Genomic DNA, 68,799 nt, shown 5'->3' on the forward strand with positions numbered 1-68,799 from the left:
ACGGCCTAGAGTCTGGAGCTGCAGAAGAGGCAGGGCGGAGAGGAGGGGAAAGAAGCATCTGAACGGCTAAATTGTGCCAGCAGCGCTGAGAGCGAGAGTCGCGGTGAGTCCTGGGCCACTGGGGCCCCGTTGCCTCTCTTGTGCATCCTGGGCCCTCCCTGTCTCTCCCCCCTGGCCCCCTCTCTTTCCTTACCTGCTGCAAAATGTTGTTGTTTTTTTTTTTTTGCACCCCCCCCGCCCCTTCTTTCTCCATCTCGCTCTGAGTGGCTCCCTGCCTCCCCGTCTTTTCAGGCCTCCCTCTCTCTGTCCTGTAGCCTGTGGCTACTTGTTCTTTCTCCGCCTCTCTCTGCCTGGCTCTGGCTCAGTTTTTTATTTTATATTTATGGAGAGAGCATCGGGCGTCCTCCTGTCTTTGCAGGGCTGACCCTGAGGACATGTGGTCCGTCGGTCGATAGCATGAATATATATATATTTTGTGGGTGCACAAATCCTTTTCAGAGTGTCAGAGGGTAAGGGTTTTGTTCTGTTCAGCGTAAACATTGTTCTGTTTGGTGTATTTGTCGAAGATGAGAGTTTAGTGGGGGAGGTAGTCAGCTCTCTGGCTGGTTTGAGGTGGGCTATACGTGTTTGTCGGTCACCTCTCACCTGCCAGTTGTTTTGAACTAGTTTTATCTGGTTTTCCTTGGGAGTCACAATGGGTTTGGGGCTCCCCGGTGGCGGGTGCTGTGGCCAAAAGAGAGAGCAGGGTCACAGAGTGCTTCATTTATGGGGCTGGCCTCGGCCATCTCCTGCACAAACTTCTGGTATGTAGCGATCGGGATTTCATTTCCTGAAGGAGAGGATGATGGAGCTCATCATAAGAGCATAATCATTTTCTCTTCCTTTGGCAGTACGGGCACCCGAGGGCCAGCCTGCTTTTGAGGAACAGCATGAGGATGTCGGTGTTGATGCTCAGCAGTGGAAGGAAGCTTCTTTTGGAGGCCAAGAAGATGAAGTGGAGTACTTATTTGTTGTGTTTGATTTTCATTGTGGGGATGGGGAGGGGTGGGACATGGAAAACGCGGTCCCAGGCAGGGGAGGTGTCTATGATGTGGGAGGCCGTGAGAGAGATCATGGATGCTGCTGGACAGGCGTTAGAACCCGTTGCTCAGGTTGGACGGACCCGGCAGAACCACCGCACCATCTTAAGTAACGCCTGCTCACATACTGAGATTTTGGTAGTTGCCCCCACATCCCCGTTGGCTTTTCCTCGTCGAGCTTGTATTTTGGCAAGAAGCGTCTCTCGTTAAGCGTTTGGGTCTAAGGGGTGTCCACGAGGCTACGTGGTGCCCATCCCCGTGAGGTTTTGTGACCATCAAGTGATATTCAGCATCCGTCTTATGCCCGTCTCCTGTAACTACTCTGCAGTTTTCACTTAAGGCTTGATAGCGCAGCGTTAGCTGAGGGCGGCATTTCCCGCGCTGGCCCCGCCACGCCGACGGCGTTTCCCCTGCTGGCCGCTGTCCGTTCCCTGTAACTGTGACTCTTGTCCTGGCAGAACCTTTGCCAAAGCCACCTTTGTGCTCCACAGCAGTCTGTTTTCTGTCTCGAGTATGTTTCTTTTCGGTATCGGCTACCCCAAAGCTGTGTACCGTTGGCTCAGGTCTCTCCGTGAGCTTCTGTGAGTAGAGAGAGCCTTCCTCTGTTTTTATCGATGCGTCTCCTGGGGTGGTTTTTTGTTGTCCTTTACAATTTAGTTTTGTCCCAGCTACTGAGGTGTTAATTTAGCTGCTTCGTACCGTTCCCGATACGCTTGTATATTTCCACGTTTCTTTTCATGTTTTTTGTCCTTTGAGACTGATTCAGTTCTGTTAAGGGACTGAGCAAGAGAGAGCGTTGAGGTGACTCCGAATGGTTGATGGTTTTACAGTAAATGATTTACTTTATAACCAGAGATAATTTTTGAGAAGGGGTTCTTAAAAGATTTCATTCTGCTTTGCCATTCCGCTGGCGTAGATGAGCCCCAGCCTTTCTTCGGGAGGCTCATTCTGCTCCTGGGCTTCTCTGGTACTGTTCCTTGAGTTGGTTGCAGGTTTTGAGCTGTCTAAGCTCTTTGGGTAGGTGTGTTTTGACATTTAGAGAGGGGGAGGTTTCTGGCTGAGGTAAGAGAGCAGTCAAAGTTGAGCAGCAGATATATATTAGGAAGTACACTTGTACGAGCTTTTGTTTTTCCTCGGGTCAGTAAGTTTGTGTTGGGTGTTCAGGGGTAGCAAGATGGTCTAATAGTGTGTTTTGGATTGTTTGGTTTTGTGGGGGTGTTATGGTTTTGTCTGGGGTTTTTTTGGTGTTTTGTTTTTGTGTGTGGTAGGTTTTTTGTTTGGTTGGTTTTGCAGGAATTTTATGACTTGGCCGAGGGTAGAAGCGTATATTTTTCCCACCAGTTTTGCCTGTGTGTTGTGCAAGTTATTGACGTTATCTCTCAATAGGACTGATGCTGAGATGCTGCGGTAGGGGTTAGGGTGAGCGTGTTGTACGCGTCTGTATGTGGAGCTCTAGCCTTCCTTCAGAAAGCAGCAGGGACGTAACGCATAGTGTGTGTCGGGGTATGGAACTGCTCGTCGCCTTTCCCGATCGCCCGCGGAGTACCACGTTGTCCCGAGAACCTTTGCAGCTTGCGGCAGGTCCCTCGTAGATTATAAGCATCGGGGCTTCCGTTATTTTGTGGGCCTGTAGAGAGCACGGAGTCTGCGGGAAGCCGGAAGGTGGGAGGTGCTCGCAGAGCGCGGGGCGGAGGTGGGAAGGGCAGCTCCCGAGGAGCGGCTGACAGAGGGGCTTTAGGGGTGCAAATACAGGGCAGGAGCTGTCGGGAAGGAGTGAGGTTCCTTCCCTGACAGTTCAGGAGGAGAGGAGGGGTTTTTGAAGTCTTGGTACCGGGGGATGGTTGGGAAAGGGGTGTTCAAGTGTTAGCTAATGGTCGCGTTCTGTGTGCAAGCAGCCTCCGGTAGCCCAGTCTCCTTCCCCGTACGTGTCAGCGCGGCCGCTCGAGCGTGCTGTCTGCCGAGAGGTTCTCCACGCGGCTGTTCATGGAGTCGCCTAGGAGTGAGTTACCTACAAAGGGAGAGTGTGTCACTACACCAGCCATGCCCGTTTGCTTCCCGTACTGCTTTTGGTGTTTGCCCTATCGGTGTCCGCCTGTGCTTGAGTCATCTGACACAAACTGTAATTTTTGTGTGTTGCGTGGTTTGACTTTTTCTTGCAGTTTAAGTCATAGGTCTAGGGTTAAGCAGGACAGTCGAGCGAGGCGTGGCAGCAAAGGCGAGCAGATGGCGTCGTGTGCTGTGACGGGGCAGGCTGTGCGGTCACTCGTCTGGGATTTCTGCCTTTGGGGTCTCTGTGTTGCCAAACAAGTCAGTCAAAAGGATTTGTTACTTTGTTTTGCGTGGTGAGCTCTTGCTTTCGGAAAGCAGTGTCTAATATCTGTGTGCCTCTCCATCTTTCCCCAGAAGTGGGCCCGGCATTGAAGGTGACAGTTCCCAGCCATCGGGGACGGACCGAGTACGTGAGCAGGCGCCTGACGCGGCCACTGACCCGGGAGGCACGGATCGGGAGGTGAGGGAGCCGTGTTGGCATGGTAGGGGAAAGGATGAGTCTGGAATGTGGCTGTTGGTGGAGATGCACGGCAGGGAGCCGGACACGGGAGGGAGGGGGCGAACAGAGCATCGTGAGAAGGTAGGTCAGCACGTGACAACGGAGGGGTCGTGCAGTGCGAGCACCTATGTGACTAGTTAACGAAGGGACTCACAAAACTACATGCAAAGCGGGATGTCTGCCCCCAGCTCGTCGGGCAAGGTGAGCGATGAACAGGAAACTGTAGCAGCGGTTATTTTTGAGGTGTGGAATTGTTTGTGAGCGGGCGGCCGCTTCCAGGCGCAGCGGTCACCTTGTCTCTCTGGTTCTCTAGGCGCCGTAGGTGGCGGCGGCCACGACATCCAGCCTCATTAGAGCGTGGGCGAGCGGAAGTTCACGGCGCTTCCGAGGAGGCTGTCGTTGCGGAAGTGGCCGGCGCTGAGTGGTGCGACGCTGAGTGATGGCACCGCACGTTTGGAGATGAAGAGTGTCCGTGTGACCGCAGCCCCATCCTACGTAGCCTGTGTGGCCTTTTTAAAGGATGGCTTTTGAGCCCCCGGATTTGGAAGCGAAGCTGAGGGGCCGATGCGGTCTTTGTGCAGGTGGCCGGTCAGTTGGGGGAAGCGCAGGTGGGGCCCGCAGGGGTTGTCAAATCAGTGGAGGGGACCGTTCAGAGACCGGACACGTTTGGGCCGAGAGAGGTTGTGTTGTCCTTTCTGCAGAACAGAAGCATCTGCCAGGCAGGGGAGTTCCTGCCTGTGCTTGTGCTGTTGTGTGGATTTTGTAGTCTGTCTTTGTTCCTTCCTGTACTCGGGTCTCGATGTGTCTGTTGTTCTCCGTGCTGAGCAGGCACCTAGGTAGCAATATTGAGGGTTTTGCAAGCCCTGGCTCATCGGCATAATGGTAACCGAGAGCTTCCTTTCTCGCATTTTAAGTCTACTGCATAGATTTGTCTTGTGTCTTAAATATTAGACCTTTATAGAAGGTCATCTTTTTGCGGCGGTGATTAAGGCGGCCTCAGTTCTGCTGCTGAAGAGCAGTCTGAATACGCAGGGCCCTTTTCTGGGACCTGTTCCCTGCACCTGAACGTTCTGAGGTCTTTAAGAGCGGCTCGTCGCTCGTGCATCGTCCTAGTTGTGGGTATATGGTTTTTTCGCAGGTGATGATGGTACGTGACATCTCCGCGGATGCTATAGCTGCTTCCTCGCTGCCCTGCAGATCTTCTCGCCCGGTGGCATCTCTGGGCCGGAAGTCCGTGGTCTCGGTGAGAATTTTCTTAGGTGCCGCGATCACGTCGCTTGTAGTATTTGTGAGCAGTGTCGGTCCGTGCACGTCGATGCCTGTGTCAGAGCTGCTCCTCCGCCTGGGGGTGTAGCAATGGTAGAGCGGGGGAAAGAATAGCAATAAGAGTATATGGTTAACGTTAATGTGCGTAGACTGTTTTGGCAACACCCGTACAACCCTCGTCGGAGCGAGTGGCCGTTGGCAGCGGGCGAGGACGGTAATTTCCGGGGCGTTTTGTGGGTGCCGGGGGGATGACCGTAGCCGTCTGGGAGAGGCAGCTAGAGTGCTAGCTGAGCAGAGGGCATCTCTCAGCTGTTCAAGCTTGTACGTGCGTGGGGCTTAACATTTGATTGAAGGTATTTCCTTTAATGGCATGCAGTAGTTGGGCTCTAGATGGTATTCCTACGTGGAAGCAAGACCTGTGGAATGGTTAAGCTGTTGCTGTGCGTCCAGGTGACTTGTTCTATCATGCTGTCCTTGCAGAGGATGAAGATGGAGCTGTGCAGGGTGATAGAGCAGAGCTGAGTAGAGCACACTAAGGCGGCGGGTCCGTGTGCAGGATTAAAGGGAAGATGCGACTGAAGGCTATTTGAGGAGCATTTCAGGTGAGCTGGGTCGCAGTGAGGAGGCTCATGGGGCTGGTGACTTTGTTCTCTTTGCTCTCAGGAGCACAGCGCTATCCCTAGGGGCTGGCAAGGTTGTAATTGTGGGGCCGGCGCCCATCGGGTGCCTCTTTTTTTGCGTTGCAGTTTAAAGTGTGGGTCACTCTGGTGTTTGAGGAGTTTCTGGGCAGTTGTTGTCTGCGGCGTCGTTCCCAGATGCATGAACAGCTCTGCTCTGTCGCTGTCCATTTTCAGGGAGCGTGACTTCTTTCCTGCATCCTTACAGTCTTAGGTCTTGTAGCCGGGCTTCTTGTGCCTCCTCCCTCTCAGTTTTGAGAGGAACTTCTTGTCACGGGCCCTGACGCTCTTCTAATCTTTTTGGATCGCGTTAGGGCCTCCTTGCGTCACTGTCAGGGTTCCGCAGGTCTTGTTGCTGGACGAGCTCTTCCGTCCAGTTGTCTCTCTGTTTGCCGAGAGCGTTCTCTCGTCTCGGAGGCGCGCAGTTTGTAGCGTTTCTCATAGCGTTGGTGTGTGCGTTTGAGTTTGTCTCGGACCGCCTTGCTGGCCCTGTAGAGTCGGGTAGGTGGCACAGCGATGAGAGCTTAGGGTTCATCTGTTGCTGTGCCAAGGCTGTTGGGGGAAAGGTTGTACCGTCATCTCGGATTGAGTGGCCCTCCTCAGCGGGCGAGGACCGTAATCACCGTGACGTTTTGTGGGCTCGGAGGCCGTGACCGTAGCTATCTGGGAGAGGCGGCTAGAGTTCAGCTGAGCAGATTACCTCTGCAGGGTGTTCAAGCTTGTACGTGCGTAGGGCTTCATGTTTGATGTCATATGTTTGTTTTAATGGCAGGTTATAGTCGGTCTTCAGGAACCGTTAAGGTACTGCCGTGCAACCAGGCGACTTGTTTGGTATTGGTTTTGGAGATGCCGAGGGACGAGTCGTGCAGGGCGACGGAGGGGAACTGAGGGGACCGATGTAAGCGGGTGAGGTGGTGCAAGGTGTATATAGAGGGAAGATGTGACCGATGGCTCTATGACTCCGTTGCTCCTTGCGTTTGTCTTTTGTTTTGGGTTTGAAGTAGCGTAGCAATGAGCAAAGGAGGCAAGTCGAGCAAGGCGAGTGGTGATTGGTGCGCTGAAGTAGCAGCTCTTTTCTGAGGTGTTGTGTTGCTGGGGAAGTTATAAGCAACGCGCGTTGTTCGGGTGTTACGGACGGCGGGCGAGCTGGACACGGCACCTGGAAGTGGCGTAGGCTGGGAGGGAGGCTGTCGAGGGAAAGGGGTGCGAGACGGGGATCGGTGCGGGCAGGCTGTGGCATCGGGCAGCATCTCAGGAGGTGCCTTTTCGCTTGGCTTTTTGCAGGTGCCGCATGCCTATGAGAGGTCTGAGAAGGTGGGGCAGCGGCCAGCATCTGAGACCAGAGAATGCTGTGGTCCGTCGTCGAGCTCTTCAGTTCTGTAGGTAACACGTGGGCCGTCTTTGGAACGGCGTATGAGCATTAGAAGCGAGCTGGGTAGTAACGAGGAAGTCACGGGGCGGTGATTTCTCACGAGCGTAACGGTAGTTTACTGTGTGTTGATACATTTGGTGCCACAAGCGATGACGGAAGCGGGGTGTGATGCTGGAATCTGTGCAGAGCAGGTGAGCCGATGGGCATGTTCGTTTTGATGAGGGGGGTGCTCTGGAAGAGATCTGTGTTGACCCGTGTGATACTTATTGCTGGCCCTGGTGTTTTTGGGGTTGTTTTTTTTGTTGTTTTTTTTTTTCACGTGATGAAGAGGCACCTGGCCACTGCGAGAATATCCTGGTTAGCTGGTGTGGTTCTTGTTGTGAAAGGATTCATAATCTGGCCCATCTGAAAGCCCCACAGTGTGACTTTTGTTAGGAAGAGATCTTGAAAAATTGAGATATTTCTTATTCAGTGAGGTTGCATTCTATGAACTTGCCATCAGAGTGCATCTTAGAGACAATGTCTTTGTCAGTAGAACTCATCAGCACAAGACTTGCAAAGTACTGCTTTTTTTTCTAAGATGAAAAAATCAATGGTCCTTGCGGAGATCCAAGCACAGCACATACTCCAAATGTTGATGGCATTGGTAGTGCTTGGGTTCTCAGTTGTAACAGTCGAGATCCCATAAAAATACGGTTCCCCTGCATGCTTCGGTACAGCCAAACGCATTAGCATATCTGCCGGTCCTTCTTGGTAGCCCCATGTATTGCAACACTGGGGATTTGATTTGCGTGGTTTTTTGTTGTGGTATTTTTTTTCCCCAAAAGAAGTAAAACCGTATCGGGGATCTCTTCACTCACCGGTTCTTCTGTCATAAATGAAAGTTTAAAAAAAGCTAACAGCGTCTGATTTACGACGTGACTTGCGCTGTTTCAGCTGTAACTGCCAAGCAGATGTAGCGTACGATTTGTTAGGTGTAATTAAGCAGGTAGGTATTTGTTGTAAATATTTAATGAGGGGCGACTGAATGTTGGGGTGGGGGCGGTTTTTTCCCACCAGGATTTTGAGGGAGCGCTCTTAAGTATTTTATTTCAGTCTCGCTTTGGATGCGCGTTTCCCTGGCAGTTCAGCAGCATCTCTTGGGCGGGGCAGCTGGGCGGACGTCCCTCCCGACTCCATAACACGCCAAAACCCCCCAGTCACGTTGCTGCTGTGTATTTTGGAGATAGATAATCTTATGGCGGGTGTGAACGGCTGTGCGAGTTAAATGAACGCAGAAGGAAAATGGAAAGCTTTCAGAGCCTAGACGCTCATATTGGGTGTGCGTAAACACGCGCCCGCCTTCTCAGCACAAAGTGCATTACTGAGATTTATTCTTAATTTTTTACGTTACTCTTTCAAGTTTGACGCTTCGCTTCAGGCTTCATGGAGCCAGGCAGCAAGACGTGCGGCGGCAGGGCGAGGGCTGTAGCTGCTGCGGCGGATCTGTAAGCGGAGGTTCCGGTTACGGTACAACTTTGCCCCGCAGCCTCACGGGGTTATCTCCCCGCAGCGGTGCCGTAAGGAAGGGATGAGACGTTTTCCAGCACCAGCCAGAGCGTTCAGTGTTACGCGAAGAATCTGTTCAAAATGGTATCGGTTAGTCTTAATACCGTTTTCAAGTGTTCCAGTCCCTCTAGCTTTTAAAGGAGGTGTTGTGTTTTGACGTGACCCGTTTGCCCAGAATCTTGCTGCGGCTCAATTTCCTTCCTACCCCTTGTGCTGACTGAGCTCCTCCATTTTCTTCTGTGCTATTTTATTCACGTGCTGAAATATAGTTTGGGATTTCTGTTTTTCAGATGTCTTCTCAGTGTCTCGTGATGCTCAAGAGATGCCCCCCGGCCCGGGTTTGCCTGCCGGCCGTTAAGCGTGGTGAAGGTAAGGGGCCGTCCCTCTGCCTGGGGGCTCCCGGCTCTGTCTCCAGCGGGTGCCCCGCAGGTGCGGCCGCGAGGGCTGCCTGGTGGGGAGAGTCGGGGCCCCCAGGGGCCGGGGATGTTTGTCGCCTCGGGGAGCCTGTCCCAGAGCAGGAGCATGGCCGAGCAGAGCCCGAGAGAGACGTGACACCGTCCTCTGGCACGCTCCCGCTCCGCCGTGGGGCGGCTGCTAGCCTGCGGACAGGGGCTGGGGGGGCTGCAGCTGTTTGGGGGGCTGCCCCACCTTTTAGATTTTAGCAGAGCTCCCCCTTTTCTGGGGGGTGGGGTGTGTGTGTGTGTGTACCTTTGTAAATGGCACTATTAAAGTAATGAGCTGCAGGTTGGAGTAGATTCCCTTGTTTAGTGCCCTTCTTGGGGGTGAATAAAATTGGGGGGGGGGGGGGGGGGGCGGTGTGATGATGTCATGCGGGGCGCCCCGGTGTCACTGGGGGAGCTGATAATGCGTCAGAGGAACAGGTGAGTGGGGGCGTCATGTAGGGGTTCCCCCCCAAAAAGGGGGGTTGCAGCCCCAAAATGCCTGAAAATTCAGGGGGGCTATTACAAAAACCTCTTATTTTAAAATCCCTTTATACATCTATCAATTAATATTACATGTCAATATATATAAAATAAGAACTTCTCTCTCCTATATTATATAACGTATTTCAGGATACAAAAATTCTACATCGAGATACAGGGTTTTAAAACACAAAAGTAACTCGACTGTCTAAATATCTAAATTAAACAATAAAGGAGTTTAAAATGAAGAAAAAGGACAGATGAAGGAATTCAAAGCAGAAGAAAGTCTGGCTAGAGCGAGCATCTACGCTTAGTGTGTGTTACATAGTCTAAGCAGATGTGTAATCTAAATAGAGGTTATATAGAGTGAAATAAGCCTAGGTATAACTGTAAGTAGATGTCTAAATAGAGAAGTCGAAAAAGATTGAAGTGTCAAAGGGTAAGTAAGCAGATAGCTAGTCTAAATAGGTGGTTTATATACGTGTTAATATGGAAGTCTGAACAGGTATGTGTAAATAGATATTCTGTGTAAGTGTAAATAGCCTAAGTAGGTGTAAGTGTAAATTTAATAGCTAAGTCTAAACAGGTGTTGTATGTAAATGTAAAATAGATAGTATATATAAACTATAGATGTACTCTGTAAGGATGTGTAAGCAGACACACAAGTGCAAATGTCTATGCTATATAAGGTTTTAAAATGCAAAGAAACCATGTTGATAGAGATGTTTATAGAGAGGATTTAAAAATTGGACACACACCCCACCCCCACCCCCCAATCAACTGAAGACACAAAAGCGCTTTCAAATGCTGCCCCTTTCCCGTTCTCCTTCTCCCATCCCGATTTGGGGCCGATTCCCCCAGATGGGGACTTCCCCCTCTGGGGCTGCGCAGGCCGCCTGGGAGCTGCTGCCAGGGCAGACAAACACCCCAAAGCCCTCGAGTCTGGGTCTGCAGTGGGGGGTGAAAAACCCCAAACAGGCAAAACACCCAAACAGGTTTGGGGGAAAGAAAACAATTGGGGGCTCCTGGGAAAGCCCACTCCTGCTGGGTTTGTGCAGCTGGAAAGGGGGGGGGGGGGGGGAAAAGCGGTGGGGGGGGGGGGGGTGGAACCCCACTAACCATTCTCATGCACAAAACCAGGAGCAAAAATCAACGATTTCTTTGTTGTGGAAAGGGCCAAAGAGACCCAGAAGTGAACCGTTTGGAAAAGCAATCCCAACTTTGTTCCTTTGGCTTTTTTTGCTTTTCCATAAGGTAAAACCCCCAAAAACCCCAACAACAAAAAAAGCCAAGCCATCCAAACAGAAATCAGCACCACCAAACGACTGCCCCAAAAACCCCAAACTGGGGAAAATTTGGGGTGAAACAGCAGCAGTTTGAGGGGCATTGCTGGGGCTTATCCGGAATGGATTCTCCGGAGTGGGTCGGTTATCTGGAGCGGATCATCTGCTGCAGGCGAGCCCAGGTGAGTTGCCCGTTGGGGATTATCCTGGGGGGACCCCCCTGGTGTCAGTCATCCCCATGCATGTTCCCCATGGCGTGTCTGCCCAGACATGCCCCTGTCCGGCAGTGTCCGCCTCCTCCCCCGCCCTCCCTCTGCGTGTGTCTGTGCCCTCCCAGACGCTGTCCCCTGAGATGGCCCCCCTGCATGACTTTTTTTCCCCGGTGACATTCCTCCCCCCCGCTTCCCCTGGCCTCCTGTTCTGTGCTCGCTGAAGCCTCGTGCTTACGCAGGATGAGCAGTGGCGAGGCGAGGCGCTGCCAAGCCAACGAAGCCCAAGGCTCAGCAGCGCACAACTCCTTTGCAGGGCAGCCGCTGGCATCTGGTCTGCCTGGCTGCCCTGTGCCCCGACGCACGGCTGCCCCCCTCACCCCGGGCAGCCTGCCTTCAGAAGGGCAGCTGTGTTCCCCTGATGGATTTTCTTCTTTAACCCTCCAGGACCTGTTGACTTGCTGCTCTCCCTGTCCCAGCCCTGATGCCGCAGGCCTACAGCAACTGATGGGGCTTACTCCGGGCGGGTGTGGGGGTGGGAAAGGGGACCTTTTTCCCCAGGTGGTTTGTGCTGCTTCTCCTCCCTCGGGCGTGGGGTGGGGGCGAGTGGGGCAGGCGGGAGGACAGTGCGCATGCGCAGTGGCGCCTTTGCTGCTCTCTGCTGCCACCGTGCGGCCAAACCGCGGTACTGCAGGCGGGCAGCCGCGCATGCGCAGTGGCGCCTTTGCTGCTCTCTGCTGCCACCGTGCGGCCAAACCGCGGTACTGCAGGCGGGCAGCCGCGCATGCGCACTGGCCACCTGTTGTTTTCTGCGCGCTGCTTTCACCGAGCGACCGAACCCCGGGCCTGCAGGCGGGAGCTCCGCTACCCTGGTAGAGATTTCCACCCGCCCCTTATCCGATCGCGGCAGTCACCGGTCGATCAAAACCGGGTACTGCAGACGGGAAGCCGCCGGTTCCCGAGGGTGAAGTTTTCCTCTGGCCGCTGCTGTTGCCGTGCAAGCAGATGCTGGTACTGCAGGCGGGCAGCCGCGCATGCGCAGTGGCGCCCTTTCCTGCTCTCTACCGCCACCGTGCGACCAAACAGCGGTACTGCAGGCGGGCAGCCGCGCATGCGCAGTGGCGCCCTTTCCTGCTCTCTACCGCCACCGTGCGACCAAACCGCGGTACTGCAGCCAGCAGCCGTGCACGGGCTGTAGCGACATTTCGCCGCGCTCACTTCTCCACGCCACTTAGTGACACCCCCCCCCCCCGCCAGCTGGTGACGGCACCGTGGGGGCCAGAACCATGTAGGCACAGCCCTTAGCGACAGGTGTTGACCCCTTGCGATAGCCCGGTGAGGGTGGTGCTGATACTCCTCGCCACGCTCTTAGCAACGGGCCCCGCCCCCGGCGATGGGCGGGCAGGCGGTCTGATGGCTGACCCACCTGGCCCCACCCACCTTTGCGACAGGCCCCGCCCCCTGGCGAGGGCCTGGTGGGGCGGGGCCGTGCTCCTGTGCTCCCCAGCACCCCCAGGTAGCAACAGGCCCCACCCCCTGGTGACAGCCTGGGGGTGTTGCTGGTGCTGCCTGGCCCCACCCTCCATAGCAAGAGGCCCTGCCCGTGGTGATGGTTCCAGGGGCATTGCCAGCGTCCCTTTGGACACACCCCCTTAGCGACAGGCCCCGCCCCCTGGCAACGGCCCGGGGGGCGGTGCCGGCTCTCTCCCCTTAGCGACAGGCCCCACCCCCTGGCAACGGCCCAGGGGGCGGTGCCGGCTCTCTCCCCTTAGCGACAGGCCCAGCCCCATAGCAACGGCCCGGGGGGCGGTGCCGGCTCTCTCCCCTTAGCGACAGGCCCAGCCCCCTGGCAACGGCCCGGGGGGCGGTGCCGGCTCTCTCCCCTTAGCGACAGGCCCAGCCCCCTGGCAACGGCCCAGGGGGCGGTGCCGGCTCTCTCCCCTTAGCGACAGGCCCAGCCCCATAGCAACGGCCCGGGGGGCGGTGCCGGCTCTCTCCCCTTAGCGACAGGCCCCGCCCCCTGGCAACGGCCCGGGGGGCGGTGCCGGCTCTCTCCCCTTAGCGACAGGCCCAGCCCCCTGGCAACGGCCCGGGGGCGGTGCCGGCTCTCTCCCCTTAGCGACAGGCCCCACCCCCTGGCAACGGCCCGGGGGGCGGTGCCGGCTCTCTCCCCTTAGCGACAGGCCCCACCCCCTAGCAACGGCCCGGGGGGCGGTGCCGGCTCTCTCCCCTTAGCGACAGGTCCCGCCCCCTGGCAACGGCCCGGGGGGCGGTGCCGGCTCTCTCCCCTTAGCGACAGGCCCCGCCCCCTGGCAACGGCCCGGGGGGCGGTGCCGGCTCTCTCCCCTTAGCGACAGGCCCCGCCCCCTGGCAACGGCCCGGGGGGCGGTGCCGGCTCTCTCCCCTTAGCGACAGGCCCAGCCCCCTGGCAACGGCCCGGGGGGCGGTGCCGGCTCTCTCCCCTTAGCGACAGGCCCAGCCCCCTGGCAACGGCCCGGGGGGCGGTGCCGGCTCTCTCCCCTTAGCGACAGGCCCCGCCCCCTGGCAACGGCCCGGGGGGCGGTGCCGGCTCTCTCCCCTTAGCGACAGGCCCCGCCCCCTGGCAACGGCCCGGGGGGCGGTGCCGGCTCTCTCCCCTTAGCGACAGGCCCCGCCCCCTGGCAACGGCCCGGGGGGCGGTGCCGGCTCTCTCCCCTTAGCGACAGGCCCCGCCCCCTGGCAACGGCCCGGGGGGCGGTGCCGGCTCTCTCCCCTTAGCGACAGGCCCCGCCCCCCGGCAACGGCCCGGGGGGCGGTGCCGGCTCTCTCCCCTTAGCGACAGGCCCCGCCCCCCGGCAACGGCCCGGGGGGCGGTGCCGGCTCTCTCCCCTTAGCGACAGGCCCCGCCCCCTGGCAACGGCCCGGGGGGCGGTGCCGGCTCTCTCCCCTTAGCGACAGGCCCAGCCCCCTGGCAACGGACCGGGGGGCGGTGCCGGCTCTCTCCCCTTAGCGACAGGCCCAGCCCCCTGGCAACGGCCCGGGGGGCGGTGCCGGCTCTCTCCCCTTAGCGACAGGCCCCGCCCCCTAGCAACGGCCCGGGGGCGGTGCCGGCTCTCTCCCCTTAGCGACAGGCCCCGCCCCCTGGCAACGGCCCAGGGGGCGGTGCAGACTCTCTCCCCTTAGCGACAGGCCCAGCCCCCTGGCAACGGACCGGGGGGCGGTGCCGGCTCTCTCCCCTTAGCGACAGGCCCAGCCCCCTAGCAACGGCCCGGGGGGCGGTGCCGGCTCTCTCCCCTTTAGCGACAGGCCCCGCCCCCTGGCAACGGCCCGGGGGGCGGTGCCGGCTCTCTCCCCTTAGCGACAGGCCCTGCCCCCTGGCAACGGCCCGGGGGGCGGTGCCGGCTCTCTCCCCTTAGCGACAGGCCCAGCCCCCTGGCAACGGCCCGGGGGGCGGTGCCGGCTCTCTCCCCTTAGCGACAGGCCCCGCCCCCTGGCAACGGCCCGGGGGGCGGTGCCGGCTCTCTCCCCTTAGCGACAGGCCCCGCCCCCTGGCAACGGCCCGGGGGGCGGTGCCGGCTCTCTCCCCTTAGCGACAGGCCCCGCCCCCTGGCAACGGCCCGGGGGGCGGTGCCGGCTCTCTCCCCTTAGCGACAGGCCCAGCCCCCTGGCAACGGCCCGGGGGGCGGTGCCGGCTCTCTCCCCTTAGCGACAGGCCCAGCCCCCTGGCAACGGCCCGGGGGGCGGTGCCGGCTCTCTCCCCTTAGCGACAGGCCCCGCCCCCTGGCAACGGCCCGGGGGGCGGTGCCGGCTCTCTCCCCTTAGCGACAGGCCCCGCCCCCTGGCAACGGCCCGGGGGGCGGTGCCGGCTTTCTCCCCTTAGCGACAGGCCCAGCCCCCTAGCAACGGCCCGGGGGGCGGTGCCGGCTCTCTCCCCTTAGCGACAGGCCCCGCCCCCTGGCAACGGCCCGGGGGGCGGTGCCGGCTCTCTCCCCTTAGCGACAGGCCCCGCCCCCTGGCAACGGCCCGGGGGGCGGTGCCGGCTCTCTCCCCTTAGCGACAGGCCCCGCCCCCTGGCAACGGACCGGGGGGCGGTGCCGGCTCTCTCCCCTTAGCGACAGGCCCCGCCCCCTGGCAACGGCCCGGGGGGCGGTGCCGGCTCTCTCCCCTTAGCGACAGGCCCCGCCCCCTGGCAACGGCCCGGGGGGCGGTGCCGGCTCTCTCCCCTTAGCGACAGGCCCCGCCCCCTGGCAACGGACCGGGGGGCGGTGCCGGCTCTCTCCCCTTAGCGACAGGCCCCGCCCCCTGGCAACGGCCCGGGGGGCGGTGCCGGCTCTCTCCCCTTAGCGACAGGCCCCGCCCCCTGGCAACGGACCGGGGGGCGGTGCCGGCTCTCTCCCCTTAGCGACAGGCCCCGCCCCCTGGCAACGGCCCGGGGGGCGGTGCCGGCTCTCTCCCCTTAGCGACAGGCCCCGCCCCCTGGCAACGGCCCGGGGGGCGGTGCCGGCTCTCTCCCCTTAGCGACAGGCCCAGCCCCCTAGCAACGGCCCGGGGGCGGTGCCGGCTCTCTCCCCTTAGCGACAGGCCCCGCCCCCTGGCAACGGCCCAGGGGGCGGTGCCGGCTCTCTCCCCTTAGCGACAGGCCCAGCCCCCTGGCAACGGCCCGGGGGGCGGTGCCGGCTCTCTCCCCTTAGCGACAGGCCCAGCCCCCTAGCAACGGCCCGGGGGGCGGTGCCGGCTCTCTCCCCTTAGCGACAGGCCCCGCCCCCTGGCAACGGACCGGGGGACGGTGCCGGCTCTCTCCCCTTAGCGACAGGTCCCGCCCCCTGGCAACGGCCCGGGGGGCGGTGCCGGCTCTCTCCCCTTAGCGACAGGCCCAGCCCCCTGGCAACGGCCCGGGGGGCGGTGCCGGCTCTCTCCCCTTAGCGACAGGCCCAGCCCCCTGGCAACGGCCCGGGGGGCGGTGCCGGCTCTCTCCCCTTAGCGACAGGCCCCGCCCCCTGGCAACGGCCCGGGGGGCGGTGCCGGCTCTCTCCCCTTAGCGACAGGCCCCGCCCCCTGGCAACGGCCCGGGGGGCGGTGCCGGCTCTCTCCCCTTAGCGACAGGCCCCGCCCCCTGGCAACGGCCCGGGGGGCGGTGCCGGCTCTCTCCCCTTAGCGACAGGCCCCGCCCCATAGCAACGGCCCGGGGGGCGGTGCCGGCTCTCTCCCCTTAGCGACAGGCCCCGCCCCCTGGCAACGGCCCGGGGGGCGGTGCCGGCTCTCTCCCCTTAGCGACAGGCCCCGCCCCCTGGCAACGGCCCGGGGGGCGGTGCCGGCTCTCTCCCCTTAGCGACAGGCCCAGCCCCCTGGCAACGGCCCGGGGGGCGGTGCCGGCTCTCTCCCCTTAGCGACAGGCCCCGCCCCCTGGCAACGGACCGGGGGGCGGTGCCGGCTCTCTCCCCTTAGCGACAGGCCCCGCCCCCTGGCAACGGACCGGGGGGCGGTGCCGGCTCTCTCCCCTTAGCGACAGGCCCCGCCCCCTGGCAACGGCCCAGGGGGCGGTGCCGGCTCTCTCCCCTTAGCGACAGGCCCAGCCCCCTGGCAACGGCCCGGGGGGCGGTGCCGACTCTCTCCCCTTAGCGACAGGCCCCGCCCCCCGGCAACGGCCCGGGGGGCGGTGCCGGCTCTCTCCCCTTAGCGACAGGCCCCGCCCCCCGGCAACGGCCCGAGCCTGTGTTTGCTCCGCTCGGGGGGGGGCTCGGTTTGGGTGTTTTCTCTCCCCCCCCCCTCCCGCGCCGGGAGCTCCAGGCGGCTCCCGTACGGCTCCCGGGGCCTTCCCCCCTCGGGGGGCTCGGCCCGCCCCTTTCGCGGGGCGCTGTGGGAAGGGCGGGGGCGGGGCCCGGGGGTCGAAGAGCCCCAGCCGGGGCTCGGGCAGCTCTCGCTGCCCCCGGGCTCCTCTGGCGCCGGGGCTCCCGTGTTCCCTCGGGCGGTCGCAGCTCTGGGGCTGTCTCAGCCCCCCGGGCAGGCGTGCTCTGGCGTTTAGAGAAGCGGAGGCGTTGCCTGAGGTAAGGCTTCCAGAGCTTGGCGCTCTTTGGCAGCAGCTGTACTAGAAAGGTCCCTTGTGGCCTGCTTTGCTTTTTTTCTCCCGGGATGCTGTTTTGGGCGCTGAGGGGGCGGTGAGGCGGTTTAGTGGTATGGTGTTCTGTTTGGGGTTTGGTTTTTGCTTTGCTGGTTTTCTTCCCCCTTGTGAGATCATTTTATTCGTTTATCATTTCACATTATCATTTACCCCGCGCCATTTCCGTCCCCTCTGGGCAGCAGCGGATCCGCCGCTCGAGGGCGAGGAGCTGGGCCGACAACGGGCCGCTGCAGACTCTGGTCAGGGTACGAGGCTGCTCCCTGGGGAGCCGGCGCAGGGGGCGCGGAGGTACGCGCGGGCACTTGTCGGTGCCCCTGACCAGTGAAGGGAAGGTTAAATTGTAGGAGTGCAAATAAACACATATTATTTAGGGAGGAGTCGTGACTCAATTTAATCGCAGCTATTACTGAACAAACCAGGCAGTCATTATTCCTAATCTGTAATTAAAAAAAAATATAAAGGCAGCCCTTTTTTATGCCATAAATAGAGTTGCGAGTCATTAATAGCTCAATCTAAATGCAGCCGTTATTAAATCAACTGCAGGCATTAATGACTCCTGATCAGAAACAAAATAAGGAAATTTTAGAATCTAGAATGAAAATCGACCCGGAAAGCTAAATTGGGAGCGGGTAGTACTGAAATTGTAACAGGGCTGTGAAAAAGTTCAGAGGCAGCGACAGCTCCTGCTTCCAACCCAAGCAGTAAACGAAGCTTTAGGTTCTTAAATGAAGAGAAATAAAGGTGAGCTGTTAAACAGTGGCTGGGGTCAAGCGTAGCTATTAAGAAAATTTGCAGGTGCGGGTGATTCCTGACCAGAACTAACAATTCCAGAAGATTTAGATTTAAAAACTACAGAGCTAATGGAGTGCCATAACCGCCCGGATGTAACCGCAGCCGCTTTGGGGGAATGCCCCAGCCCCCCCCGCCACCGCTATTAATTACTGCCAAGGAGAGCGAAAGTGAAAGTAGAAGCGGTGCAGGTGAAATGCGAGCAGTACGCTTTTCCTAAGTCATCCCTTCGTGTCAGGAGAGGAAAGCAAATGGAAAGAAGATGTTTGCAGGGGGTCTGTGCTGGGTTACCTGCGCGTCTCTTCCGTGCATCCTTGAGGAGACATTTAGCTCCTGTTGGGCGCTCGCAGGTGGGGACAGGGCGAGCTGGAGGCAGGATCGGTGCCGGCACTGGTAAAGGGATGGGCGACGAGCTGAGAGAAGAGGGGGCAAGGGCTGAAAAAGGGTCTCCAGTTCTGCAGGGAAGGCAGCGGGATGTGACTCGGCAACCGCTCTGACGAGCGCAGGGTCATTCGCTGCGATGAAGTCGGGGTCTGTGGCTGGCCCGGAGAGGCAGCAGAAATCCCAAACTCTTTGCGGGGGTACCGGCCAGATTAGGGCAACACCTGAACAGTAAAACCATTTAGGGGAAGCAGAGCTGGGCTGCACCGCGTGGCCAACCTCCCTCTTCTCCGTGAGTCCCAAAGGGGCAGCTCCAAGAATGTGCTGAGAATTCATCCCTTGCGCTAAAAATGAGACGCAAGTAGCACCCACCCGTGAATTTTATTTTCTCTCTCGCTCTGCGGCTCCTGCCTGCTTGTCTCTCCTCAGTGCGCACCTGCACCTGTGCTCGGATGGGGCAGCTGAGGGAAGGTGCTGCCATCTCCCCAGCCCCGGCGGACCGCCCCTCAGCTGTGTCCTCTGTCAGGGAGCGTCGTCATCTCTCCTGCCCCCCAGAGCGGGTCCTGTAGTGGCAGACGCGCGGGCTTTTCCCTGCACGCGCATACGGGAAGGGAAGGGAAGGGAAGGGAAGCACAGTGAGAGCTGGGCTTGTCAAAGCGTAATGGGGGTGGTGGGAAGCGTAGCTAGAACCGGAGAGCTACAGCGCAAAAGCGAAGCGGACGGGACACAAAAGTAAAATGGTGCACAGGAATGCTGAGGAGAGAACTCCCGCAGCACGCAGGAAATCAGTGTCAGAATCTATTTTCTTCTGACTGCCGAATTAAAAATAATGGCACGCTTTGCAACGCCAAGCTCGCTCTAATCGTCTGAACTGTTTCTTTCCAACCCCCCACTGCCCCCAGCACACCGTTCAGCCTCCTCAGCCTGAAATGCCTTGTTTTTCTTCTTTTTTTTTCTTTTTAATGACAGGGCAACTTCTGTTCCCGAGGTGGTGCCTACAGTACAGCTATCTCTTCGAAGGCAGTTTGGTTTAGGTCAGAGAATGTTTAGCCTGGACTGAATCAGCCTCTGTTTCTGTTTCTGGAAATCGTCGGTCCTGTGCATCAAGCCCGGAAAAAAGGAAATATGAACCAAAGGACCTGGGGCCTGCAGGGCTAGGAAAATATTTGAGAAGAGGTTCAGTGGGGAAATGACTGTTTGTCTGTGGGGCGTCCAGGCAAGCAACCCAGCTGCTAGAAAGCGGCGCTGTCCCCAGGGTGGCCTCGGCGGTCCCGTCGGAGTCGGGGGAACAAGGACAAGGCAGGGGGAAGCATCTGGCCTGCCGTGTGGACCGTGACTGTACAAAGCACGTGTGATGCACTGCAAGTTTACCTGTTTAAACTGTGAGTTAAAGAAGGTGTGCAGTTGCTTTGTAAACAGCCGACGCTCTAAAGCTACACCCATCTAATTGCTAGCTGTATTAAATCTATCGTATTGCTGTTTCTGCATTAAAAAAGAAAAAACCAACACACCTATGTAAGCACGTCTAAGTACAATGGAAAACCACTGTTTAACGCGTGGCATGTGCGGGTGGTTTTTTTGGGGCGGGGGGGGTGGGGTGTATGACAAAAACCTGCGAGAGACACACGCACACACGCACATGTCATGTTTAGCGCTCACCTAAACCCAAAAAAGAAAATCCACTCTTTATTTTGCAGCATTAGCATTAGCTTCCAGCGCACAGCCTGAGCGCGCACCTCTGCTCTCACCGTCTGCTCCCTCTTCAACCGTGCGTGGCTGTCATCAGCTTGCACAGGCTTTGCTCGTGCAAGTTTCCGCGACGGCTTACGAGAAGGCAGGCAAACAGACCCAGCAAGACGCGTAGTGCCTTCCTCTATGGGCTCCGTCCAGCCTTTGTTAAAACGAGCAGAAAAGACATCTGCTGCGGCCTTTGCCCTGACTGACTCTTACAGAGAGCATCTGACTTGACCCGCAGCAAAGCCATGCCCCAGGCAGCAGCACGTACTGGCGCGGACCGCGGTTTCACCCACCTGCTTTACTGCGCCGGTCCTTTCCCACGGCCGATGCCGCAGATGTGGCGCGGCCCACCCCCAGACCTCTTTACGAGGGTTCCCTGGGCTCTGCAAGTCGCCTGCTGGACGTGTTGCTGATTCAGGCACGGGCAAAGTCAGCTTCTTCGCTGGCCTCGGGCCAGGGCAGCCCCGTACCTGAGGGAAACTGAGAATATCTCCAGCGAGATCTCACCGGGAGGCTGGGACCTCGTCAGTAGGGGAGAAGGCCAAGCGACTGACACTGAAAGGGAGCTCTTTGCTAGGCTGTAGATCGTAAAGTTAAAAAAGAAAACAAACCTGCCTTTTTTAAAATGCCCCCCTTTGAGTCTGCCACGTTTGATACAGATTTTTTAAATTGCAGGGTCTATCTCCTACAGGCCTCATGCAAAGGGAAGCGAGTACCTCTGGCTCTCAGGACAAGGGGGTCCCTCAGGAGCCCAGGTGCTCACGCCAGCCGGCATCTGGCACAGCACAGGGCAGGAGCTTTGGCAGTAGTACGTGAGCTGAGAATGAGAGTCCGGCAGCGCCACACGCTTCTCCTGTGAGCCGCCGAGGCTCGCGCGCTGTGCCTTCCGCAAATAAAAGGCCAGAAGAGTCAGCATTTCTGCTAGTTCCAGCCTCATCCGCACCCTCGTCGGTGTAGCTGTAAGCAAGCGTCCCGTAGCGACTGGGAGCGTGGCAGCTGGGCTTCCTGCGCTGCCTTAGGTTGTGCCCTTGGAGAGACCCTTCTCCGAGCCCCGTGAGCCCCGGGGTGGGTGGGCTGCGGTGCCGTTCAACGCTGAATAGGCACGAAGGCCTGTAAACAAAATGTATTTATATCGCACCCATACCCGGCAGCCAACCGCCGCTTTATTTACGTATCCTGCACCTCCTGCCGACGCTTTTAAACTTAGCCGATATTGCCGCAGTTTTCACTGACGGGGCAGGGGACTGCCACGCTGCAGGGGCAGTGTCTGGGTGTCTGCCACGGACACAGACGTCCTCAGCTGGGTAGGGACAGGGTGAGAGCTGGAACAACTCTGCTGACATGTACGGGCCGTCCCAGGGCAAGGCTCCTGGGTCTGGGGGCTGAAAGGCGAGCCGCGCTGGGTGGTTGGTGTGGGAGTTGTGGAGCAAGTAGGGGGGAAAAAAAAGCAACAGGAAAAAACCATCCAAATGTTTCACAGCAGGTAGAAAGCTTGGCAGAAAGCAAACTAACTGCTGTAAAGACAAAAGCCGAAAGCCGGCTATGGACTGGACGAAAAGAGTCAGTGCCACGGAAGGAGGTTATTTCTTCCACTGACCGTAGGAGGCTTTTTTGTGAGAAAACACAACACCTCTTCTTTCGGCTACGGCGCGGTACCGCAGCAGTAACGGGCCAGAGCGTGCGAGCGCCTCTGGCAGTATCGGTAACGGCCGGGGCACGGCCGAACGGCCAGCCCACCTTCCGCACAAGGAGAACACCGTTCCCCTGGAACGCCACGCAGACCCAGGACGGGTACGGCGGAGGCCGAGCCCAGGCGCCCCCATTGCCAAGGACCACCTTGGCCTCGCAGCGTCTCACGCTGCGGGGTGTTTTGCAGGCCGTGGCTAAGCTCAGGCCCCCTGCTCGTGGCTGCCCCCGGTCCCCCGGCGCCGGTCGGGCCCCAGCCCCCAGCGCGGTGCGGCGCAGGGCAGCGGCCCAGCAGGGCGGCCCCACGGGCCCCAGCCCGCACCCCCCCCCCGTGCCTGCGGGCAGGGCCCCGCGGCCGCCGGCCCCTTCCTCCTCTGCTCGCTCCCGTCGCGGACGGCTCGGTACGTGTCACGAGCGGCAGCCCCGTTCAGCCGCTCCCGGAGGGCGCGCGGCTCTGCCCGGCCGTGACCGGGGCCCGCAGGGGTCTCTCGCTCGCCCGCTCGCCCCGAAAGGAGCCGGCCCCGAGCCGGCGCGTCCCGCCCCGCCCGGCCCTCGGCGCCCTCGCGAGCTGAGCGCGGCCCGGCCAGCAGGGGGCGCTGGCGCTCACCGGCTGGGCGCGGGGGCGGTCCGGCGCGGGGGCGGGGCCGGTGGGGGCCGGTCCTTCCGGCCGCCCTCTAAGGGCCGCCCCGCGGGGCCCGGGCTTCCGGTGGCGCGTGCGCGGCGGAGCGGAGGTGGGAGAGGTGCGTGGGGCGGCCGGGTCGCGAGGGGTCTCTTTGCGGTGCCGGGGCCCCTCTGCGGCCCGGCGTGGGAAGCCCGTGGCCGGCGGAGACTGCTCGGAGCTGGGCGGGGAGCGCCGCGGCAGTCCGGCCGCAGGCAGCCATCCCCTGCGGTGGCCGGCATCCCCTCGGGACTCCTGGAGGCCTGGCGGCTCCCGATCCTCGTCTGCGGCAGCCGCCTGAGAGAGCAGCGCGGCCGTAGCCGGGGGCCGGAGAGCGCTGGTGGGTGAGTTCGGGCAGCGGTGGGGGCTCCGTGTGGGCCGGGGGTGGGGGGGGCTCCGTGTGGGCCGGGGGTGGGGGGGGCTCCGTGCGGGCCCGACCCTGGGCCGGGCGGGGGGGGCTCCGTCGCGCCGGGCCTGGGCCGGGCTCGGTGCCGGGCGGGAGGAGCTCCGTCGCGCCGGGCCCGGGGCCGGGCGGGGCGGGGGACGCCTCCGTCGCGCCGGGCCCGGGGCCGGGCGGGGGAGGGGGGGGCTGGCTCCTCCGTGCCGGGCCCGGGGCCGGGCGGGGGAGGGGGGGGCTGGCTCCTCCGTGCCGGGCCCGGGGCCGGGCGGGGGAGGGGGGGGCTGGCTCCTCCGTGCCGGCCCCGGGGCCGGGCGGGTGAGGGGGGGGCTGGCTCCTCCGTGCCGGCCCCGGGGCCGGGCGGGGGAGGGGGGGGCTGGCTCCTCCGTGCCGGCCCCGGGGCCGGGCGGGGGAGGGGGGGGCTGGCTCCTCCGTGCCGGCCCCGGGGCCGGGCGGGGGAGGGGGGGGCTGGCTCCTCCGTGCCGGCCCCGGGGCCGGGCGGGGGAGGGGGGGGCTGGCTCCTCCGTGCCGGCCCCGGGGCCGGCGGGGGAGGGGGGGGCTGGCTCCTCCGTGCCGGCCCCGGGGCCGGGCGGGGGAGGGGGGGGCTGGCACCTCCGTGCCGGCCCCGGGGCCGGGCGGGGGAGGGGGGGGCTGGCACCTCCGTGCCGGCCCCGGGGCCGGGCGGGGGAGGGGGGGGCTGGCACCTCCGTGCCGGGCCCGGGGCCGGGCGGGGGAGGGGGGGGCTGGCTCCTCCGTGCCGGGCCCGGGGCCGGGCGGGGGAGGGGGGGGCTGGCTCCTCCGTGCCGGGCCCGGGGCCGGGCGGGTGAGGGGGGGGCTGGCTCCTCCGTGCCGGCCCCGGGGCCGGGCGGGGGAGGGGGGGGCTGGCACCTCCGTGCCGGCCCCGGGGCCGGGCGGGGGAGGGGGGGGCTGGCACCTCCGTGCCGGCCCCGGGGCCGGGCGGGGGAGGGGGGGGCTGGCACCTCCGTGCCGGGCCCGGGGCCGGGCGGGGGAGGGGGGGGCTGGCTCCTCCGTGCCGGGCCCGGGGCCGGGCGGGGGAGGGGGGGGCTGGCTCCTCCGTGCCGGGCCCGGGGCCGGGCGGGGGAGGGGGGGGCTGGCACCTCCGTGCCGGGCCCGGGGCCGGGCGGGGGAGGGGGGGGCTGGCTCCTCCGTGCCGGGCCCGGGGCCGGGCGGGGGGGGGCTCCGTGACCGGCCCGGGCCCGTGCTCGTGCCGGGGGGGGGCTCCGTGCCGAGCCCGGGCCCCGCAGAGAAGCCCTGGTCGGGCATCGTTCGCTTTTGCACAATGTAGGGCTTTCCCCGTTTATTTTCTGTGTACTGTGTTTTGGGCCACCTGAAACCCTTTGGCCGGGGAGGTTTGGTGCGGGGAGATGGCAGGTCTGGAGCCTGAAAGATCTCGGGTGGGGGGCGGGGGAGGTATTTTTGCCTTAAAACTCTGGGCCCACCTCGTGTGTCATGTCGTGAGTCTCGTGACTGTGGCAAATGGCTCAGTCGGGCGTTTTCTGAAAATGTATTCATCCCATGCAGATGTCATCGGGATACAGATCATCTGCATCTTCATGCTCTGACAAGACAAGATGCTGAGACAGGGATGAGCTCCAGAAGGACTGCTGAAAAGAAGAAAAAACCGCACTCCACAAAGTCATGGGGTTTATTTTTGCGTTTGGGGGGGCGGGGTGGCTTTAACAAAAGAGTGCAGTGTTGGCTGGCAGCAGCCTGCAGGGCATTTTTGCTGCCTGATCTCTCCTTTTCTTCTCTTCCACTCCTCTTTCAGGGCTGTAATTGTCATTTGGATAGTTTTAGAAGAGCAGTTAAGTTCCTCGCCTGTGTCAATGTGCTGATAATACCAGGAAGGTGAACGGTTGAACCGGTCGGGCGGGTGGGAATAACTTGGCTGCAGGTAGAACTTCTGAGGGAAGACCAGCAAAACCAGGAAGCAAATAGCAAGTTCCCCAAAAATGTGCGGGTGTCAAACACGTAAGCGTTTCATTGCCGAATGTTTTTGGGAATATGTTCCAAATGGCTATTTTTGGTAAACATAAATTTTCAGGAGATTCAGGGTTGTGTGTGGCAAAACATGTCCCTCTGCTTTTGTGTCCTGCCGCACAAACGGCTGGCGGCAGGGCTCTTGTTCCCCGCTCTCGATATTGCCCCAGCAGGGCTGCGATATTTAGACCTAAGTGGGGATGGGTTTAGGAGTGGAAGGAGAGAGAACGCCTGTGTTCTGTAAGGGCTGTGAATGCTGACCCTTTGTCTCCGTCTGCTGCTTTTCCTGTGCGGGTGATGAAGCTGTTTTACTTTTCTCTGTTGTTCCTGGTCTAAATAGTTGCAAGGCTGTCGCCGCTGTGGGTGTGCAATTTGTGTTGCTGTGTTTCTGTGGAGTCCTAGCCACGGCTCGCTTCTAGTGTGGCCAAGGGTCAAGGTAGGGCTTTCAGCTTAAAGCTTCAGAAGCGCTGCGCGCTGAGATGGGTGTAGGTGAAACTGCTGTTGCGCCTGCAGCTGTGCTCGCAGGGATGCTGGGCGGCTCCGCATCAGACCGGCGAGGTGCGCGTGGACCTCCGTCGGGCTGCGCCCTGGGTGCGCGAGCGTGCTGTGTGTTTGCTGTTCCGGCTTGTACGTGCGAGGGCTTAACGTTTGATTTAACGCATTTCCTTTAACGGCAGGCTGTAGTTGGGCTCTAGATGGTATTCCTACGGGGGCGCAAGAGCTGTGGAATGGTTAAGCTGTTGCTGTGCCTCCAGGTGACTTGTTCAGTAACACTGTTTTTCCCGGTGCAGGTGGATGAGTCGTGCAGGGCAACGGAGGAGAGCCCAGGGGAGCGCTGGAAGAAGGTGAGTCTGTGCGTAGTACTGGAGGGAAGATGTGACTGATGGCTATAGGGCTCCATTATGGGTTTTACTCTTTTTTTTTTTTTGTGATCTGAGGGCACTAAGTGATGAGCCGAGCGTGATCTGGGCCCTGGAGGTGAGTCAGGCAAGGTGACGGGTGCTTGGTGGGCTGGAGTAGGTGTTCTTTTTCAGGTTATTCAGGATTTTTTTTCCCTTGTATTCACTTTCCCATCCCAATTTGGGGCCGATTCCCTCAAACGGGGACTTCGCCCTGTGGGGCTGCTTATGCAGCCTGGGAGCTGCTGCCTGGGCACAAAAATACCTCAAACCCCCTGACTCTGGGTCTGCAATGGGGGGTGAAAATACAGGAAGAATTCTGGTGGAAAGAAAACAACTTGGGGCTTCTGGGAAAGCCAACTCAGCTGGATTTGTGCAGCTGGAAAGGAAAAAAAGGGTGGTGGTGGGGAAGGAACAACCACCTAAAAGCACCCACCAACCATTCTCATGCACAAAACCGAAAGTGAAAATGACCATTTTTTGTAGGGTAAAAGCACAAAAAGTCCCCACAGAACTCAGTAGTTTGGAAAAGCAACCCCAATTATTACATTATGTAAAGAAGGCAGGGGAAAAAAAAGAAAACCAAAACAAAACCCTATCACAACCCTGATGCCACATGCCTACAAGCAGTTCCTGGGGCTTATTCTGCGGGGGTGGGGGACCCAACCTTGTTCCCCAGGTTTGCTGTGCTGCTTCTCCTCCCTCGGGCATGGGGGGGGCGGGCAGTGGCATGGACAGTAGCAAGCACCAGATTTTTTTAAGCAGTCGAGAGGAAAGGACTGAAATGCTCGAGACGCTTTGCTGTTTGGTGCAGAGGCAATGAACAGTGCTGCTGGGGCTGCGAGGCGGAAAGGTGCAGAGGAATAGAAGCTCTGTGGATGCAGCCAAGTTACGGTTTCTGGATGGTATTAATCGAGAAGAGTAATTCAGATAATGCTGCTGCCCAGCGACCAGAGTTGGGTACTGAGCCCGGGAGCCGCGCACGCGCGGTGGCGTCCCTGTGATCCCCATTGCTCTCTCCGCAGGTGACAGCCCTGCGATGCTGCGGTGCCTGCGAGGTGATGCCGCCGTGCTCGTTGCTGCTTCCTGGTAAGGAAAGGCCTCCTCCGCTCCTGCTGCAGTGTGGTGGTGTGTCGGACACGATTCCCTGTGTCGGGTGAGGCCTAGGGCTGCCGGTGAGGTGAGCGAGCCCCTTTGGTGGGTGCCGGGGTGTCTCCTTGTGTGCCTGCACTACCGGGGCTGGTGGGATGGGAAGCTTCAAACGACCTGCCGAGGCAGGCTTCTGGTATGCTAAAGGCGAGCGGGTAAGGGCAGCCCCAGGAGTTACCCGGGAGCTGATAGAAGGGAAGAGGGAAAGGAGGAGGAGGAGGATGACCTTTTCCCCCTGCCCAGGGTGCAGAAGATAGCCGGCTCACCAGAGCTCCCCCTCAGCCTCCCCTGGCCCCACTTGCCCCGTGCTCCTGCCCCCAGCTCCGGCACGAGCGAGCTAGGCTACGCTACGTGCCTAGGAAGCCTCATCTCGTAAGAGCTGTGAGACACCCTTGTATTCTCTTCAGGTGGAGGATGGCCTAGAGTCTGGAGCTGCAGAAGAGGCAGGGCGGAGAGGAGGGGAAAGAAGCATCTGAACGGCTAAATTGTGCCAGCAGCGCTGAGAGCGAGAGTCGCGGTGAGTCCTGGGCCACTGGGGCCCCGTTGCCTCTCTTGTGCGTCCTGGGCCCTCCCTGTCTCTCCCCTGGCCCCCTCTCTTTCCTTACCTGCTGCAAAATTTTTTTAGTTTTTTTTTTTTGCACCCCCCCCGCCCCTTCTTTCTCCATCTCGCTCTGAGTGGCTCCCTGCCTCCCCGTCTTTTCAGGCCTCCCTCTCTCTGTCCTGTAGCCTGTGGCTACTTGTTCTTTCTCCGCCTCTCTCTGCCTGGCTCTGGCTCCGTTTTTATTTTTTCATTCCTCCTGCTCTGTCCTGTAGCCTGTCGGTATTTTGTCTTTCTCTGGCCCTCTTGGTCTGACTCCGTGTGTTACCGAAAAACGCGGTAAAATCGGAAATATCTATTCAACACCAATCTAGTATTAAAGAGCAGGCGTTCTTTATTCACGGTGCTGGATGCACGGGGGATCGCTCCTCCTGGCGTGCGTACCTCACACACCTTTCCCGTAGAATTTGTAGATCAAAATTTTACATACTCATACATATTCGTTATCGTCCTGTCTACTGATCGGTACAAACTGGCTCGTTCCGTATGTAAATCGCTGCGCAGGCTCGGTGGTGGTCCGTGAGTCGGTGGTCGCAATCTCCCCCTGCCAGAATTGCCTTTTACCTTCTTGGCTCTTAATCTTGGCAGTCTTGGCTAGTTTTCTCAGTGCGCTACACGAAACCGCGTTTTGTCATCCTTTTCTGACAGAAGCACGTTGTCTGTTGTTCTGCTGACATTAACGATCGCCTAGGGACTAAAATGCAGATCGACAGATGCGCTGATTCGTACGCTCCGTGTTCCCGTAATGGAACACCGTCTCTGGTTGGTTGATTTCATCGCTTTGGTTACATTTCCCCCCTTTGGAAGTTTTGAAATAATCATTTTCTCAATACTTCCATCTTAGATCAATAATATTCCACTATGTCAGTTCAGTGTTTGGTTCATCTTCTCAAAATTTTCACTTGATTGTGGTCTCTAGGGCATATGCAGGTTCCATTTTATACCCAAAATTTTATTAATTTGTTGAACTACCTCTGCAAAAAAATGTGGTCGTCTCTCAGAGGACATTCCTGTTGGCACTCTAAATCTTGGTATTATTTCTTTCAGCAACATTTTAACTACTACTCTAGCTTTGTTGGTGCAGCACGAGAAAGCTTCTGGCCAACTAGAAAATTTGTCCATCAGCACTAACAAATACTGCTATATCTATTTTGTCTGGGTAACTCAGAAAACTTAATTTGCTAATAATTTCCGGGAGAATTTTTTGTTTTGTTACTCCTAAAGGTGGTTTCCTTTGGTTCAGGGGATTATTTCTAGGACAGATTGGACACTTAGCTACCATGGGTTTAACTGTTCTTGTCATGCCTACACACGCTACAGATGCTTTTAAACTCAAAACCGTAGCATCTACACCCTAATGTGTTTGCTCATGCTTTTCTTTTGCATGTTCTGTCATAACTTGTGGGGTTGTTATTATTATTACTTGTTTTTCTGGTGTTACCTACCATCTCTGTGTTTTGTGATGCTTCCAATTGTTCTGCTAATTGCTCATCCAATTTATTATAATAATCTCGGTTTCAACTTTGGAATTCCGATCTGTTTTACTGGTACTAGTGCAAGGATACCTTGCTCTGCAGTCCTCTTTGCAGCTTTATTTGTCAATCGTTTGCTTATGTTTACAGCCGTCTGGCCGAATCGATGAGCTTTGCAACGCTTTACCGCCACTTCTTTTGGTTTCTGCACGTCTTCCGGAAGTTGGAGAATGTCTTCTTTATGCTGTATCAATGATTCTTGGGCTGATGGCAGTCCTTTTTCCTTCCCAGTAGCTCCATGATCGTGGATCACACCAAATGCATGTTTGGAATCAGTCTAGATATTTATCCTTCGTCCTTCTGCCATTCGCAGAGCTCGCTTCAACGCTACCAATACTGCTTTCTGTGCTGAGGTGTTCGCAGGCAGCGCCCCGACTCCATTCCCTCGGCGGTGATAACGACAGCATATCCGGCCATTCTCTTCTCGCCCAGAGCTGCTTCCATCTGTAAACAACTCCAGATCAGGATTTTCCCAGAGGTTTGTGTCTCAGGCCTGGTCTGCTGGAATAGACTTGTTCAATAGTTAGCAAGCGATCGTGTTCGAAATTGTCCGTAAGGTTTTCTGTTGTTAAAAACATAGCAGGATTCAGTATAGCAGTAGTCTTCGAGTCCACATGGTCTTGTTCTAACAGAACAACTTGATATTTCAACATTCTGCTAAGGGATAGCCAACGACCCCCTTTTTGTTCTAAAACAGTCACCGCTATGTGCGGGACACATACTGTCATCTTTTGTCCCATTGTTAACTTTGGGGCTTCCTGGATCGGCAGCGCTGCTGTTGCCACTGCCCGTAAACATCCAGGCCATCTTTTACTCACGTGGTCGAGTTGTTTGGAGAAGTAGCCCACGGGTCCCTTCCAGGTTCCCAGTCGCTGTGTCAGCACTCCAAGGGCTAAATGTTGTCTTTCGTGGACAAACAGCTCAAAAGGTTTAGCGAAATCGGGTAGGCCTAATGCAGGGGCCATCACTGAGGCTCTTTTCAGTTCTTTGAATGCCGTTTGGCATCCGGGCGTCCAGGTTAAATATTTATCCTTTGATTCTTTCAGTGCCTCATATAATGGTTTTACATACAGTCTGTAGTTCAGAATCCAGAGCTGACGCTATTTCACTATTTTCAGAAAAGCTCTCAGTTCCTTCGGGCCGCTAGGTTCAGGAATTTGACAAATAGTTTCTTTCTTTTCACTTTCTAATTGTCTTTGTCTTTGAGATATTTCGAATCCTAAATAAATGGCTGCTGCTTCTCCTATTTGGGTTTTGTTTCTGGAAACTCCGCATCTTCCTTGGGCCAGAAAATTTAAAAATTTCAAAACATTATTCTTTACTTTCTGCCACTATCAGAATGTCGTCTGCATTCTGTAACAGTATGCCTCTCCCTGGGTTCTGTTTTTTCTATACATTTCTATATTTCTAATTTTTTTTCTTGCCAGCTGAGTCCCAAATATCGTAGGACTAATTTTAAATCCTTGTGGAAGTACGGTCCATGTTAGCTGTGTCTTTCATTCTGTGGTGGGGCTTTCCCATTCCAAAGCAAATAGGCTTTGACTTTTTATGCCTGGAGGTATGCAAAAGAAGGCATCCTTCAAATCTAGTACAGTAAACCATTTATGCTCCTCCTTTAAAAGAGGTCAGTAAAGTGTATGGATTAGCTACTACCGGATGTAGATCTTGGACCACCTGAGATATAGCCCTTAAATCGTGAACCAGCTAATACTCTTTGCCTCTAGATTTCTTTACTGGCGACACAGGAGTACTATATTCTGATTCACATTCTACTAAGAGCTCATATTCTGAAAAAAATTTATAATTAACTTCTCTAATCCTTTTCGAGCCTCTCGCTTAATACGGTATTGTTTTTGTCTTACCGGCTTGGCTCCAGGCTTTAAGGTTACTTTCACCGGCTCTGCCCGCTTAGGTCGCTCCGGAGCTCCGCTCGCTCAAACCAAAGGAATTACTACGTTTTCCACTTCTTCGGGAACCTGTTCCTCCCTGGAGGAATCCTGTAACATAAACGCTCTCGCCTCTGTGGCTTTTGATTCTGTTCTGGTATTAGTAATTTAATCTCTCCATCTTTAAAAGTTACTTGAGCATCTAATTTACTTAATAGATCTCATCATAACAGAGGCAGTGGACATTCAGGCATATACAGAAACCGGTGAGTTGCCCATTGCTTCTCCAATTTAAACTTTAATGGCTCTAAGAAAGGCTAATTTTTCTTTGCCCTGTCGCACTAACAACACCTACTGGTTTATGATCAACTTTCTCTTTACGTGTATTCAATACCAAAGAAGTGGCTCCCGTATCTACCAAAAATTCTATTTCTTCATTCCCTAGCTTCAGTGTAACCAGGTGTTCAGCTAGGGTTGATTCCTCTGGTCTCCTTCATGCCAAGCTACTTCAAGCATTTTACCCAGATCTCTGGATTCAGGTTCTTCTAGTTTCTGAAGGTTTTTTTACTCCCCCCCCCTCCCCCCCATCTGGGGCTGATTGTCTTATGAATATAGAGACCAACTGAATTGCTTTTTCTGGTTTTTTCTGGGTTCAAATGAGTATATTTTCTGGTGGTCACCTTCAGTCTTTCCATAAAGGCTGAAGGGGACTCCTTTAATTCTTGTCTCACTTCATAAATTTTGACCCATTTATTGCTTTTGGCATTGCATGTCTTACTCCAAATAAAATCTGTCTCTGACATCTAGTCAACATTCCCCTGGGTCCTGGCTGATTAGGGTCCCACTCGGGATTTGTAGATGGAAAATTCTTATTCGTTGTTCTCTGTAAATTCCTGTTAGCATGTGCTCCCTGCACCTGCCTTCTGGCTGTATTCAATACTATTTTCTTGTCAGTTCCATCAAGTGAAGTATCCAGTATCACAAGTAGAGCAACACTTCAAGTTCTCACCACATTTTCCTCTTTTCAGAAACATTGCCGTAGAATCCTGTGGACATATCTCACGCTGTTTCTGCCACTCTGGATGATTCCACAGTGTAAAGAACAAATCAACATATGCCACTTCTTCCCATTTGCCTTCCCTTTTTACAAAACAACATTAATTGCAAGATGGTATGATATTGCAATGTCTCCTGTTCTGGCCATTCGTGCCCACCTTCCAATTGATACGTTGGGCACCAATGATTGCAATATTCAATTAATGGTTTCCGAGTTAGTGGGTCATCACCCCCGATGTCTTTCCAGTGCTTCAAAGTACATCCCAAAGGTGTTCTCTGTGGGATAGGTTTCTTACTCAGAAATGCTCCCATCTCCCAGTCGACTAGCAGTTGTGATAGTGCACTATCACAAATAGTAGTCAGAGGGACTCCAACCCCCGTTAGAGGTCTCACTGGGAATCTGCCACTGGGATCTGTAGCCCCCTGCTAGATATCCCTGGAGACTTCAACCCCCTGTTGAAGACCCCCCTACCCTCGGGTCCCGCTCCACAGGCTTTCGCCTAGCAGAGACTTACCAACCGAGGTACCTCTTGGCCCCAACCCTGCGTGGCTTTCGCCGCGCCTTATGGGCAGGCCTGTGGGACTCAAACCCACTATCCTATCCTATGTGGGAAGCTAACGCCACATATTACTCTACCTAAGTTTCTTCTTAAACGAATGCCTTGTTTACCTCAATCCAGGGGATCTTGCTCAGAATTCTCCGGCCCGGGGATCGGAAGCTCTCCCCGAGAATTCCTTGGGGCTGGCTGCAGGTCCCATGGTCCCGCGGATCCGTCGAGATTCAAAAGCAGGTTCCCATCTGGGGTGCCAAAACTGTTACCGAAAAACGCGGTAAAATCGGAAACAACTCCTCAACGCCGATTTAGTATTAAAGAGCAGGCGTTCTTTATTCACGGCGCCAGATGCACGGGGGATCGCTTCTCCTGGCGTGCGTACCTCACACACCTTTCCCGTAGAATTTGTAGATCAAAATTTTACGTATTCATACATATTCATTATCGTCCTGTCTACTGATCGGTACAAACTGGCTCGTTCCGTATGTAAATCACTGCGCAGGCTCGGTGGTGGTCCGTGAGTCGGTGGTCGCGATCTCCCCCTGCCAGAATTGCCTTTTACCTTCTTGGCTCTTAATCTTGGCAGTCTTGGCTAGTTTTCTCAGTGCGCTACACGAAACCGCGTTTTGTCATCCTTTTCTGACAGAAGCACGTTGTCTGTTGTTCTGCTGACATTAACGATCGCCTAGGGACTAAAATGCAGATCGACAGATGCGCTGATTCGTACGCTCCGTGTTCCCGTAATGGAACACCGTCTCTGGTTGGTTGATTTCATCGCTTTGGTGACACCTGTTCCTGTTGTTCAGTTTCTTCTTTTTTGGCTTTGTGTGATTCTCTCTGTGATTCTGTTTTTCTCTGCCTCGCTTTTCCCAGCTCCCCGTCCCTCACTTTGAATACCCGTTATCCTTCACCAGCTCACTCTCCCTTGGTTGCCATCCCCGTTTCTGAGTTCCTCCTGCTTTGCCACGTAGCCCGTGACTTTTTTCTTAATCTCTCTCTGTCTGCCTCAACGCTCCCGCCGCGCTTTTTAGTTCATCTGCTCTGCTCTGTACCCTGCTACTGTTCTTGCCTTTCTGAGTTCTTCTCTGTCCAGCTCCCTTTCCCTATTCTTGAATTCCTGTTCTTCCTGCACCCGCCGCTGTTCCCTGTGATCTCCGTCCCCTCTGTCCAGCTCCCTGTCCCTAGGTTTTAATTCCTGCCTCTGCCCGCCGTAGCCCGTCTAGATTTTTCTCTCGGCCTCTCTCTCTGTCCGGCTCCCCCTCTCTGTGTTCTAATTCCACGTTCTCTGTCACGTAGACCCGTGCTATTTGTTTGTCCTCATCTCTCTCTGTCCAGCTCCTTGCTGCTATGTTTTATTTCTTCCCTCTCTGTCTGTCTTTGTAGCCCATTGCCGTTGTTTTTTTTTTTTCCTACTTGTTTCTTCATGTGTCTCTGTCTGCCTCCCAGTGCCTGATCTTTAATTCCTCCTTCCCTGTAGGCCGCTGTTCCTTTTTTCCATTCTACATTGTGTTCTCTTTGGTCTCCTGTTCTTATTCATCGATTCCCTCCTCGCCGCCCTGTGGCCTGTCCCCATTTTATTGTTGCGCCTCTCTCCCTCTCTCTGGCTTCTTGCCCCTGTTTTGAAAATTCCTCCCTCTCTTCTCTCTTCCCTGGTGGCCGTGTGATCTTCAGCCTTTCTCCATCTCTTTCTGCCCAGCTCTCTGTGTCTATTCATTAATTCTTCCCTCTCTGCCCTGTAGCCTGTAGCTTTTGTCCTTTCTCCATCCTGCTGTCTCTGGCTTCCCCATGACCCTGTTTTAGAATTGTTTCTCTCTCCTTTCTGTACGCATTGCGATTCCTTTTGCTCCCCATCTCCCTTTGTTTTGGGTGGTTTTTTTTGTTGTTGTTTCTCTGGCTCCCTGTCCCTAATTCTTAATTCTCTGCCTTCTCGTGCTCTGTACCACGTAGCCCCATGGTTTGTTTTGTGGTGTTCCCTCCCCGGCCCCTTCCCTCCGTTGTTGGCTGTCTCGGCTCCCTGTCCCCGTGGCTTCATTCTTCCCTTTCTGCCCTGTTCTTGTCGCTTGTCTTGTCTGTCTCCATCGCGCTTGGTCCAGCTTCCTGCCCCTATTCTTCTTTCCTCCCTCGCTGTCGTGCTGCCTGCCCCAGGTTCTTTGTGCGTCTCCAGCCTGCTCCTCTTCCTTCTTTGTTGGTCTGTGTCCTGCTCTTCCCCCCTCTTTCTGCTGCCTCTCTTCCCCTCTCTCTGCTGCTTGTATCTCCACCTCCGTCAGGCTCCCTGTCCTTCTCTGGCCGTCCTGTTCCCTGCCTCGTGCCTTCTCACTACACGCACACACGCCCCCCCGCCCCCGTCCAGCCGGCTGCCGCTCTTCTCTTCTCTCTTCCTACTGTCCTGTGCCCTGCTCCTCACCTTTGGTGGCCTCCCCCTCTGCCCAGCAGCCCGTCGCTCCAGGAGCCAGGTGACGGACGGTCCCTTTCCTGCCAAACGCGGACAAGCACGTGCCGTGGTTTAGCCCCAGCTGGCAACTCTGCACCAGGGAGCTGCTTGCTCGCTCCACCCTCAGTGGGCTGGGGGAGAGAGCTGGAAGGGTAAAAGTGAGAAAAATCATGGGCTGAGATCAAGACTGTTTAATAGGTAAAGCAAAAGCTGTGCGTGGAAGCAAAGCAAGGAATTAATTCACTCCTCCTTTTCGGCGGGCAGGTGTTGAGCCACCTCTGGGAAAGCAGGGCTCTGTCATGTGTCATGGTTACTTAGGGAGAGAAATGCCGTAGCCCCCCCCCCCCCAAGGACTCCCCCTTCTTCCCCCAGCTGCATGTGCTGAGCATGATGTCAAATGGTATGGAATATCCCTTTGGTCAGTTAGCTGGGAAAGCTTTCCCAGCTGTCCCAGCCTACTTGCTGGTGGGGCACTGAGAGAACCAGAAGAGGCCCTGACTGTGGAAGCAGTGCTCAGCAAGAACCAAAACATCTCTACATTATTAACGGTGTTTTGAGCATAAATCCAAAACGTATCCCTTCCTAGCTACTGTGGAGAAAATGAGCACTATCCCAGGCACCACCAGCTCCGTGCGGCTGCGGCAACGGCGGCCGAGGTGGCCTTGGGGCAGGGGGAGCGTTGGGGACCCTGAGCCACGAATCGCTCCTGGGACTTGTTACGTGCGCGCCTGCACCAACACCTGCCCTCTCCTTTGGCCTGAGGGCTGCGTTTGCGCTCCCTTGGCGTGGGGCAAGGGTCTGTGATGGAGCCCGGGGGAGGAGGTGGTGCACTGTGGGGGTGAGGGGAGGGGGCCCCCCGTTGCTGCTGCGCCTCAGCTGTGGGCGGGGTCTGGCTGGAGGAGCCCCAGGTGCGGGCAGTGGGGCTGGCGGTGCCGGCTCCTCCCTGGAAAAGGGGTGGTGCCCTGCTCCGGGGGGCCAGTGTGAGCCGAGGGCGGGGCGGAGCGGAGCTGTGGCCGAGCGTCAGCGGGCTGCGAGTGTAGCGAGGGAGGAGGTGAGCGGGGGCTGGGTGGGGGGCCGCTGCGTGCCGGGTCAAGCCCCGAGGAGGGCTGCGGCGGGGCAGCGGCGGGTCGGAGCGGGCGGTGGGGAGAGCGAGGCTGTGCTGAGGGCTCGGTGGGGCTTCCGGGTGCATCGGCGGGAGGGACGGTGCCCCGCAGGGTGAGAGAGCGGGGAGGGCGGGCTCGCGGCGTGGCGGGAGCTGTGGTGGTGCGTGTGGCGGCTGGGCGGGCGGCCATGTTGTGGCGCAGAGCATGGCGGGAGCTGTAGTCCTTGTGGCGGGGGGCTGCCGGGCGGCCGTGTTGTGGCGCAGAGCGTGCCGGGAGCTGTAGTCCTTGTGGCGGGGGGCTGCCGGGCGGCCGCGTTGTGGCGCAGAGCATGCCGGGAGCTGTAGTCCTTGCGGCGGGGGGCTGCCGGGCGGCCGTGTTGTGGCGCAGAGCATGCCGGGAGCTGTAGTCCTTGTGGCGGGGGGCTGCCGGGCGGCCGTGTTGTGGCGCAGAGCATGCCGGGAGCTGTAGTCCTTGCGGCGGGGGGCTGCCGGGCGGCCGTGTTGTGGCGCAGAGCATGCCGGGAGCTGTAGTCCTTGCGGCGGGGGGCTGCCGGGCGGCCGTGTTGTGGCGCAGAGCGTGCCGGGAGCTGTAGTCCTGGCGCAGTGGCTGCCGGCCCTGTCACGTGGCTCGCCGGGGCGCGGCGGGAGGCGCGGTGTTCCGGCGCTCGGGTGCCGGGCGGCCGTGCCCCGTACGGTAGGCGCGGTGTATTTTTGGGGTTGGATTCGTGTTGATTTCTGGGGGCTTCCAGGTGCGGCCGCTCCCCGAGAAGCGGTGAGTTCCCCGGGAGCTGACAGAAGGGAAGAGGGAAAGGAGGAGGACCTTTTCCCCCTGCCCAGGGCGCAGACGATGGCCGCCGCCTCCCCGGCTCACCGGAGCTCCCGCTCAGCCTCCCCTGGCCCCCCCCTTGCCCCGTGCGCCTGCCCCCAGCCCCGGCACCTCCCCTGAAGCGTGCTGCGTAGCCCTTGGCCGCCCCCAGGCCCTGTCGTGAAGGCAGCGAGCCGGCCCTCGAGCGCACTGGATTCCCCCTCGGCGCAGGGGCCCTTAGCAGTAGCGCGGGGAAGGGGCGGTGTGTCCAGAAGCCCCTGCGCAAGGAGGGGCTTTGGCCAGGGTCGATCGACGGTAATGACGGTCGCTGTTTCTTCTTTCCCTCTCGCAGAGACCGTGCTGAGGACGTGGTTGTCTGTCCTTCCCCCGGGGATGCCGTTGACTGCGGCCGTCTCAGGCTTGCGTGGCTTCTCTCTGCCCGGCGTTGCCATCCTCGCAGCGCGGGGGCGAAAAGGGACACACAGAGCCCTTCCCGGCTGTGGACAGGAGCTGCCTCGGCTGAAGCTGGAGACGCCAACGAAAGGTAAAGCAGAAGAAACTGAAGGCGCTCTGGCTGCCAGCTGCCTTCCTGCCGCAGGCAAGAGAGAGCCTGTCCCTGCAGGTGAGGGAGGGAGGATCCCCCTTCGTAGCCCGCAGCGGGCCAGGCCACCAACGTGCACCGCAGGGTCTGTACGCGTAACCGGGAGTTGGGTACGGGCGTGTAGTGCACGAGCGAGCTAGGCTATGTGCCTAGGAAGCCTCATCTCGTAAGAGCGGTAAGACACCCATGTATCCTCTTTAGGTGGAGGACGGCCTAGAGTCTGGAGCTGCAGAAGAGGCAGGGCGGAGAGGAGGGGAAAGAAGCATCTGAACGGCTAAATTGTGCCAGCAGCGCTGAGAGCGAGAGTCGCGGTGAGTCCTGGGCCACTGGGGCCCCGTTGCCTCTCTTGTGCATCCTGGGCCCTCCCTGTCTCTCCCCTGGCCCCCTCTCTTTCCTTACCTGCTGCAAAATTTTTATTTTTTTTTTTGGCGCCCCCCCGCCCCTTCTTTCTCCATCTCGCTCTGAGTGGCTCCCTGCCTCCCCGTCTTTTCGGTCCTCCCTCTCTCTGTCCTGTAGCCTGTGGCTACTTGTTCTTTCTCCGCCTCTCTCTGCCTGGCTCTGGCTCAGTTTTTTATTTTATATTTATGGAGAGAGCATCGGGCGTCCTCCTGTCTTTGCAGGGCTGACCCTGAGGAAGTGTGGTCCGTTGGTCGATAGCATGAATATATATATATTTTGTGGGTGCACAAATCCTTCTCAGAGTGTCAGAGGGTAAGGGTTTTGTTCTGTTCAGCGTAAACATTGTTCTGTTTGGTGTATTTGTCGAAGACGAGAGTTTAGTGGGGGAGGTAGTCAGCTCTCTGGCTGGTTTGAGGTGGGCTATACGTGTTTGTCGGTCACCTCTCACCTGCCAGTTGTTTTGAACTAGTTTTATCTGGTTTTCCTTGGGAGTCACAAGGGGTTTGGGGCTCCCCGGTGGCGGGTGCTGTGGCCAAAAGAGAGAGCAGGGTCACAGAGTGCTTCATTTATGGGGCTGGCCTCGGCCATCTCCTGCACAAACTTCTGGTATGTAGCGATCGGGATTTGATTTCCTGAAGGAGAGGATGATGGAGCTTATCATAAGAGCATAATCATTTTCTCTTCCTTTGGCAGTACGGGCACCCGAGGGCCAGCCTGCTTTTGAGGAACAGCATGAGGATGTCGGTGTCGATGCTCAGCAGTGGAAGGAAGCTTCTTTTGGAGGCCAAGAAGATGAAGTGGAGTACTTATTTGTTGTGTTTGATTTTCATTGCGGGGATGGGGAGGGGTGGGACATGGAAAACGCGGTCCCGGGCAGGGGAGGTGTCTATGATGTGGGAGGCCGTGAGAGAGATCATGGACGCTGCTGGACAGGCGTTAGAACCCGTTGCTCAGGTTGGACGGACCCGGCAGAACCACCGCACCATCTTAAGTAACGCCTGCTCACATACTGAGATTTTGGTAGTTGCCCCCACATCCCCGTTGGCTTTTCCTCGTCGAGCTTGTATTTTGGCAAGAAGCGTCTCTCGTTAAGCGTTTGGGTCTAAGGGGTGTCCACGAGGCTACGTGGTGCCCATCCCCGTGAGGTTTTGTGACCATCAAGTGATATTCAGCATCCGTCTTATGCCCGTCTCATGTAACTGCTCTGCAGTTTTCACTTAAGGCTTGATAGCGCAGCGTTAGCTGAGGGCGGCATTTCCCGCGCTGGCCCCGCCACGCCGACGGCGTTTCCCCTGCCGGCCGCTGTCCGTTCCCTGTAACTGTGACTCTTGTCCTGGCAGAACCTTTGCCAAAGCCACCTTTGTGCTCCACAGCAGTCTGTTTTCTGTCTCGAGTATGTTTCTTTTCGGTATCGGCTACCCCAAAGCTGTGTACCGTTGGCTCAGGTCTCTCCGTGAGCTTCTGCGAGAAGAGAGAGCCTTCCTCTGTTTTTATCGATGCGTCTCCTGGGGTGGTTTTTTGTTGTCCTTTACAATTTAGTTTTGTCCCAGCTACTGAGGTGTTAATTTAGCTGCTTCGTACCGTTCCCGATACGCTTGTATATTTCCACGTTTCTTTTCATGTTTTTTGTCCTTTGAGACTGATTCAGTTCTGTTAAGGGACTGAGCGAGAGAGAGCGTTGAGGTGACTCCGAATGGTTGATGGTTTTACAGTAAATGATTTACTTTATAACCAGAGATAATTTTTGAGAAGGGGTTCTTAAAAGATTTCATTCTGCTTTGCCATTCCGCTGGCGTAGATGAGCCCCAGCCTTTCTTCGGGAGGCTCATTCTGCTCCTGGGCTTCTCTGGTACTGTTCCTTGAGTTGGTTGCAGGTTTTGAGCTGTCTAAGCTCTTTGGGTAGGTGTGTTTTGACATTTAGAGAGGGGGAGGTTTCTGGCTGAGGTAAGAGAGCAGTCAAAGTTGAGCAGCAGATATATATTAGGAAGTATACTTGTACGCAGCTTTTGTTTTTCCTCGGGTCAGTAAGTTTGTGTTGGGTGTTCAGGGGTAGCAAGATGGTCTAATAGTGTGTTTTGGATTGTTTGGTTTTGTGGGGGTGTTATGGTTTTGTCTGGGGTTTTTTTTGTGTTTTGTTTTTGTGTGTGGTAGGTTTTTTGTTTGGTTGGTTTTGCAGGAATTTTATGACTTGGCCGAGGGTAGAAGCGTATATTTTTCCCACCAGTTTTGCCTGTGTGTTGTGCAAGTTGTTGACGTTATCTCTCAATAGGACTGATGCTGAGATGCTGCGGTAGGGGTTAGGGTGAGCGTGTTGTACGCGTCTGTATGTGGAGCTCTAGCCTTCCTTCAGAAAGCAGCAGGGACGTAACGCATAGTGTGTGTCGGGGTACGGAACTGCTCGTCGCCTTTCCCGATCGCCCGCAGAGTACCACGTTGTCCCGAGAACCTTTGCAGCTTGCGGCAGGTCCCTCGTAGATTATAAGCATCGGGGCTTCCGTTATTTTGTGGGCCTGTAGAGAGCACGGAGCCTGCGGGAAGCCGGAAGGTGGGAGGTGCTCGCAGAGCGCGGGGCGGAGGTGGGAAGGGCAGCTCCCGAGGAGCGGCTGACAGAGGGGCTTTAGGGGTGCAAATACAGGGCAGGAGCTGTCGGGAAGGAGTGAGGTTCCTTCCCTGACAGTTCAGGAGGAGAGGAGGGGTTTTTGAAGTCTTGGTACCGGGGGATGGTTGGGAAAGGGGTGTTCAAGTGTTAGCTAATGGTCGCGTTCTGTGTGCAAGCAGCCTCCGGTAGCCCAGTCTCCTTCCCCGTACGTGTCAGCGCGGCCGCTCGAGCGTGCTGTCTGCCGAGAGGTTCTCCACGCGGCTGTTCATGGAGTCGCCTAGGAGTGAGTTACCTACAAAGGGAGAGTGTGTCACTACACCAGCCACGCCCGTTTGCTTCCCGTACTGCTTTTGGTGTTTGCCCTATCGGTGTCCGCCTGTGCTTGAGTCATCTGACACGAACTGTAATTTTTGTGTGTTGCGTGGTTTGACTTTTTCTTGCAGTTTAAGTCATAGGTCTAGGGTTAAGCAGGACAGTCGAGCGAGGCGTGGCAGCAAAGGCGAGCAGATGGCGTCGTGTGCTGTGACGGGGCGGGCTGTGCGGTCACTCGTCTGGGATTTCTGCCTTTGGGGTCTCTGTGTTGCCAAACAAGTCAGTCAAAACGATTTGTTAGTTTGTTTTGCGTGGTGAGCTCTTGCTTTTGGAAAGCAGTGTCTAATATCTGTGTGCCTCTCCGTATTTCCCCAGAAGTGGGCCCGGCATTGAAGGTGACGGTTTCCCAGCCATCGGGGACGGACCGAGTACGTGAGCAGGCGCCTGACGCGGCCACTGACCCGGGAGGCACGGATCGGGAGGTGAGGGAGCCGTGTTGGCATGGTAGGGGAAAGGATGAGTCTGGAATGTGGCTGTTGGTGGAGATGCACGGCAGGGAGCCGGACACGGGAGGGAGGGGGCGAACAGAGCATCGTGAGAAGGTAGGTCAGCACGTGACAACGGAGGGGTCGTGCAGTGCGAGCACCTATGTGACTAGTTAACGAAGGGACTCACAAAACTACATGCAAAGCGGGATGTCTGCCCCGAGCTCGTCGGGCAAGGTGAGCGATGAACAGGAAACCATAGCAGCGGTTATTTTTGAGGTGTGGAATTGTTTGTGAGCGGGCGGCCGCTTCCAGGCGCAGCGGTCACCTTGTCTCTCTGGTTCTCTAGGCGCCGTAGGTGGCGGCGGCCACGACATCCAGCCTCATTAGAGCGTGGGCGAGCGGAAGTTCACGGCGCTTCCGAGGAGGCTGTCGTTGCAGAAGTGGCCGGCGTTGAGTGGTGCGACGCTGAGTGATGGCACCGCACGTTTGGAGTTGAAGAGTGTCTGTGTGACCGCAGCCCCATCCTACGTAGCCTGTGTGGCCTTTTTAAAGGATGGCTTTTGAGCCCCCGGATTTGGAAGCGAAGCTGAGGGGCCGATGCGGTCTTTGTGCAGGTGGCCGGTCGGTTGGGGGAAGCGCAGGGGGGGCAGGCAGGGGTTGTCAAATCAGTGGAGGGGACCGTTCAGAGACCGGACACGTTTGGGCCGAGAGAGGTTGTGTTGTCCTTTCTGCAGAACAGAAGCATCTGCCAGGCAGGGGAGTTCCTGCCTGTGCTTGTGCTGTTGTGTGGATTTTGTAGTCTGTCTTTGTTCCTTACTGTACTCGGGTCTCGATGTGTCTGTTGTTCTCCGTGCTGAGCAGGCACCTAGGTAGCAATATTGAGGGTTTTGCAAGCCCTGGCTCATCGGCATAATGGTAACCGAGAGCTTCCTTTCTCGCATTTTAAGTCTACTGCATAGATTTGTCTTGTGTCTTAAATATTAGACCTTTATAGAAGGTCATCTTTTTGCGGCGGTGATTAAGGCGGCCTCAGTTCTGCTGCTGAAGAGCAGTCTGAATACGCAGGGCCCTTTTCTGGGACCTGTTCCCTGCACCTGAACGTTCTGAGGTCTTTAAGAGCGGCTCGTCGCTCGTGCATCGTCCTAGTTGTGGGTATATGGTTTTTTCGCAGGTGATGATGGTACGTGACATCTCCGCGGATGCTATAGCTGCTTCCTCGCTGCCCTGCAGATCTTCTCGCCCGGTGGCATCTCTGGGCCGGAAGTCCGTGGTCTCGGTGAGAATTTTCTTAGGTGCCGCGATCACGTCGCTTGTAGTATTTGTGAGCAGTGTCGGTCCGTGCACGTCGATGCCTGTGTCAGAGCTGCTCCTCCGCCTGGGGGTGTAGCAATGGTAGAGCGGGGGAAAGAATAGCAATAAGAGTATATGGTTAACGTTAATGTGCGTAGACTGTTTTGGCAACGCCTGTACAACCCTCGTCGGAGCGAGTGGCCGTTGGCAGCGGGCGAGGACGGTAATTTCCGGGGCGTTTTGTGGGTGCCGGGGGGATGACCGTAGCCGTCTGGGAGAGGCAGCTAGAGTGCTAGCTGAGCAGAGGGCATCTCTCAGCTGTTCAAGCTTGTACGTGCGTGGGGCTTAACATTTGATTGAAGGTATTTCCTTTAATGGCATGCAGTAGTTGGGCTCTAGATGGTATTCCTACGTGGAAGCAAGACCTGTGGAATGGTTAAGCTGTTGCTGTGCGTCCAGGTGACTTGTTCTATCATGCTGTCCTTGCAGAGGATGAAGATGGAGCTGTGCAGGGTGATAGAGCAGAGCTGAGTAGAGCACACTAAGGCGGCGGGTCCGTGTGCAGGATTAAAGGGAAGATGCGACTGAAGGCTATTTGAGGAGCATTTCAGGTGAGCTGGGTCGCAGTGAGGAGGCTCATGGGGCTGGTGACTTTGTTCTCTTTGCTCTCAGGAGCACAGCGCTATCCCTAGGGGCTGGCAAGGTTGTAATTGTGGGGCCGGCGCCCATCGGGTGCCTCTTTTTTTGCGTTGCAGTTTAAAGTGTGGGTCACTCTGGTGTTTGAGGAGTTTCTGGGCAGTTGTTGTCTGCGGCGTCGTTCCCAGATGCATGAACAGCTCTGCTCTGTCGCTGTCCATTTTCAGGGAGCGTGACTTCTTTCCTGCATCCTTACAGTCTTAGGTCTTGTAGCTGGGCTTCTTGTGCCTCCTCCCTCTCAGTTTTGAGAGGAACTTCTTGTCACGGGCCCTGACGCTCTTCTAATCTTTTTGGATCGCGTTAGGGCCTCCTTGCGTCACTGTCAGGGTTCCGCAGGTCTTGTTGCTGGACGAGCTCTTCCGTCCAGTTGTCCCTCTGTTTGCCGAGAGCGTTCTCTCGTCTCGGAGGCGCGCAGTTTGTAGCGTTTCTCATAGCGTTGGTGTGTGTGTTTGAGTTTGTCTCGGACCGCCTTGCTGGCCCTGTAGAGTCGGGTAGGTGGCACAGCGAGGAGAGGTTAGGGTTCATCTGTTGCTGTGCCAAGGCTGTTGGGGGAAAGGTTGTACCGTCATCTCGGATTGAGTGGCCCTCCTCAGCGGGCGAGGACCGTAATCACCGTGACGTTTTGTGGGCTCGGAGGCCGTGACCGTAGCTATCTGGGAGAGGCGGCTAGAGTTCAGCTGAGCAGATTACCTCTGCGGGGTGTTCAAGCTTGTACGTGCGTAGGGCTTCATGTTTGATGTCATATGTTTGTTTTAATGGCAGGTTATAGTCGGTCTTCAGGAACCGTTAAGGTACTGCTGTGCAACCAGGCGACTTGTTTGGTATTGGTTTTGGAGATGCCGAGGGATGAGTCGTGCAGGGCGACGGAGGGGAACTGAGGGGACCGATGTAAGCGGGTGAGGTGGTGCGTGGTGTATATAGAGGGAAGATGTGACCGATGGCTCTATGACTCCGTTGCTCCTTGCGTTTGTCTTTTGTTTTGGGTTTGAAGTAGCGTAGCAATGAGCAAAGGAGGCAAGTCGAGCAAGGCGAGTGGTGATTGGTGGGCTGAAGTAGCAGCTCTTTTCTGAGGTGTTGTGTTGCTGGGGAAGTTATAAGCAACGCGCGTTGTTCGGGTGTTACGGACGGCGGGCGAGCTGGACACGGCACCTGGAAGTGGCGTAGGCTGGGAGGGAGGCTGTCGAGGGAAAGGGGTGCGAGACGGGGATCGGTGCGGGCAGGCTGTGGCATCGGGCAGCATCTCGGGAGGTGCCTTTTCGCTTGGCTTTTTGCAGGTGCCGCTGGCAGGCTCGGAGCGGTGCTGCCGCGTGCCTATGAGAGGTCTGAGAAGGTGGGGCAGCGGCCAGCATCTGAGACCAGAGAATGCTGTGGTCCGTCGTCGAGCTCTTCAGTTCTGTAGGTAACACGTGGGCCGTCTTTGGAACGGCGTATGAGCATTAGAAGCGAGCTGGGTAGTAACGAGGAAGTCACGGGGCGGTGATTTCTCACGAGCGTAACGGTAGTTTACTGTGTGTTGATACATTTGGTGCCACAAGCGATGACGGAAGCGGGGGGTGATGCTGGAATCTGTGCAGAGCAGGTGAGCCGATGGGCATGTTCGTTTTGATGAGGGGGGTGCTCTGGAAGAGATCTGTGTTGACCCGTGTGATACTTACTGCTGGCCCTGGTGTTTTTTGGGGTTTTTTTTTGTTGGTTTTTTTTTTCACGTGATGAAGAGGCACCTGGCCACTGCGAGAATATCCTGGTTAGCTGGTGTGTTTCTTGTTGTGAAAGGATTCATAATCTGGCCCATCTGAAAGCCCCACAGTGTGACTTTTGTTAGGAAGAGATCTTGAAAAATTGAGATATTTCTTATTCAGTGAGGTTGCATTCTATGAACTTGCCATCAGAGTGCATCTTAGAGACAATGTCTTTGTCAGTAGAACTCATCAGCACAAGACTTGCGAAGTACTGCTTTTTTTTCTAAGATGAAAAAATCAATGGTCCTTGCGGAGATCCAAGCACAGCACATACTCCAAATGTTGATGGCATTGGTAGTGCTTGGGTTCTCAGTTGTAACAGTCGAGATCCCATAAAAATACGGTTCCCCTGCATGCTTCAGTACAGCCAAACGCATTAGCGTATCTGCCGGTCCTTCTTGGTAGCCCCATGTATTGCAACACTGGGGATTTGATTTGCGTGGTTTTTTGTTGTGGTATTTTTTTTCCCCAAAAGAAGTAAAACCGTATCGGGGATCTCTTCACTCACCGATTCTTCTGTCATAAATGAAAGTTTAAAAAAAGCTAACAGCGTCTGATTTACGACGTGACTTGCGCTGTTTCAGCTGTAACTGCCAAGCAGATGTAGGGTACGATTTATTAGGTGTAATTAAGCAGGTAGGTATTTGTTGTAAATATTTAATGAGGGGCGACGGAATGTTGGGGTGGGGGCGGTTTTTTCCTGCCGGTATTTTGAGGGAGCGCTCTTAAGTATTTTATTTCAGTCTCGCTTTCGATGCGCGTTTCCCTGGCAGTTCAGCAGCATCTCTCGGGCGGGGCAGCTGGGCGGACGTCCCTCCCGACTCCATAACACGCCAAAACCCCCCAGTCACGTTGCTGCTGTGTATTTTGGAGATAGATAATCTTATGGCGGGTGTGAACGGCTGTGTGAGTTAAATGAACGCAGAAGGAAAATGGAAAGCTTTCAGAGCCTAGACGCTCATATTAGATGTGCGTAAACACGCGCCCGCCTTCTCAGCACAAAGTGCATTACTGAGATTTATTCTTAATTTTTTACGTTACTCTTTCAAGTTTGACGCTTCGCTTCAGGCTTCATGGAGCCAGGCAGCAAGACGTGCGGCGGCAGGGCGAGGGCTGTAGCTGCTGCGGCGGATCTGTAAGCGGAGGTTCCGGTTCCGGTACAACTTTGCCCCGCAGCCTCACGGGGTTATCTCCCCGCAGCGGTGCCGTAAGGAAGGGATGAGACGTTTTCCAGCACCAGCCAGAGCGTTCAGTGTTACGCGAAGAATCTGTTCAAAATGGTATCGGTTAGTCTTAATACCGTTTTCAAGTGTTCCAGTCCCTCTAGCTTTTAAAGGAGGTGTTGTGTTTTGACATGACCCGTTTGCCCAGAATCTTGCTGCGGCTCAATTTCCTTCCTATCCCTTGTGCTGACTGAGCTCCTCCATTTTCTTCTGTGCTATTTTATTCACGTGCTGAAATATAGTTTGGGATTTCTGTTTTTCAGATGTCTTCTCAGTGTCTCGTGATGCTCAAGAGATGCCCCCCGGCCCGGGTTTGCCTGCCGGTCGTTAAGCGTGGTGAAGGTAAGGGGCCGTCCCTCTGCCTGGGGGCTCCCGGCTCTGTCTCCAGCGGGTGCCCCGCAGGTGCGGCCGCGAGGGCTGCCTGGTGGGGAGAGTCGGGGCCCCCAGGGACCGGGGCTGTTTGTCGCCCCGGGGAGCCCGTCCCAGAGCGGGAACATGGCCGAGCAGAGCCCGAGAGAGACGTGACACCGTCCTCTGGCACGCTCCCGCTCCGCCGTGGGGCGGCCGCCAGCCTGCGGACAGGGGCTGGGGGGGCTGCAGCTGTTTGGGGGGCTGCCCCACCTTTTAGATTTTAGCAGAGCTCCCCCTTTTCTGGGGGGTGGGGGGTGTGTGTGTGTGTACCTTTGTAAATGGCACTATTAAAGTAATGAGCTGCAGGTTGGAGTAGATTCCCTTGTTTAGTGCCCTTCTTGGGGGTGAATAAAATTGGGGGGGGGGGGGGGGGGGCGGTGTGATGATGTCATGCGGGGCGCCCCGGTGTCACTGGGGGAGCTGATAATGCGTCAGAGGAACAGGTGAGTGGGGGCGTCATGTAGGGGTTCCCCCCCAAAAAGGGGGGTTGCAGCCCCAAAATGCCTGAAAATTCAGGGGGGCTATTACAAAAACCTCTTATTTTAAAATCCCTTTATACATCTATCAATTAATATTACATGTCAATATATATAAAATAAGAACTTCTCTCTCCTATATTATATAACGTATTTCAGGATACAAAAATTCTACATCGAGATACAGGGTTTTAAAACACAAAAGTAACTCGACTGTCTAAATATCTAAATTAAACAATAAAGGAGTTTAAAATGAAGAAAAAGGACAGATGAAGGAATTCAAAGCAGAAGAAAGTCTGGCTAGAGCGAGCATCTACGCTTAGTGTGTGTTACATAGTCTAAGCAGATGTGTAATCTAAATAGAGGTTATATAGAGTGAAATAAGCCTAGGTATAACTGTAAGTAGATGTCTAAATAGAGAAGTCGAAAAAGATTGAAGTGTCAAAGGGTAAGTAAGCAGATAGCTAGCCTAAATAGGTGGTTTATATACGTGTTAATATGGAAGTCTGAACAGGTATGTGTAAATAGATATTCTGTGTAAGTGTAAATAGCCTAAGTAGGTGTAAGTGTAAATTTAATAGCTAAGTCTAAACAGGTGTTGTATGTAAATGTAAAATAGATAGTATATATAAACTATAGATGTACTCCGTAAGGATGTGTAAGTAGACACACAAGTGCAAATGTCTATGCTATATAAGGTTTTAAAATGCAAAGAAACCATGTTGATAGAGATGTTTATAGAGAGGCCCCCACCCCCCAATCAACTGAAGACACAAAAGCGCTTTCAAATGCTGCCCCTTTCCCGTTCTCCTTCTCCCATCCCGATTTGGGGCCGATTCCCCCAGGGACTTCCCCCTCTGGGGCTGCGCAGGCAGCCTGGGAGCTGCTGCCAGGGCAGACAAACACCCCCAAAGCCCCCGAGTCTGGGTGTGCAGTGGGGGGTGAAAAACCCCAAACAGCCAAAACACCCAAACAGGCTTGGGGGAAAGAAAATAATTGGGGGCTCCTGGGAAAGCCCACTCCTGCTGGGTTTGTGCAGCTGGAAAGGAGGGGGGGGGGGGGGGGGAAGCGGTGGGGGGGTGGGGTGGGGTGGAACCCCACTAACCATTCTCATGCACAAAACCAGGAGCAAAAATCACCGATTTCTTTGTTGTGGAAAGGGCCAAAGAGACCCAGAAGTGAACCGTTTGGAAAAGCAATCCCAACTTTGTTCCTTTGGCTTTTTTTGCTTTTCCATAAGGTAAAACCCCCAAAAACCCCAACAACAAAAAAAGCCAAGCCATCCAAACAGAAATCAGCACCACCAAACGACCGCCCCAAAAACCCCAAATTGGGGAAAATTTGGGGTGAAACAGCAGCAGTTTGAGGGGCATTGCTGGGGCTTATCCGGAATGGATTCTCCGGAGTGGGTCGGTTATCTGGAGCGGATCATCTGCTGCAGGTGAGCCCAGGTGAGTTGCCCGTTGTGGATTATCCTGGGGGGACCCCCCTGGTGTCAGTCATCCCCATGCATGTTCCCCATGGCGTGTCTGCCCAGACATGCCCCTGTCCGGCAGTGTCCGCCTCCTCCCCCGCCCTCCCTCTGCGTGTGTCTGTGCCCTCCCAGACGCTGTCCCCTGAGATGGCCCCCCTGCATGACTTTTTTTCCCCGGTGACATTCCTCCCCCCCGCTTCCCCTGGCCTCCTGTTCTGTGCTCGCTGAAGCCTCGTGCTTACGCAGGATGAGCAGTGGCGAGGCGAGGCGCTGCCAAGCCAACGAAGCCCAAGGCTCAGCAGCGCACAACTCCTTTGCAGGGCAGCCGCTGGCATCTGGTCTGCCTGGCTGCCCTGTGCCCCGACGCACAGCTGCCCCCCTCACCCCGGGCAGCCTGCCTTCAGAGGGGCAGCTGTGTTCCCCTGATGGATTTTCTTCTTTAACCCTCCAGGACCTGTTGACTTGCTGCTCTCCCTGTCCCAGCCCTGATGCCGCAGGCCTACAGCAACTGATGGGGCTTACTCCGGGCGGGTGTGGGGGTGGGAAAGGGGACCTTTTTCCCCAGGTGGTTTGTGCTGCTTCTCCTCCCTCGGGCGTGGGGTGGGGGCGAGTGGGGCAGGCGGGAGGACAGTGCGCATGCGCAGTGGCGCCTTTGCTGCTCTCTGCTGCCACCGTGCGACCAAACCGCGGTACTGCAGCCAGCAGCCGTGCACGGGCTGGAGCGACACTTCGCCGCGCTCACTTCTCCACGCCACTTAGTGACACCCCCCCCCCGCTACCTGGTGACGGCACCGTGGGGCTGGAGCCGTGTACCACAGCCCTTAGCGACAGGTGTTGACCCCTTGCGATAGCCCGGTGAGGGTGGTGCTGATACTCCTCGCCACGCTCTTAGCAACGGGCCCCGCCCCCGGCGATGGGCGGGCAGGCGGTCTGATGGCTGACCCACCTGGCCCCACCCACCTTTGCGACAGGCCCCGCCCCCTGGCGAGGGCCTGGTGGGGCGGGGCCGTGCTCCTGTGCTCCCCAGCACCCCCAGGTAGCAACAGGCCCCACCCCCTGGTGACAGCCTGGGGGTGTTGCTGGTGCTGCCTGGCCCCACCCTCCATAGCAAGAGGCCCTGCCCGTGGTGATGGTTCCAGGGGCATTGCCAGCGTCCCTTTGGACACACCCCCTTAGCGACAGGCCCCACCCCCTGGCAACGGCCCGGGGGGCGGTGCCGGCTCTCTCCCCTTAGCGACAGGCCCCACCCCCTGGCAACGGCCCGGGGGGCGGTGCCGGCTCTCTCCCCTTAGCGACAGGCCCCACCCCCTGGCAACGGCCCGGGGGGCGGTGCCAGCTCTCTCCCCTTAGCGACAGGCCCAGCCCCCTAGCAACGGCCCGGGGGGCGGTGCCGGCTCTCTCCCCTTAGCGACAGGCCCAGCCCCCCGGCAACGGCCCGGGGGGCGGTGCCGGCTCTCTCCCCTTAGCGACAGGCCCCACCCCCTGGCAACGGCCCGGGGGGCGGTGCCGGCTCTCTCCCCTTAGCGACAGGCCCCGCCCCCTGGCAACGGCCCGGGGGGCGGTGCCAGCTCTCTCCCCTTAGCGACAGGCCCAGCCCCCTGGCAACGGCCCGGGGGGCGGTGCCGGCTCTCTCCCCTTAGCGACAGGCCCCGCCCCCTGGCAACGGCCCGGGGGGCGGTGCCGGCTCTCTCCCCTTAGCGACAGGCCCAGCCCCCTGGCAACGGCCCGGGGGGCGGTGCCGGCTCTCTCCCCTTAGCGACAGGCCCCGCCCCCCGGCAACGGCCCGAGCCTGTGTTTGCTCCGCTCGGGGGGGGCTCGGTTTGGGTGTTTTCTCTCCCCCCCCCCTCCCGCGCCGGGAGCTCCAGGCGGCTCCCGTACGGCTCCCGGGGCCTTCCCCCCTCGGGGGGCTCGGCCCGCCCCTTTCGCGGGGCGCTGTGGGAAGGGCGGGGGCGGGGCCCGGGGGTCGAAGAGCCCCAGCCGGGGCTCGGGCAGCTCTCGCTGCCCCCGGGCTCCTCTGGCGCCGGGGCTCCCGTGTTCCCTCGGGCGGTCGCAGCTCTGGGGCTGTCTCAGCCCCCCGGGCAGGCGTGCTCTGGCGTTTAGAGAAGCGGAGGCGTTGCCTGAGGTAAGGCTTCCAGAGCTTGGCGCTCTTTGGCAGCAGCTGTACTAGAAAGGTCCCTTGTGGCCTGCTTTGCTTTTTTTCTCCCGGGATGCTGTTTTGGGCGCTGAGGGGGCGGTGAGGCGGTTTAGTGGTATGGTGTTCTGTTTGGGGTTTGGTTTTTGCTTTGCTGGTTTTCTTCCCCCTCGTGAGATCATTTTATTCGTTTATCATTTCACATTATCATTTACCCCGCGCCATTTCCGTCCCCTCTGGGCAGCAGCGGATCCGCCGCTCGAGGGCGAGGAGCTGGGCCGACAACGGGCCGCTGCAGACTCTGGTCAGGGTACGAGGCTGCTCCCTGGGGAGCCGGCGCAGGGGGCGCGGAGGTACGCGCGGGCACTTGTCGGTGCCCCTGACCGGTGAAGGGGAGGTTAAATTGTAGGAGTGCAAATAAACACATATTATTTAGGGAGGAGTCGTGACTCAATTTAATCGCAGCTATTACTGAACAAACCAGGCAGTCATTATTCCTAATCTGTAATTAAAAAAAATAAAGGCAGCCCTTTTTTATGCCATAAATAGAGTTGCGAGTCATTAATAGCTCAATCTAAATGCAGCCGTTATTAAATCAACTGCAGGCATTAATGACTCCTGATCAGAAACAAAATAAGGAAATTTTAGAATCTAGAATGAAAATCGACCCGGAAAGCTAAATCGGGAGCGGGTAGTACTGAAATTGTAACAGGGCTGTTAGAAAGTTCAGAGGCAGCGACAGCTCCTGCTTCCAACCCAAGCAGTAAACGAAGCTTTAGGTTCTTAAATGAAGAGAAATAAAGGTGAGCTGTTAAACAGTGGCTGGGGTCAAGCGTAGCTATTAAGAAAATTTGCAGGTACGGGTGATTCCTGACCAGAACTAACAATTCCAGAAGATTTAGATTTAAAAACTACAGAGCTAATGGAGTGCCACAACCGCCCGGATGTAACCGCAGCCGCTTTGGGGGAATGCCCCAGCCCACCCAGCCACCGCTATTAATTACTGCCAAGGAGAGCGAGAGTGAAAGTAGAAGCGGTGCAGGTGAAATGCGAGCAGTACGCTTTTCCTAAGTCATCCCTTCGTGTCAGGAGAGGAAAGCAAATGGAAAGAAGATGTTTGCAGGGGGTCTGTGCTGGGTTACCTGCGTGTCTCTTCCGTGCATCCTTGAGGAGACATTTAGCTCCTGTTGGGCGCTCGCAGGTGGGGACAGGGCGAGCTGGAGGCAGGATCGGTGCCGGCACTGATAAAGGGATGGGCGACGAGCTGAGAGAAGAGGGGGCAAGGGCTGAAAATGGGTCTCCAGTTCTGCAGGGAAGGCAGCGGGATGTGACTCGGCAACCGCTCTGACGAGTGCAGGGTCATTCGCTGCGATGAAGTCGGGGTCTGTGGCTGGCCCGGAGAGGCAGCAGAAATCCCAAACTCTTTGCGGGGGTACCGGCCAGATTAGGGCAACACCTGAACAGTAAAACCATTTAGGGGAAGCAGGGCTGGGCTGCACCGCGTGGCCAACCTCCCTCTTCTCCGTGAGTCCCAAAGGGGCAGCTCCAAGAATGTGCTGAGAATTAATGTCTTGCGCTAAAAATGAGACGCAAGTAGCACCCACCCGTGAATTTTATTTTCTCTCTCGCTCTGCGGCTCCTGCCTGCTTGTCTCTCCTCAGTGCGCACCTGCACCTGTGCTCGGATGGGGCAGCTGAGGGAAGGTGCTGCCATCTCCCCAGCCCCGGCGGACCGCCCCTCAGCTGTGTCCTCTGTCAGGGAGCGTCGTCATCTCTCCTGCCCCCCAGAGCGTGTCCTGTAGTGGCAGACGCGCGGGCTTTTCCCTGCACGCGCATACGGGAAGGGAAGGGAAGGGAAGCACAGTGAGAGCTGGGCTTGTCAAAGCGTAATGGGGGTGGTGGGAAGCGTAGCTAGAACCGGAGAGCTACAGCGCAAAAGCGAAGCGGACGGGACACAAAAGTAAAATGGTGCACAGGAATGCTGAGGAGAGAACTCCCGCAGCACGCAGGAAATCAGTGTCAGAATCTATTTTCTTCTGACTGCCGAATTAAAAATAATGGCACGCTTTGCAACGCTAAGCTCGCTCTAATCGTCTGAACTGTTTCTTTCCAACCCCCCACTGCCCCCAGCACACCGTTCAGCCTCCTCAGCCTGAAATGCCTTGTTTTCCTTCTTTTTTTTTTTTTTTCTTTTTAATGACAGGGCAACTTCTGTTCCCGAGGTGGTGCCTACCGTACAGCTATCTCTTCGAAGGCAGTTTGGTTTAGGTCAGAGAATGTTTAGCCTGGACTGAATCAGCCTCTGTTTCTATTTCTGGAAATCGTCGGTCCTGTGCATCAAGCCCGGAAAAAAGGAAATATGAACCAAAGGACCTGGGGCCTGCAGGGCTAGGAAAATATTTGAGAAGAGGTTCAGTGGGGAAATGACTGTTTGTCTGTGGGGCGTCCAGGCAAGCAACCCAGCTGCTAGAAAGCGGCGCTGTCCCCAGGGTGGCCTCGGCGGTCCCGTCGGAGTCGGGGGAACAAGGACAAGGCAGGGGGAAGCATCTGGCCTGCCGTGTGGACCGTGACTGTACAAAGCACGTGTGATGCACTGCAAGTTTACCTGTTTAAACTGTGAGTTAAAGAAGGTGTGCAGTTGCTTTGTAAAGAGCCGACGCTCTAAAGCTACACCCATCTAATTGCTAGCTGTATTAAATCTATCGTATTGCTGTTTCTGCATTAAAAAAGAAAAAAACCAACACACCTATGTAAGCACGTCTAAGTACAATGGAAAACCACTGTTTAACGCGTGGCATGTGCGGGTGTTTTTTTTGGGGCGGGGGGGTGGGGTGTATGAGAAAAACCTGCGAGAGACACACGCACACACGCACATGTCATGTTTAGCGCTCACCTAAACCCAAAAAAGAAAATCCACTCTTTATTTTGCAGCATTAGCATTAGCTTCCAGCGCACAGCCTGAGCGCGCACCTCTGCTCTCACCGTCTGCTCCCTCTTCAACCGTGCGTGGCTGTCATCAGCTTGCACAGGCTTTGCTCGTGCAAGTTTCCGCGACGGCTTACGAGAAGGCAGGCAAACAGACCCAGCAAGACGCGTAGTGCCTTCCTCTATGGGCTCCGTCCAGCCTTTGTTAAAATGAGCAGAAAAGACATCTGCTGCGGCCTTTGCCCTGACTGACTCTTACAGAGAGCATCTGACTTGACCCGCAGCAAAGCGATGCCCCAGGCAGCAGCACGTATTGGCGCGGACCGCGGTTTCACCCACCTGCTTTACTGCGCCGGTCCTTTCCCACAGCCGATGCCGCAGATGTGGCGCGGCCCACCCCCAAACCTCTTTACGAGGGTTCCCTGGGCTCTGCAAGTCGCCTGCTGGACGTGTTGCTGATTCAGGCACGGGCAAAGTCAGCTTCTTCGCTGGCCTCGGGCCAGGGCAGCCCCGTACCTGAGGGAAACTGAGAATATCTCCAGCGAGATCTCACCGGGAGGCTGGGACCTCGTCAGTAGGGGAGAAGGCCAAGCGACTGACACTGAAAGGGAGCTCTTTGCTAGGCTGTAGATCGTAAAGTTAAAAAAGAAAACAAACCTGCCTTTTTTAAAATGCCCCCCTTTGAGTCTGCCACGTTTGATACAGATTTTTTAAATTGCAGGGTCTATCTCCTACAGGCCTCATGCAAAGGGAAGCGAGTACCTCTGGCTCTCAGGACAAGGGGGTCCCTCAGGAGCCCAGGTGCTCACGCCAGCCGGCATCTGGCACAGCACAGGGCAGGAGCTTTGGCAGTAGTACGTGAGCTGAGAATGAGAGTCCGGCAGCGCCGCACGCTTCTCCTGTGAGCCGCCGAGGCTCGCGCGCTGTGCCTTCCGCAAATAAAAGGCCAGAAGAGTCAGCATTTCTGCTAGTTCCAGCCTCATCCGCACCCTCGTCGGTGTAGCTGTAAGCAAGCGTCCCGAGGCGACTGGGAGCGTGGCAGCTGGGCTTCCTGCGCTGCCTTAGGTTGTGCCCTTGGAGAGACCCTTCTCCGAGCCCCGTGAGCCCCGGGGTGGGTGGGCTGCGGTGCCGTTCAACGCTGAATAGGCACGAAGGCCTGTAAACAAAATGTATTTATATCGCACCCATACCCGGCAGCCAACCGCCGCTTTATTTACGTATCCTGCACCTCCTGCCGACGCTTTTAAACTTAGCCGATATTGCCGCAGTTTTCACTGACGGGGCAGGGGACTGCCACGCTGCAGGGGGAGTGTCTGGGTGTCTGCCACGGACACAGACGTCCTCAGCTGGGTAGGGACAGGGTGAGAGCTGGAACAACTCTGCTGACATGTACGGGCCGTCCCAGGGCAAGGCTCCTGGGTCTGGGGGCTGAAAGGCGAGCCGCGCTGGGTGGTTGGTGTGGGAGCTGTGGAGCAAGTAGGGGGGAAAAAAAGCAACAGGAAAAAACCATCCAAATGTTTCACAGCAGGTAGAAAGCTTGGCAGAAAGCAAACTGAATGCTGTAAAGACAAAAGCCGAAAGCCGGCTATGGACTGGACGAAAAGAGTCAGTGCCACGGAAGGAGGTTATTTCTTCCACTGACCGTAGGAGGCTTTTTTGTGAGAAAACACAACACCTCTTCTTTCGGCTACGGCGCGGTACCGCAGCAGTAACGGGCCAGAGCGTGCGAGCGCCTCTGGCAGTATCGGTAACGGCCGGGGCACGGCCGAACGGCCAGCCCACCTTCCGCCCAAGGAGAACACCGTTCCCCTGGAACGCCACGCAGACCCAGGACGGGTACGGCGGAGGCCGAGCCCAGGCGCCCCCATTGCCAAGGACCACCTTGGCCTCGCAGCGTCTCACGCTGCGGGGTGTTTTGCAGGCCGTGGCTAAGCTCAGGCCCCCTGCTCGTGGCTGCCCCCGGTCCCCCGGCGCCGGTCGGGCCCCAGCCCCCAGCGCGGTGCGGCGCAGGGCAGCGGCCCAGCAGGGCGGCCCCACGGGCCCCAGCCCGCACCCCCCCCCCGTGCCTGCGGGCAGGGCCCCGCGGCCGCCGGCCCCTTCCTCCTCTGCTCGCTCCCGTCGCGGACGGCTCGGTACGTGTCACGAGCGGCAGCCCCGTTCAGCCGCTCCCGGAGGGCGCGCGGCTCTGCCCGGCCGTGACCGGGGCCCGCAGGGGTCTCTCGCTCGCCCGCTCGCCCCGAAAGGAGCCGGCCCCGAGCCGGCGCGTCCCGCCCCGCCCGGCCCTCGGCGCCCTCGCGAGCTGAGCGCGGCCCGGCCAGCAGGGGGCGCTGGCGCTCACCGGCTGGGCGCGGGGGCGGTCCGGCGCGGGGGCGGGGCCGGTGGGGGCCGGTCCTTCCGGCCGCCCTCTAAGGGCCGCCCCGCGGGGCCCGGGCTTCCGGTGGCGCGTGCGCGGCGGAGCGGAGGTGGGAGAGGTGCGTGGGGCGGCCGGGTCGCGAGGGGTCTCTTTGCGGTGCCGGGGCCCCTCTGCGGTCCGGCGTGGGAAGCCCGTGGCCGGCGGAGACTGCTCGGAGCTGGGCGGGGAGCGCCGCGGCAGTCCGGCCGCAGGCAGCCATCCCCTGCGGTGGCCGGCATCCCCTCGGGACTCCTGGAGGCCTGGCGGCTCCCGATCCTCGTCTGCGGCAGCCGCCTGAGAGAGCAGCGCGGCCGTAGCCGGGGGCCGGAGAGCGCTGGTGGGTGAGTTCGGGCAGCGGTGGGGGCTCCGTGTGGGCCGGGGGTGGGGGGGGCTCCGTCGCCGGCCCGGGCCGGGCTCGGTGCCGGGCGGGGGGAGCTCCGTCGCCGGCCCGTGCCGGCCCCGGGGCCGGGCGGGGGGGGCTGGGGCTGGCGGCTCCGTGCCGGGCCCGGGGCCGGGCGGGGGGGGCTGGGGCTGGCGGCTCCGTGCCGGGCGGGGGGGGCTGGGGCTGGCGGCTCCGTGCCGGGCGGGGGGGGCCGGGCGGGGGGGGCTGGGGCTGGCGGCTCCGTGCCGGGCGGGGGGGGCCGGGCGGGGGGGGCTGGGGCTGGCGGCTCCGTGCCGGGCGGGGGGGGGCCGGGCGGGGGGGGGCCGGGGGGGTCGGCTCCGGGCCGGGCCCGGGCCCGGGGCCGGGGGGGTCGGCTCCGGGCCGGGCCCGGGCCCGGGGCCGGGGGGGTCGGCTCCGGGCCGGGCCCGGGCCCGGGGCCGGGGGGGTCGGCTCCGGGCCGGGCCCGGGCCCGGGGCCGGGGGGGTCGGCTCCGGGCCGGGCCCGGGCCCGGGGCCGGGGGGGTCGGCTCCGGGCCGGGCCCGGGCCCGGGGCCGGGGGGGTCGGCTCCGGGCCGGGCCCGGGCCCGGGGCCGGGGGGGTCGGCTCCGGGCCGGGCCCGGGCCCGGGGCCGGGGGGGTCGGCTCCGGGCCGGGCCGGGGGCCGGTGGCGGGGGGGGGTGGGCTCCGTGACCGGCCCGGGCCCATGCTCGTGCCGGGGGGGGCTCCGTGCCGAGCCCGGGCCCCGCAGAGAAGCCCTGGTCGGGCATCGTTCGCTTTTGCACAATGTAGGGCTTTCCCCGTTTATTTTCTGTGTACCGTGTTTTGGGCCACCTGAAACCCTTTGGCCGGGTAGGTTTGGTGCGGGGAGATGGCAGGTCTGAAGCCTGAAAGATCTCGGGTGGGGGGCGGGGGAGGTATTTTTGCCTTAAAACTCTGAGCCCACCTCGTGTGTCATGTCGTGAGTCTCGTGACTGTGGCAAATGGCTCAGTCGGGCGTTTTCTGATAAAAAACTTCTGAACGTGTGCGTGTGTAGGCACGGGGAGATTTGTGCAGGGTGACAGAGCCCCTTGTGCTTCTGTGCTAATGTCTACCTGTTCTAGATCTCCAATGTTGGAAAGCCTTTGTTTAGTGCCTGGTTGTGCCTGCGTAACAAATGTTTTAGCTGCTGATGTGTTATACCTCTGCTGTGAACTTTTTCCTGGGTGGCTTGATTGTTTCTGGTTGTCCGTGTAAATCTAGGCAGCTATTTTCTGCCCGGTGGTGAAGCCTATCGCTTTGGATAACAAAGGGCAGGAGAGCAATAAAGAAAAAGGTGACCTGTCTGCTGCAGCTCCTTGCAAACGATTCGTTCCTTATTTTCTGCCCTTGGGTAGGTGTTGTGCTTTCCAGATAACGCAGCCTCTCCTGTGCCTGTCCACGCCGTGCATTTTTGTCCTGCCCTTGCTTGAAAAGGCTCTCCTTGCCTTCCTCCTCTCTGCTGCAGTTGGCTTAATCTCTCGCTGCTGCTGCTGCTGGAAGAGGGATAAAGGGAGTGTTGTCGATGGGGTTGTTAAAAGCTTTTTCGCGGGCTGTAACGCGCGGGAAGGGGTGGGCGGGGGGGGCAACTCAGTACGGGGGAGGATCAGGCTGCGGGGAAAATGGGAAACCAACATCACCTTCCCCTCCTACGGCGCAGCCCGGCCGCACGGCTCCCCGGGGATGCCCCTGCCCGCGGGTGTACCGTGTGTGCGCCCCCCGCGTGGGGCGGGGGACGACGACACACACCCCCACACCGTCGGCGGCACTGGGGCAACCCCTGCCCCAGGGCTCCGCGCTCGTACCCGGCTCTCCCCGCTCCGGCACGGCACGGGGCTGGACGCACCGAGGAGACCCCGGGGCGGCTTCTCGCGGCTGGGTGAGAACAGGGCCCGGCCCCGAGCAGCAGAGCGGGCACCGCCGGTAGCTCGGAGGAGCGGGGCCGGCTCGGCTCGAGGCGTCGGAGCGAAAAGGGACGAGAACCGGCCCGGAGCGTCCGGGGGGGGTGGGGGGGGCGGCGGATGGTCCGGTGGCCGGGTTCGGCTCCGTGCCGGGCCGTGGGGCAGCCGGAGCCGCGCCGGGGGGCAGGTGAGGAGCCGCGTGCGTGGCTGGGCGCGCTGTGGGTCGGCGGGTTTCGGCTGTGGGGTCTCCCGGTCCGCGGAGTCCCGGGGGGCGGGGTTGCGGGCAGCAGCGGCCCCGGGCCGAGCGCTGTCGTGGGTCGGTGGTTGGGTTTTGGGGCCGAGCCCGTGCCCGGCCGTGGGGAAGTAGGGGCAGCCCCACCCGGCTCTCGGCTGCTCCTCGTCGGGGTCGGGCGGCGGCGGCGACCCCGGCGGGGGCTCCTGCGGTGCCGGGCGGGTCCCCCCTTGGCCGCGAGGCAGGCAGGGACCCCGGCTGCTGCCGCCGCGGTTTGCTGGAGGCGGGCTGGGCCCGGCCCCCTGTGGGGTTGGGGTGCGGGCCCGGCGGTGCCGGGGAAACGAGGCCTGCGAGAGCAGGAGGAAAGCGCTGCCGGGCCGGCGCTGGGCTGCCCCGCCGGGGTGCGGGGCCGGGCCCGCGCAGTTCAGTTCCCGAGGCCTCCCCGACAGTGCCCGCGTGGGCCGTGGGGGTGCGGGGCTGCGGGGTGGCTGCGCTCTCCGCGGCCCTGAGCGTTGCCCGTGGGGACTGCGGAGGGGGCCGGGACGCAGCCAGGCTCAGCTGGTTTGGTCCCTGAGCGGGGAGAGCGCAGCTCTTCTGTTCCTGGGCCGTGAGAGCAGGCTCCTGTGGCTGACGCCGGGGCCCTGAAACAGATCGAGTCGTGCGTTTTGAGGGCCTGACCGAGGGGACTAAGTCGTGTGGTTTGGGGCTGAGGAGCAGAGGTCGAGTGCTGCATTTTTGGGACTTGAGAACAGGCTCAGCAGCTGGGCTTTTTAGCTCAGAAACGGTCCCAAAGTGAGCTGGTTTGGGGGCCAAAAGCAGAAGCCGGTTTGGCTGCTTGTGCAGGCTGGGGGGTTGGGGTGGGGGCATTGGGGGCTGCAGGGGAAAGCAGGGGTTGGGCAGGGTACGCGGACCCTCCACGGAGGTGGGGGTCCGGTCACATCGGACCCCGAAGTTCGGGAGGCCGGCATGCACCAGAGCGAACTCGCCACCTGAGGCGGGTCTCTGGAGGAAGGGTGCTTTTTGGATCCAGCACAGCGCACCCTCTTTGGGTCCAGCTCTTCTTTCTGTGCTGCTTAGGATAGTTATTAACCAATTAATTAATCATACAAACTAAGTCACAGCAGCTCTATCGGCTCCATCGTGGTTCGGAGCTCTGAATCAGTTTCATTTGGTGTCTAACACGTTTTTTTCCCCAAGGAGAGGCTAAGTTTCAAAGTTAGTTCTCACAAGTGTGTCAGTCGACAAAATTGAGTTATGATTATTAAAACCACAAAGGTGACAGGAGTCTCACAGATCTGGTCTATTTCTGAAAATGTATTCATCCCATGCAGATGTCGTCGGGATACAGATCATCTGCATCTTCATGCTCTGACAAGACAAGATGCTGAGACAGGGATGAGCTCCAAAAGGACTGCTGAAAAGAAAAAAAAAAACCGCACTCCACAAAGTCATGGGTTTTTTTTTTTGCGTTTGGGGGGGCGGGGTGGCTTTAACAAAAGAGTGCAGTGTTGGCTGGCAGCAGCCTGCAGGGCATTTTTGCTGCCTGATCTCTCCTTTTCTTCTCTTCCACTCCTCTTTCAGGGCTGTAATTGTCATTTGGATAGTTTTAGAAGAGCAGTTAAGTTCCTCGCCTGTGTCAATGTGCTGGTAATACCAGGAAGGTGAATGGTTGAACCGGTCGGGCGGGTGGGAATAACTTGGCTGCAGGTAGAACTTCTGAGGGAAGACCAGCAAAACCAGGAAGCAAATAGCAAGTTCCCCAAAAATGTGCGGGTGTCAAACACGTAAGCGTTTCATTGCCGAATGTTTTTGGGAATATGTTCCAAATGGCTATTTTTGGTAAACATAAATTTTCAGGAGATTCAGGGTTGTGTGTGGCAAAACATGTCCCTCTGCTTTTGTGTCCTGCCGCACAAACGGCGGGCGGCAGGGCTCTTGTTCCCCGCTCTCGATATTGCCCCAGCAGGGCTGCGATACTTAGACCTAAGTGGGGATGGGTTTAGGAGTGGAAGGAGAGAGAACGCCTGTGTTCTGTAAGGGCTGTGAATGCTGACCCTTTGTCTCCGTCTGCTGCTTTTCCTGTGCGGGTGATGAAGCTGTTTTACTTTTCTCTGTTGTTCCTGGTCTAAATAGCTGCAAGGCTGTCGCCGCTGTGGGTGTGCAATTTGTGTTGCTGTGTTTCTGTGGAGTCCTAGCCACGGCTCGCTTCTAGTGTGGCCAAGGGTCAAGGTAGGGCTTTCAGCTTAAAGCTTCAGAAGCGCTGCGCGCTGAGATGGGTGTAGGTGAAACTGCTGTTGCGCCTGCAGCTGTGCTCGCAGGGATGCTGGACGGCTCCGCATCAGACCGGCGAGGTGCGCGTGGACCTCCGTCGGGCTGCGCCCTGGGTGCGCGAGCGTGCCGTGTGTTTGCTGTTCCGGCTTGTACGTGCGAGGGCTTAACGTTTGATTTAACGCATTTCCTTTAACGGCAGGCTGTAGTTGGGCTCTAGATGGTATTCCTACGGGGGCGCAAGAGCTGTGGAATGGTTAAGCTGTTGCTATGCCTCCAGGTGACTTGTTCAGTAACACTGTTTTTCCAGGTGCAGGTGGATGAGTCGTGCAGGGCAACGGAGGAGAGCCCAGGGGAGCGCTGGAAGAAGGTGAGTCTGTGTAGTACTGGAGGGAAGATGTGACTGATGGCTATAGGGCTCCATTATGGGTTTTACTCTTTCTTTTGTGATCTGAGGGCGCTAAGCGATGAGCCGAGCGTGATCTGGGCCCTGGAGGTGAGTCAGGCAAGGTGACCAGTGCTTGGTGGGCTGGAGTAGGTGTTCTTTTTCAGGTTATTCAGGTTTTTTTTTCCCCTTGTCTTCACTTTCCCATCCCAATTTGGGGCCGATTCCCTCAAACGGGGACTTCCCCCTGTGGGGCTGCTTATGCAGCCTGGGAGCTGCTGCCTGGGCACAAAAATTCCTCAAACCCCCTGACTCTGGGTCTGCAATGGGGGGTGAAAAAACAGAAAGAATTCTGGTGGAAAGAAAACAACTTGGGGCTTCTGGGAAAGCCAACTCCAGCTGGATTTGTGCAGCTGGAAAGGAAAAAGGGTGGTGGTGGGGAAGGAACAACCACCTAAAAGCACCCACCAACCATTCTCATGCACAAAACGGAAAGTGAAAATGACCATTTTTTGTAGGGTAAAATCACAAAAAGTCCGCACAGAACTCAGTAGTTTGGAAAAGCAACCCCAATTATTACATTATGTAAAGAAGGCAGGGGAAAAAAAGAAAACCAAAACAAAACCCTATCACAACCCTGATGCCGCATGCCTACAAGCAGTTCCTGGGGCTTATTCTGCGGGGGTGGGGGACCCAACCTTGTTCCCCAGGTTTGCTGTGCTGCTTCTCCTCCCTCGGGCATGGGGGGGGCGGGCAGTGGCATGGACAGTAGCAAGCACCAGATTTTTTTAAGCAGTCGAGAGGAAAGGACTGAAATGCTCGAGACGCTTTGCTGTTTGGTGCAGAGGCAATGAACGGTGCTGCCGGGGCTGCGAGGGGGAAAGGTGCAGAGGAATAGAAGCTCTGTGGATGCAGCCAAGTTACGGTTTCTGGATGGTATTAATCGAGAAGAGTAATTCAGATAATGCTGCTGCCCAGCGACCAGAGTTGGGTACTGAGCCCGGGAGCCGCGCACGCGCGGTGGCGTCCCTGTGATCCCCATTGCTCTCTCCGCAGGTGACAGCCCTGCGATGCTGCGGTGCCTGCGAGGTGATGCCGCCGTGCTCGTTGCTGCTTCCTGGTAAGGAAAGGCCTCCTCCGCTCCTGCTGCAGCGTGGTGGTGTGTCGGACACGATTCCCTGTGTCGGGTGAGGCCTAGGGCTGCCGGCGAGGTGAGCGAGCCCCTTTGGTGGGTGCCGGGGTGTCTCCTTGTGTGCCTGCACTACTGGGGCTGGTGGGATGGGAAGCTTCAAACGACCTGCCGAGGCAGGCTTCTGGTATGGTAAAGGCGAGCGGGTGAGGGCAGCCCCAGGAGTTACCCGGGAGCTGATAGAAGGGAAGAGGGAAAGGAGGAGGAGGAGGAGGATGACCTTTTCCCCCTGCCCAGGGTGCAGAAGATAGCCGACTCCCCAGCTCACCAGAGCTCCCCCTCAGCCTCCCCTGGCCCCCCTTGCCCCGTGCTCCTGCCCCCAGCTCTGGCACGAGCGAGCTAGGCTACGTGCCTAGGAAGCCTCATCTTGTAAGAGCGGTAAGACACCCGTGTATCCTCTTTAGGTGGAGGACGGCCTAGAGTCTGGAGCTGCAGAAGAGGCAGGGCGGAGAGGAGGGGAAAGAAGCATCTGAACGGCTAAATTGTGCCAGCAGCGCTGAGAGCAAGAGTTGCGGTGAGTCCTGGGCCACTGGGGCCCTGTTGCCTCTCTTGTGCGTCCTGGGCCCTCCCTGTCTCTCCCCCGGCCCCCTCTCTTTCCTTACCTGCTGCAAAAATTTTTTTTTTGCACCCCCCCCACCCCTTCTTTCTCCATCTCGCTCTGAGTGGCTCCCTGCCTCCCCGTCTTTTCAGTCCTCCCTCTCTCTGTCCTGTAGCCTGTGGCTACTTGTTCTTTCTCCGCCTCTCTCTGCCTGGCTCTGGCTCCGTTTTTTTTTTATTCCTCCTGCTCTGTTCTGTAGCCTGTCGGTATTTTGTCTTTCTCTGGCCCTCTTGGTCTGACTCCGTGTGTTACCGAAAAACGCGGTAAAATCGGAAACAACTCCTCAATGCCGATTTAGTATTAAAGAGCAGGCGTTCTTTATTCACGGCGCCAGATGCACGGGGGATCGCTCCTCCTGGCGTGCGTACCTCACACACCTTTCCCGTGCAATTTGTAGATCAAAATTTTACATACTCGTATATAGTCGTTATCGTCCTGTCTACTGATCGGTACAAACTGGCTCGTTCCGTATGTAAATCACTGCGCAGGCTCGGTGGTGGTCTGTGAGTCGGTGGTCGCGATCTCCCCCTGCCAGAATTGCCTTTTACCTTCTTGGCTCTTAATCTTGGCAGTCTTGGCTAGTTTTCTCAGTGCGCTACACGAAACCGCGTTTTGTCATCCGTTTCTGACAGAAGCACGTTGTCTGTTGTTCTGCTGACATTAACCATCGCCTAGGGACTAAAATGCAGATCGACAGATGCGCTGATTCGTACGCTCCGTGTTCCCGTAATGGAACACCGTCTCTGGTTGGTTGATTTCATCGCTTTGGTTACATTTCCCCCCTTTGGAATTTTTGAAATAATCATTTTCTCAATACTTCCATCTCAGATCAATAATATTCCACTATGTCAGTTCAGTGTTTGGTTCATCTTCTCAAAATTTTCACTTGATTGTGGTCTCTAGGGCATATGCAGGTTCCATCTTATACCCAAAATTTTATTAATTTGTTGAACTACCTCTGCAAAAAAATGTGGTCCTCTCCCAGAGGACATTCCTGTTGGCACTCTAAATCTTGGTATTATTTCTTTCAGCAACATTTTAACTACTACTCCAGCTTTGTTGGTGCAGCACGAGAAAGCTTCTGGCCAACTAGAAAATTTGTCCATCATCACTAACAAATACTGCTATATCTATTTTGTCTGGGTAACTCAGAAAACTTAATTTGCTAATAATTTCCGGGAGAATTTTTTGTTTTGTTACTCCTAAAGGTGGTTTCCTTTGGTTCAGGGGATTATTTCTAGGACAGTTTGGACACTTAGCTACCATGGGTTTAACTGTTCTTGTCATGCCTACACACGCTACAGATGCTTTTAAACTCAAAACCGTAGCATCTACACCCTAATGTGTTTGCTCATGCTTTTCTTTTGCAAGTTCTGTCATAACTTGTGGGGTTGTTATTATTATTACTTGTTTTTCTGGTGTTACCTACCATCTCTCTGTGTTTTGTGATGCTTCCAATTGTTCTGCTAATTGCTCATCCAATTTATTATATCTTGGTTTCAACTCTGGAATTCCGATCTGTTTTACTGGTACTAGTGCAAGGATACCTTGCTCTGCAGTCCTCTTTGCAGCTTTATCTGTCAATCGTTTGCTTATGTTTACAGCCGTCTGGCCGAATTGATGAGCTTTGCAACGCTTTACCGCCACTTCTTTTGGTTTCTGCACGTCTTCCGGAAGTTGGAGAATGTCTTCTTTATGCTGTATCAATGATTCTTGGGCTGATGGCAGTCCTTTTTCCTTCCCAGTAGCTCCATGATCGTGGATCACACCAAATGCATGTTTGGAATCAGTCTAGATATTTATCCTTCGTCCTTCTGCCATTCGCAGAGCTCGCTTCAACGCTACCAATACTGCTTTCTGTGCTGAGGTGTTCGCAGGCAGCGCCCCTGACTCCATTCCCTCGGCGGTGATAACGACAGCATATCCGGCCATTCTCTTCTCGCCCAGAGCTGCTTCCATCTGTAAACAACTCCAGATCAGGATTTTCCCAGAGGTTTGTGTCTCAGGCCTGGTCTGCTGGAATAGACTTGTTCAATAGTTAGCAAGCGATCGTGTTCGAAACTGTCCGTAAGGTTTTCTGTTGTTAAAAACATAGCAGGATTCAGTATAGCAGTAGTCTTCGATTCCACATGGTCTTGTTCTAACAGAACAACTTGATATTTCAACATTCTGCTAAGGGATAGCCAACGACCCCCCTTTGTTCTAAAACAGTCACCGCTATGTGCGGGACACATACTGTCATCTTTTGTCCCATTGTTAACTTTGGGGCTTCCTGGATCGGCAGCGCTGCTGTTGCTACTGCCCGTAAACATCCAGGCCATCTTTTACTCACGTGGTCGAGTTGTTTGGAGAAGTAGCCCACGGGTCTCTTCCAGGTTCCCAGTCGCTGTGTCAGCACTCCAAGGGCTAAATGTTGTCTTTCGTGGACAAACAGCTCAAAAGGTTTAGCGAAATCGGGTAGGCCTAATGCAGGGGCCATCACTGAGGCTCTTTTCAGTTCTTTGAATGCCGTTTGGCATCTGGGCGTCCAGGTTAAATATTTATCCTTTGATTCTTTCAGTGCCTCATATAATGGTTTTACATACAGTCTGTAGTTCAGAATCCAGAGCTGACGCTATTTCACTATTTTCAGAAAAGCTCTCAGTTCCTTCGGGCCGCAAGGTTCGGGAATTTGACAAATAGTTTCTTTCTTTTCACTTTCTAATTGTCTTTGTCTTTGAGATATTTCAAATCCTAAATAAATGGCTGCTTCTTCTCCTATTTGGGTTTTGTTTCTGGAAACTCCGCATCTTCCTTGGCCCAGAAAATTTAAAAATTTCAAAACATTATTCTTTACTTTCTGCCACTATCAGAATGTCGTCTGCATTCTGTAACAATATGCCTCTCCCTGGCTTCTGTTTTTTCTATACATTTCTATATTTCTAATTTTTTTTCTTGCCAGCTGAGTCCCAAATATCGTAGGACTAATTTTAAATCCTTGTGGAAGTACGGTCCATGTTAGCTGTGTCTTTCATTCTGTGGTGGGGCTTTCCCATTCCAAAGCAAGTAGGCTTTGACTTTTTATGCCTGGAGGTATGCAAAAGAAGGCATCCTTCAAATCTAGTACAGTAAACCATTTATGCTCCTCCTTTAAAAGAGGTCAGTAAAGTGTATGGATTAGCTACTACCGGATGTAGATCTTGGACCACCTGAGATATAGCCCTTAAATCGTGAACCAGCTAATACTCTTTGCCTCTAGATTTCTTTACTGGCGGCACAGGAGTACTATATTCTGATTCACATTCTACTAAGAGCTCATATTCTGAAAAAAATTTATAATTAACTTCTCTAATCCTTTTCGAGCCTCGCTTAATAGGGTATTGTTTTTGTCTTACCGGCTTGGCTCCAGGCTTTAAGGTTACTTTCACCGGCTCTGCCCGCTTAGGTCGCTCCGGAGCTCCGCTCGCTCAAACCAAAGGAATTACTACGTTTTCCACTTCTTCGGGAACCTGTTCCTCCCTGGAGGAATCCTGTAACATAAACGCTCTCGCCTCTGTGGCTTTTGATTCTGTTCTGGTATTAGTAATTTAATCTCTCCATCTTTAAAAGTTACTTGAGCATCTAATTTACTTAATAGATCTCATCATAACAGAGGCAGTGGACATTCAGGCATATACAGAAACTGGTGAGTTGCCCATTGCTTCTCCAATTTAAACTTTAATGGCTCTAAGAAAGGCTAATTTTTCTTTGCCCTGTCGCACTAACAACACCTACTGGTTTATGATCAACTTTCTCTTTACGTGTATTCAATACCAAAGAAGTGGCTCCCGTATCTACCAAAAAGTCTATTTCTTCATTCCCTAGCTTCAGTGTAACCAGGTGTTCAGCTAGGGTTGATTCCTCTGGTCTCCTTCATGCCAAGCTACTTCAAGCATTTTACCCAGATCTCTGGATTCAGGTTCTTCTAGTTTCTGAAGGTTTTTTTACTCCCCACCCCCCCCCCACCCCCCACCCTCCCCCATCTGGGGCTGATTGTCTTATGAATATAGAGACCAACTGAATTGCTTTTTCTGTTTTTTCTGGGTTCAAATGAGTATATTTTCTGATGGTCACCTTCAGTCTTTCCATAAAGGCTGAAGGGGACTCCTTTAATTCTTGTCTCACTTCATAAATTTTGACCCATTTATGGCTTTTGGCATTGCATGTCTTACTCCAAATAAAATCTGTCTCTGACATCTAGTCAACATTCCCCTGGGTCCTGGCTGATTAGGGTCCCACTCGGGATTTGTAGATGGAAAATTCTTATTCATTGTTCTCTGTAAATTCCTGTTAGCATGTGCTCCCTGCACCTGCCTTCTGGCTGTATTCAATACTATTTTCTTGTCAGTTCCATCAAGTGAAGTATCCAGTATCACAAGTAGAGCAACACTTCAAGGCCTCACCACATTTTCCTCTTTTCAGAAACATTGCCGTAGAATCCTGTGGACATATCTCACGCTGTTTCTGCCTAATCTGCCGATCGCCTAGTGACTAAAATGCAGATCGACAGATGCGCTGATTCGTACGCTCCGTGTTCCCGTAATGGAACACCGTCTCTGGTTGGTTGATTTCATCGCTTTGGTTACACCTGTTCCTGTTGTTCAGTTTCTTCTTTTTTGGCTTTGTGTGATTCTCTCTGTGATTCTGTTTTTCTCTGCCTCGCTTTTCCCAGCTCCCCGTCCCTCACTTTGAATACCCGTTATCCTTCACCAGCTCACTCTCCCTTGGTTGCCATCCCCGTTTCTGAGTTCCTCCTGCTTTGCCACGTAGCCCGTGACTTTTTTCTTAATCTCTCTCTGTCTGCCTCAACGCTCCCGCCGCGCTTTTTAGTTCGTCTGCTCTGCTCTGTACCCTGCTACTGTTCTTGCCTTTCTGAGTTCTTCTCTGTCCAGCTCCCTTTCCCTATTCTTGAATTCCTGTTCTTCCTGCACCCGCCGCTGTTCCCTGTGATCTCCGTCTCTCTCTGTCCAGCTCCCTGTCCCTAGGTTTTAATTCCTGCCTCTGCCCGCCGTAGCCCGTCTAGATTTTTCTCTCGGCCTCTCTCTCTGTCCGGCTCCCCCTCTCTGTGTTCTAATTCCACGTTCTCTGTCACGTAGACCCGTGCTATTTGTTTGTCCTCATCTCTCTCTGTCCAGCTCCTTGCTGCTATGTTTTATTTCTTCCCTCTCTGTCTGTCTTTGTAGCCCATTGCCGTTGTGTGGTTTTTTTTTTTTTTTTCCTACTTGTTTCTTCATGTGTCTCTGTCTGCCTCCCAGTGCCTGATCTTTAATTCCTCCTTCCCCGTAGGCTGCTGTTCCTTTTTTCCATTCTACATCGTGTTCTCTTTGGTCTCCTGTTCTTATTCATCGATTCCCTCCTCGCCGCCCTGTGGCCTGTCCCCATTTTATTGTTGCGCCTCTCTCCCTCTCTCTGGCTTCTTGCCCCTGTTTTGAAAATTCCTCCCTCTCTTCTCTCTTCCCTGTTGGCCGTGTGATCTTCAGCCTTTCTCCATCTCTTTCTGCCCAGCTCTCTGTGTCTATTCATTAATTCTTCCCTCTCTGCCCTGTAGCCTGTAGCTTTTGTCCTTTCTCCATCTTGCTGTCTCTGGCTTCCCCATGACCCTGTTTTAGAATTGTTTCTCTCTCCTTTCTGTACGCATTGCGATTCCTTTTGCTCCCCATCTCCCTTTGTTTTGGGTGTTTTTTTTGTTGTTGTTTCTCTGGCTCCCTGTCCCTAATTCTTAATTCTCTGCCTTCTCATGCTCTGTACCACGTAGCCCCATGGTTTGTTTTGTGGTGTTCCCTCCCCGGCCCCTTCCCTCCGTTGTTGGCTGTCTTGGCTCCCTGTCCCCGTGGCTTCATTCTTCCCTTTCTGCCCTGTTCTTGTCGCTTGTCTTGTCTGTCTCCATCGCGCTCGGTCCAGCTTCCTGCCCCTATTCTTCTTTCCTCCCTCGCTGTCGTGCTGCCTGCCCCAGGTTCTTTGTGCGTCTCCAGCCTGCTCCTCTTCCTTCTTTGT

General features: G+C 56.8%; 1 long non-coding RNA gene across 2 annotated transcripts; it reads left to right on the forward strand.

Annotated features, from left to right (window-relative positions):
* The first annotated feature begins 16,595 nt into the window (after positions 1-16,595).
* On the forward strand, positions 16,596-19,673 carry LOC135314855 (uncharacterized). 2 transcript variants are annotated; one of them, XR_010374338.1, is made up of 3 exons: positions 16,596-16,928; positions 17,182-17,247; positions 18,418-18,957. It is a non-coding gene; the product is annotated as an uncharacterized LOC135314855 (long non-coding RNA). The 2 variants fall into 2 exon arrangements; XR_010374337.1 differs by lacking the exon at positions 18,418-18,957 and adding an exon at positions 19,142-19,673 and having other exon boundaries at positions 16,598-16,928; positions 17,182-17,290.
* The last annotated feature ends 49,126 nt before the right edge of the window (positions 19,674-68,799 follow it).

Source organism: Phalacrocorax carbo, chromosome 8 (assembly GCF_963921805.1).
Source record: "Phalacrocorax carbo chromosome 8, bPhaCar2.1, whole genome shotgun sequence".
NCBI classification, from domain to species: domain Eukaryota; kingdom Metazoa; phylum Chordata; class Aves; order Suliformes; family Phalacrocoracidae; genus Phalacrocorax; species Phalacrocorax carbo.